Here is a 65,287-nt window from a genome sequence, read left to right as displayed (position 1 = left end):
AAAAACATTATAAATAAACGTAATTTTTCTTTAATTAGTCGTTAATAAACGTGTAAAAGGCCAAACGTAAGGAACAAAAAGAAACGTAGGGAGTATCACTTAAAAATAAATAATTTTTACTTATTTTGAAACAACTTTTAAGTATTTTAGGTTGACTTTACATCTATATTAGTACAATACTAAGGCTCCGTTCTATTGGACTTATTTTGACTGAACTTATGTTATCTGAACATATCTGAACTTAACTGAAATTATCTGAACTTATTTTATCTGAAAAGAACTTATTTTATCTGTAATAGACTTATTTGTGTGTGAAAATGTCTGGAAAAAACTTATTTTTGTTGAACTTATATTATCTTAACTTATCTGAACTTATTTTGTCTGAAATAAGTCAAAATAAGTCGAACAGAACATAGCCTTATATACCACGTGTAATTAATGATTTGTGCAACCAGAAATGAATAAGAAAACTCATACAACTACTCTGTATATGAGTATGTTTCTTCTTATTCACTAAGTATAAATTAACAAAGACTACCAATATATGGTGTTGACCTAATAGTAAAAATTAAGGGAAAATGTATATGTAGGTATGTCAAATATTTAATTTCCGTCCATTTTATACTTCGTAATAAGTAATAATGTCCTTATAACTCATTAGACTAAGAAAATATTTATGGATAAAGTGTGTCTGTGTTCTCAGTATATTATGTTAGCATCATAAACCATATCAAATCCTAGACCGAACATTATATTTCACCCTATTTTTTATTTTGGACGCAACTTCCCACCTAAAATACCCACATTTTAGCTAATTAAGTTTTAAGTTATTTAGTAACTTTCGTCATTGTAATTGTGTTATATTTTTCGAAAATGATAAAGATCGCAACATGCGACCTTTAAACCGTGTTACAATGATGACATAGCATGTTTGTGTGTCATGATTTAAATTGAAAACTAAAATATTTAACTATTGAAACCTATTATATATGTTTCGAGAAAATGTAGGAAAATATTAATATTTTAATTTGTTTCCTTCTTTATATTAACTACCTTATTTATATTTTTCATAGATAAAATATTGCATTGATAGTAAAAATATATGATGACGCATAGCCTACACGGAGCCTATATCTACCAATTAAACTCCGACACGTAAGATTGCGACAACTAGATGTCGTTGCAACTTACAACATTTATCATCACCCATTTTTTTTATCCTTATTCGACGACATACTCGTTTTTAATATATATCTAATCCAAATGTTACACCATGAACTATATTAGTAGGTGATTATTACAAATAAAGACATGTTATAGATGGGATTCAATCTTAAACTAGTGCCACATGTAACGTATACTTTCTTATTAACACCTTTTAATATAAAACTAGTGCGTGGCCCGGGCGATGCCCCGATCGCTACATTGAATAGTTAAAATTGTAGATTTTTCTTGAGCTCAATATTTGACGAAATGCATGTATACTTAAAGTGAAAAACATCAATTAAGTTTGTCAACTACACAGACACACTACGTCATTTATCATGCCAAATAATTTTTCAATTATATCATCTTACAATTGTATAATTTGTTTTCTAGTGGAACTAAGTGCTTCAAATTAATAACGCCAAATAAGATATAAGCAGCCATGCAAGGTATTTCTATAGTTGATGCTTATGAGATTCATGACATCATGTTTCTTCATAGTTGTCCTAATTATTTATTTTTATTTTTTACAAAATATTCCATAGAAAATAAAAAATCAAATAAAAATTTAGTTGGCTTAGACTTCATGTTAACATTTATTTATAAATTAATGTGAACAAATAAACCACAATTGGTGGTTGGTTAAGATGATAATGAGAATTATTATTCAGACATGAGGTCTAGAGTTCGAACCTCGTTGTATTGATTTACGTGACACATAGACGTTTTCCAAAACGCCTTTTAATATAATAGTATAGATATAGATTATACGAAGTACGCAGTAGCTATTTTTCATTACTTCAACCAACTAAACTATCGGTATATCCATAATTATCGATATTGTTTAGAATAAAAAAAAATTATTATGGACATTGTGAATGTGGTATCTTGACCCTTATTAGCTGACATAATTCATTTCCAGTTATATGTAATCCAATTGCCATCTCCTACTTAAAATATATTTAGTGGGTGATTATGATGATTACTAAATGCCTAAATATTAGGCAATTATTAAACTGTTCCAACTAATGAGGAGAAGTGGGGCAAACAAATTAACAAATGGAAAATCTTGAAAGTTGAGTGTTACTACTTCATCCACGCGAAACCTTCAACATGAATACACAGAGGGGTGAGAAAAGGTTAGGGTACCATGAATTAGAATTTGAGTCTTTAGAAATCTGCATTTTTGGGACCAACGTGTTTTGGTTATGGGTAACAAAATTGAGAACTTGTTGTAACTTATTTCAGTTTTGGTTCTCAATTTTTCTGAACTGGTACTCTATACACACAAGTTCTAATATGGAGTATCCAAAATAAGAGATTGGGCCATATAAAAATGATTTATATGCCCAAAATATATAATAATCCATGCTAATTTTTGAAAATGATAAATTATTTTTTACTACTTAAAAAATCGAAAAATTGTATTTTACCACCTAAAAAACTAATATTAGTATTATACCACCTAAAATAATATAAAACTTGTTTTTTACCATCTGAAAATGGAAAAATGAATGAATTCGTTATGCGGGGAGCCACAATAGCGGTAATATCTCTGATATTTTCGCTTCTTTAACAATTCATGTATTTAACTCTCTTCCCTTCACATGCTTCCTTTTCTTCCATGAATTCACATTTTTTTCCCTCCCAGGCTCCCATTAACTAATAAAATTGAGAGGGGGTGAAGGAGTTAAAGAAAATCGTAGAGGGGTGTAAAAATTGAAGGAAAAATGAATTAGTGGGCCTCACATAACTGTTCCATCTATTTTTCCGTTTTCATATGGTAAAAAATAAGTTTTAATTTTTCTTAGGTGGTAAAATACAAGTTTTAGTTTTTAGGCGGTAAAAAAACAACTTTTCAATTGTTGTAGGTGGTAAAAAATAATTTATTCTTTTGAAAAATATAAATATAGAATTACAATTTAGCACAAACTATAACACAATTAAAGCACAAACCATAAAGTAGATTTTTTTTTTCTCAATAAATTAACAATAATTTATTTATATTTTTAAAAATGTCAGGGTATCCTGAACCAGAACCCGTTACATATTTCTTATGGTTTTTCTCATTTCTTTTTAAGGTGTCCTAAAATGATCTTTCCATTTAAATTCATATTTTCTTGCTCAAATACCCTTATAATTTTTTTAATGACTCATTTGTCCTAAATTTTGGTGGAAAAGTGTGACCACATTGAATAAATTATACATGGAAAAATATGTGGTTATTATATATATTTTTAATTCAAAGAATTGACCGGTGGTCGTAATTCAAAAACGAGTTGAATACAATAAGGGGGTTGCTAAATGCAGCATGATTTTACTAACGCAACCCTTTTTTCTTTCATTTGTTTCATTCTGAAAAAAAAAACCTAACCCCCACTTTTATTGTTTTCTCTCAACCTTTTCCCCTATTATTTTTATTCACGTAAACTTGAATTATTTTAGTGTAACGTGTATGTGATAAAATTAGAATACGTATTTGGATTGACATGGACGATTTTTTTTGAATTGGAAGACCTTGGAATTGAGGTAATATCCGTTTTTTTCTGTTTTTTTCGAGTCACTTCATGTAACTTATATGAAATATACACTTCCATTTTGTACAGATTGAACAAAACAGAATTAGCTATTTCGTATAGATTGAACATAATGGAACTAACTATTTCGTACATATTGAACAAAATAGAGTTAACTATTTCATACAGATTGAACAAAATATAGTTAACTATTTCATACAGAAACCAAAGAATTAAAAAGGGTATTTCTGATTTTTTACAGGGGTGCGCCAAAGTAATTGAAGGTTGCGTATAGCAACCGTGTACAATAAAACATTAATTACTTTCCTATAAGAATATAACTAAAAATATAAATGAATAATAATTGCAAATCATACCATGTTCTAATTTTTAATTATCGTAAAAAACATAAAACCAAAAAAATATTATGGGACGGAGAGTATACAAACCTTAATCTTAATCTCTAATTAACATTTAATGTGTTAATCAATTGTGAGTTTTAAAACATATTTCAAGTTCCGATGTCACAAGCGGTTGTTTGAATATTGTCGACATGTACCTTTATCATTAGACAAAATCATTAAACCAAAGATTAGAGGTAAGCATGTGATTCAATGATTTTGTACATTGTTTTTAATTTCGGTGCAAATTAAAGATTGTTTGTTATTGTAATTGTTGATGCGATGTTAGTAGTTATCCACATCTTACTATCTTAGCCATGCAATGCAATTTTCTTTTGCTGAGACTTGAGAGGAGGATTAACTTTTAGTACGAATTAATTACTTATTATTATTATTATTATTATTATTATTATTATTGTTATTATAAATCAAATGCCAACAAAGTCAAATACTTTACAAATAGTTAGTGGAAAGCCGAGATATAATCTGGCCCTCCACTTCTCTGGCTATAACGAAACCTATCCTAGTTATTGTTATTGTTATTATTATTATCATTATAATTTTTTTTGTAAGGGTTAATTTATTCATATACATTGGTAATCAAGGGTCTAACTATTTGACATTTTTGTTTACCTTAGTTTTACATGCTATATATATTCTAGCATAATTTACCGACAAATTTTTTTCTTACGGTTTTCAGGTGTGCAAATTGCAATTGGCATCAATTCCTCAATAACCCTTAAGCACGAAACTAAGAGCAAGATTAGCGCTAGTATAAGCTAAGACTTCCACGTCATCTTTTTATTTATTTTTAATTAATCAGATTCTTGTTGAGACCCTTTCAGACTTACTTAATTTTTCCACTTCACCCCTCATACTCATTCAAGACTCCTCAAACTTATGAAAATAAAAAAATAAAATAAAAATAAATAAATAATAATAGTTAAGATTAAATGTACTGTTTAAACGTCTTAAGTAGAGTTTTGGAATTCCAAGACTCTTGCTCAAACTTTTGTCATACTCTTCCACTTAAATGGGAGGTCTTAAGTTAATACTCAATAAGACTATTGCTCAGACTATTGCTCAGACTACCGCTAATCTTGTTCTAAGGATGAACTAAATGAGATTGTGATTTACATAAACATGTTCTTGTAGACTGAATATATTTAAAATAAACTGAAATTGTAAAAAATAATCCAGAAGAACAAGTCCTAAGGCATATAGAAGCGTAAACAATAGTTTCCTTATAAAAAATATTTGTTTTCCTATGTCATATAATATTTGATATTTATTGTGAATGGGTCTATAAATTAATGAACGACAACTTTTGTGTAAGACCGTCTTACCGAAAAGACCACTTTGATTGTTTAACTAATTTGTTTCATTGCTTAACTAATTGGTTTCATTGATTAACTAATTAGTTTCAGTGCTTTACTAAATTAGTTCCATTGTTTAACTAATTAGATCTCATGCTTAACTAATTAGTTCCCGTGTTTAACTAATTGATTCTATTGCTTAACTTATATGACATCAAGGTGGTCTTTTGTGTAAGACCGCCTTATATAAAAGTTTGTAATTAATGAAATTGTCTCTCTTTTCAAAAAAAAAAATCCCGAATAAATTTGAATATTTTCAAGGCAAATTTGTTAAAAAGGACCTTTTATAACCCAAATTTCGCGAGAAAGGACCATATATTTTTTTTTTTGTGAAATCACACCTTTTAATGTAAATTTTTTTGCGAGAAAGGACCTTATATATATATTTTTTTTGTGAAATCACACCTTAATGTAAATTTTTTTGCGAGAAAAGACCTTATATAATTTTTTTTTTGTGAAATCACACCTTAATGTAATTTTTTTTACGAAAGACAACCAAAAGTAAATTTCCGGCATTGACTGAGCTTTTTCGGCCATTGACTTGCACGTGAGAAGCGCGTGTGACTTTATTTTGCTAATCACACCCAATTTTCCTCCAAAATTCTAAGCTTTAAAACCTAAAGTTGAAAAAAAAAATCGAAATAAAATCAAGTTTGAAAATTCAAGACTCGGGAAAATCAATGTCGTTAGCCAACGTAAGCCACACGTGCTGCTCACGTGCAAGTCAATGGCCGGAAAAGCTCAGTCAATGCCGGAAACTTCCCTTAGGTCCTTTCTCGCAAAAAAAAATACTTTAAGGTGTGTTTTCACAAAAAAAATTATATAAGGTCCTTTCTCGCAAAATTTGAGTTATTAAAGGTCCTTTTTGGCAAATTTACCTATTTTCAACAATAAGCAAAATTAGTCTTCCAATATTTCATTATGCCTACATCTATAACTGTAATCATATACCAATGTCAACTGTTGTGGGATCTTTTACGGTGATGACGTGTCACGCGTTTCTCGGAGGTATCAAGTATGAGTTGGCACGAACCTCTGGCAACCTGCCAAACAAGAATATTCCAGTAGGAATATTCCCTCCGATATTTAAGTAAGTATAAGCTAGAGAGAAGTAATTTGTAGAGAGAAGGCAGAGCAAAGATAGTTTTAGGTTGGTGAGAATGAATTGATTGCCCTTTTACCTTGGGAATTGGACTATATATGGGGCTAGGTTTTGGGGAAGTGTCCAAAAACCCTAGCTATATGACTGGCTGATCTTTAGAGATGAAGACATGTGTCCTTATCTGGTGCGTTTTAAAATAAAGGGCTTTAAAGTGCATTTTTAGGACTAGGCCTGTCTAACAAGTTGGGCCTTCGTGGCATTTATGGAGGACATATGTCAAGCTATCAATTGGACACGATGTCCAGTTATTTTTTGCCACATCATTTGCCCCTCAAAGGGGGTCTTATCTTTTTACAAGGTAAATCGCCTTTGAAAATTTAATGAGCGACTCATAGTACCTTATGGCGGGAGGCAGCATTTTGTCAGTTGCTACTCAATTTGGGGAACCTTTATAGAGAAACTTGGGCTCTAACATGTGGCTAGACATGAGTCATGATGGGAGTTTGCAAGTCATGATAGGAGCTTGCAAGTCATGATTGGGAGGAGGAAGACGTGGAGGAAGAAGTGAATTCCTCCGTCGGGCTGGACGTCCAGGATGGTAGTTTGACCGCTCCTTGTCCTTAACCTTTTCTTTGACTGTTGGTTTTAGCGGCGCCAGTGCTTTGTATTAATATTGGTGCTTTTTGGCACTCTTTATTTTAGTTTTCCCGCTGTGTGCGCATGTAGGAATTTTTGTGCCTTCTGTGCACTTTTTATGTATTCATTCCTTTTAAGTCATACGCTGATTTTTTTTTTTTTTTTGAAATGAATTTTGTTGCCCATATGTGGACGGTAACCCCAGTGTTTAAGGTGATCAATCTAATTTGGGGCGCTAATCTAGGCCACTCCTCAGGCCGTCAACCGATTAGTCTTTTCTGACACCATCAAATGAGAAGGCGTCGATATTGATTGACTGTCTTTATTGAGTCATGATGGGAGCAAGTCCCGATGGGGAGCAAGTCCATGAGGGAGTAAGTCCTGATGGGGAGCTTGCAAGTCTTGAGGGGAGCTTGCAAGTCCTGACAAGGAGTTTGGACAAGGCGTCTTGATGAGGCGCCTTGGCGAGGAGCAAGTCCTGACAAGTAGTTTGGACAAGGCGTCTTGATGAGCCGCCTTGACGAGGAGCAAGTCCCGATGGGGAGCAAGTCCATGAGGGAGTAAGTCCCGATGGTTCTTTTTGGAGGGTTTGCCCCTGTATTTGTAGGCGTTTAGTAAGCCGTTCGGTTTTATAGGTTCTGACAAGGGGTCCTGACGAGGAGTCCCGTCGAGGAGCCTTGATGGGGAGCTTGCAAGTCCTGATGGGGAGCTTGCGAGTCTTGATGAGAAGTCTTGACGAGGAGTCCTGACAAGGAGTCTAGGAGTCTTGACTAGGAGTCACGTCGAGGAGTCATGATAGGGAGCTTGCAAGTCCTGATGGGGGGCTTGCAAGTCCTGATGAGAAGTCTTGGTGAGGCGCCTTGACGGGGAGTCTTGATGAGGCGCCTTGACGAGGAGTCTTGATGAGGCGCCTTGATGAGAGGCCTTGATGAGAAGCCTTGATGAAGCGCCTTGAAGAGAGGCCTTGATGAGGCGCCTTGACAAGAAGTCTTGATGAGGCGCCTTGACGAGAAGTCTTGATGAGGCGCCTTGATGAGGCGCCTTGACGAGAAGTCTTGATGAGGCGCCTTGAGGAGAAGCCTTGATGAGGCGCCTTGATGAGAGGCCTTGATGAGGCGCCTTGACGAGAGGCCTTGATGAGGCGCCTTGACGAGAGGGCTTGATGAGGCGCCTTGATGAGAGGCCTTGATGAGGCGCCTTGACGAGAGGTCTTGATGAGGCGCCTTGGTGAGAGGCCTTGATGAGGCGCCTTGACGAGAAGTCTTGATGAGGCGCCTTGGTGAGAGGCCTTGATGAGGCGCCTTGACGAGAAGTCTTGATGAGAGCAAGTCCCTATGGGGAGCTTGCAAGTCCTGAGGGGAGCTCCAAGTCCTGACCAGGAGCAAGGCGTCCTGACTGGGAGCAAGGCGTCCTGCTTGTGAGCTAGGCGTCCTGCCTGGGAGCTAGGCGTCCTGCCTATGAGCTAGGCGTCTTCACCGGGAGCTAGGCGTCCTGCCTGTGAGCTAGGCGTCCTGCCTGGGAGCAAGGCGTCCTGCCTGTGAGCTAGGCGTCCTGCCTGGGAGCAAGGCGTCCTGCCTAACTCCGTCCTGCCTGTGAGCTAGGAGTCCTGCCTGGGAGCTAGACGTCGTGCCTGGGAGCAAGGCGTCCTGACTGGGAGCAAGGCGTCCTGCCTGTGAGCTAGGCGTCCTGACTGGGAGCAAGGCATCATGTGGGCTTGCTGACGCGTCGAAGGGCACTCTGGCTTCTTTCCTTAGGTTGCAGTTCTACCATGATACTGTACCTCCCCACAGACGACGCCAAATGTTGTGGGATCTTTTACGGTGATGACATGTCACGGGATCTTTGACCCTATTTTATTTCTAGTATACTCCCTCCGTCCCTTAATACTCGCACCGGTTTGACCGGTGCTGAGTTTAAGACATTTGAATGGACTTATTAATTTAATGGATGTTAGTTGTTAGTGGGGTATTTTTTTAATATTGTTAGTGGGAAATGTGTAAGGGGTGGGGAGTGGGGAGTGGGAGGTGTGGATTTTTAAATGATTTTTTGTAGGGAGTAGAGGTGTAAGTGGGGTAGTAGGTAAGTGTGAGAAATGATATAATATTGGTAAAGATTTCCATTTATAGAAGCGGTGCAAGTATTAAGGGACAGCCCGAAAAGGAAAGCGGTGCGAGTATTAAGGGACAGAGGGAGTATGAAAACAAATGTTAGTATATAATATATTGTTGGCTTCATCTTAATATATACTTTCAAAATATTAATATTTTTATAAGTTTTAATAATATGTAGTTAAAGAAATTGGTGGTCAAAGTTTGCATTGACAAGCGTGTTCGGTCAAAACAGGTCGAGTATTAAGGGACAGATGGAGTATCTATTTGGTCATCTCCGGCGGGGCTCAAAAGGAGAAAAAAAAAATTTGTTAAAGAAGAGCTCTCCATTTGGACGAGTTATCAAAAATGATAATAGTTCTCAATTTTTTTTAAACTCTTCTCAAATGGTTATTTTTCCTCTACAAAGGAAAGTTTGTAAAAAAAGAAAAATTATTAATAAATGAAAATTTACTTTTATAAGTCACACTATTAGATGTTTGAGTTTCAAAAGGGTTTTCAAAAGAAGGACTTACTATTGTTGGGGGAAAAACAATTATGAAAGATTTTGCCCCAAGTGAAGTTTCACCAATGTTGATGCTCTTATAACAACTACTTTTTCAAACACGTCCCTTCTATTTATTTTATTACTCGTATTTCCATGTATACTTCGCACGACGACAAATAATTTTAGACACCGATAATTATTTTGACAAATCCATTATAAGAGCATTATTACCGGGGTTACACTCACGAAAAGTCGAGAAAAATACCACTCGTAAATCAATTTAGAGTGTACCAGTGTAACGTATAGTTAAAATCCATAGAACATATAATTTAAATATTTTACTAGTACACGTACATTGAAATCATTCTCCATGTTCATTAGATTTTCAATAATTATTGTGCGCTCGGATGCATAATCCAAATTGCTCAGTGTACCACCCATTTCCCTTCTTTCATTCTTTTTGGCGAAATGAATTTCCCAATATAACATTTGAGAAAAAAACAATACACAATAAGTGAAATAGAATAAAAATAAAATATAAATATATATCCCCATTACTCTGTTGAATGGCCGAACTAACTTGCGTTGCGTCCCTTGCTTTTTTGTGACCGAAACTCACACATCCCTACCATTTCCTCTCTCCTTCTTCCTCAAAATCTTGTTCTTGCCTAACATAAAATAACCTCTTCCCAAAAACGAAAAAAAGGAAAATAAAGAAAAGCAAAAAAAAATGTCTTCTCCTAGCAAGCGCCGAGAAATGGACTTGATGAAACTGTACGAACCCAGAATTCATCTTTCTTTTTCTTTTTTTTTGATTTTTCTATAATTTTTAATTACGAAATGAAAGATATGTTTGTGCTTTAATGGGGTTTTAATTTTTGTCATGAACTAGGATGATGAGTGATTATAAGGTGGAGATGATCAATGATGGCATGCAAGAATTTTATGTCGAATTTCATGGACCCCCTGAAAGTATATCATCTAAACTCCTTCCATTTTCTTTTTTCTAATTTTTTAAATGATTATGTATTTTATGATTAATTTCTATCATTTTGTAGTTGAATTTATAAAGTTTGTGATTCTTTTTCTTCTGAGTTGATTTCTGGGTTCTGAGTTTTGATGGATTTAGCTGAAAAATGAGAGCTGCCAGTAACTTCAGTTCCTCCAATCTGTACTTTTGATCTTCAATGTTTGAGTGAACTATTTTGAAGTCAGTGAATAAAGATCTTAATCCTTATCAATCCCGTCCCTTTCTTTTACATGTATGAACATTGCTTTTTCAACTGCAAAATCTGCTGCATATACCATGATCTATACTTTTCATTTTGCAACATTAAGTTTAATTTTGTGAGTAGTATGCTTTCTTTTTCACTGGGTTTTTCTGTGTTTCAAAATCCGCAAGAAATTCTTTGCTAGGTTAGTAAAACATTGTTGAAATTTGGTAGGTCCATATCAGGGAGGTGCTTGGAAGATAAGGGTGGAGCTTCCAGATGCCTATCCATACAAGTCTCCTTCCATTGGTTTTATTAACAAGATATATCACCCCAATGTCGATGAAATGTAAGTCTGCAGATGTTATGTATCACCTTTGTCTTAATGGGTGCTGTGGAAGTTTTTGTTATTTGTCTTTTTTGAAATATTCTACCTAGTTTGTTGAGAATGCTTCATGTCACTAAACTTCTGCTATGTTATCGGAGTTTCAGGTCGGGCTCGGTTTGTTTGGATGTTATCAATCAGACATGGAGCCCTATGTTTGGTAATGAAAATTAGTTCCATTTTATGTTTCACTGCTTAAAAGGCTTAACTGCTGTTGTTGTTGGCTAATTGTTATTGTTGAAGCTTTGTTTCAGATTTAGTAAATGTTTTTGAAGTGTTTCTGCCTCAGCTTCTGTTGTATCCCAATCCATCAGATCCCTTGAACGGGGAGGCCGCAGCCTTGATGATGCGTGATAAAGCTGTTTACGAGCAGAGGGTGAAAGGTAATGCTTAAGGGGCCTTTTTAAAGATTCATTTCATTGGCTGCCTCGTTTGACAATACGAGGCATTTGAGCTGTACATTTCTTTCCAAACCTAATTGCAAGCCTTGCTTTTGGTTTTTTTAGTCTATTTGATCTTCTGCATTACTTCCGGGGGGGGGGGGGGGGGAGGTCTGTACAATTCTTCCTACTTAGTATAACTTGGTAGACATGTTGTTCCCAAAAGAGCCTCGCAGAAAACATTCTGCATAATAAAACATAATAAAATAGTGAATGCTACTTTCTATTATAATGATTTAATAACAGTAAAAAGAAGTAGTGATGGTGGTGTGGTGGTGATAATAAGTTGATTGGGCATCGAAAATGATCTTTCGTAAGAGGAAATATATGAAGTTGGGAAGGTGAAAGGGGAGAGCAACTACAAATATAGAGTAGTAGTCCGTAATAGGTTGTATGCCACAAATTCCAGTTAAGATGTCCCTCCTTGTGGGCCTAGTAGTCAATGTCTTCTGATGATCTCATACCATTTTTCCCTGATCTGCCTCTTCTTCTTTTACAATACCTTAGAATATATGATCTTCTTACATCTCCTTACAGGCACATAGGAATGTCACGTTTTAATGTCCAGACCTTCTAAGCCATACTCTCTTCAGTTATGCTTTTCACAGAGGGAATACACCCCCTTTTTCCCTTATTGCTTGGTCTTTTCTCTTCTAATCAAGTTAAATTTCCGAGAGAATTGTTGGTCTAAAAGCTTATAGGAATTACCTTTAATTCATTTGTACATTTCAAGCTGCATTAGACTGCTAAAGAGCCCCTCTGTTTCATCCACTTGGCATTAATGCAATGTACTACTACGCCTACCTTCATCTTAATTAATTTGTATGACAATTTTGAGATACTTTTCAGATAATCCTTCTTTTGGTGCAACATCCATTCCGTTCCTAACTTCTCATTAGGTTTTCCCTTTTTTAAGTTTAAGTCAACGTTCCATGTACCTAGCCTAAGTCCAACTCAACTTGTCACTCTTCTATTCCATAGTATCCCTCCGGAATTCTAAATTGCCATTTGACTCCTCTTTCTTCACCCCAAAACACGCCATATGCGAATATCATACACTATGATACATCATCCTCAAATTTTCCTAACAATTTCATTCAAAGCTGTCACAATAGGACAAGACTTAAAGGTGTTCTTCGACGTAACCTGATCCTTATCGGGTTTTTTTTTTCTCTTCAGATTTATCTTAATCCTTAATACGCATATTTGAGTCGGATAAATTGCTAGAGGCACCCCTCTTGTCATTAAGAATCTCTGTTGAAATTCTTTTGGCACTGAATCGTACGTATTTTGTTGGTCCTAATGTCATGTGCAGGTTCCCTATGTAGTTTCATTAGATGTATGAGTGTGTAACTTTTCTAGCTAAATGAGGGATCCCTGAACATTTCCATGCTTCTTCGTCAGGTCTAGCCCTCATTTCTTTCATGTTACTTCATAATATGACCCAAAAACTACAGTTCCGATTGACCTTAGTAAGTTCACCCAAACAAACGAGCCTACCCTCCATCTCGTCGGAATGTTTCTATTAGTAAAGTTGTCTCATTTTTCGTGGTATGTACTTTGTCTTCCAGGACTTACCCTTGTCCATCCTTGATGCTCTTCACTTGATCCTAGGTTTTTGTTTTCTGCTACTTGACTCTGGCCAAATTCGAATATGTTCTCTCCTTTTACGTCCAATCTCTGATGCAAGTTCACATATGCCATGTTTTAAGCTCCTGAACCATGGAATTGAAACTCGACCTTTCCGCCGTTGTGTAATGGGTTTTGGGTTTGGCGTTCCGCGAAACCCGGAAAGTTAAACAAACAAAAATTTACCATGGAATTTGTCTCAAAGTTTTTTCTTTTTGATGTTTCTTTTTTAGGTATAAATCAGTTTTGAACAACTGAACATTCTGGATTAATCATGGCCGGAGATATGACACTCGTTGTTTTAGTTATCTGTTATTAGATGACTATTTATCAGATCAGTGGCGGAGATGGGGTTGTTATATGTAATGATTTCCCAACTATATGCTTTGCTTTTGATTGCAGACTTTTGAAATCGCTGGTATACATATTGGTTGTTCATTTGGCTCATTGTCGGAGCAAAAGTCTTGATTTTGAAGATAGAGTGTGTTTCCCTGCTTTTTTTTGTGTTGAGGAGTGAAGGAAGGGGATTGTGAGTAAATAAAGGTTATCTAGTTCATCGTTGTTGTATACTGCGCTTGCAAGATGCTAATGATAGGGGGTTGGCAAGCTTTGGTACTACTTGTTGTCTTGGCTGAGGACTGATGAAGGTTGGTTTCTGTTGATAGTCTTGTAGTGTTCCTTAGTACTTATGTGCAAGCATGGAAGATCAATGATATTGGATTGTGGAAGTATCATCTTGTCATGATACTACATGTCTACATGCTAAAATATGGAGCATAAGGACATTGGCTAGCTCGGCTAGGCAGAGCATTGAATTCTCTGAAGGTTACATGGAAAACTGACCTTAGGTTGTCGTTTAAGCCACGACAACATTTAGCAGCAGGCAAAGAGTTGTGATTTGGTTCTTTGAGCATAAGATAGTGAATCTGGGATTAATTTGTGTTGGTGCACAAGTTACAACAGTGGTTCTTCTGGTTTTGAGATTTAGAGCATTCTACTGCAGCCTGCAGGTGAATATTTGTGTTATCAAGCAGCAAATCTAATGCTCTGTGGTGATCCTAATCACTTAGTTGCGAGGTATGGGTCAGCAGAAGCTAAGTCAGAGACGGAAAGGACGAAAGTCTGTGCCCTTTGGTATTTCTTAATTCTTTCCGGGAGCTAAACCTCATTAACGATAAATTTCTCTAGCTCTGAGAATTGGCTAGTTGAGGAGTCGTAACATGTTGTGATATTTAATAATATATAGATTAAGAACAATGCAACAGTGCAACAGTGCTTTAAATACATGTAGTTTTGACTCATCATCCTTTTAAGATGGAAGCAATTGTGAGAGTGCTTTCCATTCTGGGTTACTGTAGCATACCAAGTGGGCTTTGTGATAACATAATTATGGGTTTACTTAAAGATATATGTGGATGGTTGGGGTTTTTGGTGTAAAGGTCACACAGCTAATGTTATGCACACCCGCTCATTTCATGTGTACCGGGAGGTACTAAAACTACTAACTCCGTTAGGTTGTAAAATTAACCAGAAACTATGTTTGTATAGTGGGTTGAGGAGCCGAGGTATTCAGTTATTTCTCCTGTCCTCTGGACCAGTTCAGTTTTCTTTACCCACTTTGTAAGGTTGCTTGGCTCATTATGATTACCTTTACTCACGTTTGCCTTGTCTGACCTTTAGTTGCATTAGTATCAGTGAAGCTACTGTGATGCGTTTTTGTCATCTGTTTCATGGCCACTATCCATTTAGCCTGAACGAAAATGTAGCAAAAATTTCTGTTCACTATTCTCTTATCCTTACCATAAGTACTATTGAAGCTACAATAATTTCCATCTCCTTCATAGCCACCTCCATGTGGCCTGGAGGCCCTGGACTCCTGTTTACCTTTTTCTTGTCCTTCTCATCATTGTGGCTAAGTATTAGTGAAGCTATCATGATTCTTTTGTGTTATCTCCATCATGGCCACTGTCCGTGTTTTTTTGGACAAAAATCGACGTGTTAATAGTGGGTTAATATCGATACACTGGCTTCTCATCCCAGGTTCTTTTTTGTTGTTGTTGATTAATGATCAACTTTTGTGGGAAGTTATAGTCTTATATGTAGTTCTTTATTTTAACAAACAAGAGGAAGTGTGCTGTTTTCTAGAAAGTCAGAACTAACCATGCAGCAAACGACGCCTTAGGGGTTAGCCAACACCGGAGGTAGGAAAAGCCTGTGAGGATGCAATTGATGCATGAGGTTATGAAAAGTTGATATGATGGGATTCAAATCCAAAAACCTTCTTCTTTTGTGATCTCGTTGGATTATATATCAGCTCAATGAGAACCATAATGGATGCATTCTAGCGGCAATGCCTTAAGTCCAGCTCAAGCGAGTAAGAAAGTGGAGGTGGCAGTGTGATAAAAAAGGTTGTATTAAAGTCTGATGCCATATGTGAGAGAGAGGTAGCAAATTATGTTAAAAATAGCAGTTCCTTTGTTTGAGAAGAAAGAGACTGAACAGTTCCATTAATGTAATACGAGCCAAGCTTTCGGTTAGTTAGTGATGTAACCACTAAGAGTACTTGGGGTTTATGAGGTATGAACATAGAACACATGATTTTCTCTTTGATAGATTGCAAAGAAGCCTCAAGTCGATAAGAACTCATATTCAAGAATTTCAAAGGAAGTGGCAAGAGTGATTGTCCTCTCAATGGAGCATGCGAGATTACCTTTCTCGCTGTGCGGCTATATTTGTTAATATAGTAAATAGGTTGGTATCCCTCCTACTACCTACATAAAGAAGTTTGGAGTAGCTTTTAACTTGGCTGGTACAAATATTTGTAGTTCTTTCCCAAAGTGTTATTGTCATAGTCCTTATAGCTAGATCTTGGATCCTTCCATTTATCCCCAAAATAAGTACCAGATCCAAATTTTATGTCAACACTTTGCTGTAAATTTTGAGGTTTCTCTCGTCGATGGAATTACTAGTTTAGGATTTACTAAAGGTTTTGATAAGAAGACAGCCGGGAAGATAGATGCAACTGTTGGGAAGATATCAAAGTCCATACATTAAGTACCATTTAATTGATTATTTCCCTGGGAATTGATTACCATATGCTTGGTGAAAAGAGCCTGAAGGCTATGTGGATGAAGTTCGAAATTATTTATATTGCGTCTTTAAGTAGCAAATAACAAATTGCTTTTGGAGAAGGATTTATTTGAACAAAAATTGGAATGTGATGGTGATTTGTAGATCTTTAAACAATCTTAAGTGGCTTGGTCACCTAATAGGACTTTTCAGAGGAGTAGTTCAAAGAGGGAAAAGAAGGGTCTTCGTTCTGTCGGTTTCCTTCTCGGTAAATACAGTTAAGTTATTAGAAGTACCTAGCCTCAGATCTTGTTTATGTTAGCAGCTGGGAGATGTTCCTGCCTGTTTCCGATTTTTTTTTGAAAGCCACCTTATATATTTAAGATCCTAGTTTAAAGGGAAGTGATTTAGCTTGGGTCCAAGTCTATCCCAGGAGAAAGATGAATGATTGTGGCTTTCTGTTTGTCCTGTTTCTGACACACTCTTCCCTCTCGAGCTTGTAATTTATTTTCTCATCCCATTCCCATGTTCTTTAGATGTCCTCTATCACTATCTGCATTTGCATGTTCTTGCCCATCTTGAGCATAGGCTTGCAGATTTTCATGACATGGTTTGTTGGGATGAATGTCACATTGGTGCATCTCTGCCTTTTCTGTGAATAGATGGTTTTCTTTTATGATATATACCTGATACCTTTTAGTTTGCTGTCTCCATGAATCTTCCACAGCAATGTGTAGGGAAATGGTTCAAAACTTGACATGATTTATTAAATAGTTTGCAAATGGCAATTGTCCCACAACATAGGTTAATAATTGAACATTGCTCTTATTGAGTATATTGGTCATATGGTGCTTCAATTTCATATCTAAGAAATCCTAAGTTACTCTCTGAATTAAACAACCTGTTACTCCTGCTTCTAATCTTTTTGGTTTTTAAATAACACACTTATTGCTTTCCAGAATACTGTGAGAAATACGCGAAGCCAGAAGATATCGGTGCAGCACAGGAGGATGAAAAATCTAGCGAGGAGGAGCTGAGTGAAGATGGTTATGCATCGAGTGACGGAGATGATGAAGTGGTTGGCAAAGCTGACCCTTGAAGTCACACTCAGTTTAACTATGTCCGTCCGCCTGTACATTTAATCTTAAAACAAAAAAAAAAAGGGAAGTGCTTCTCGGAAGGGTAGTGTTGGGTTGATGAAATATATTTGTGAACACTTTCCTTCATTTTCTTTTATCGGCCTTTGTATATTAATTTACCTAGAAGTTTGATGAAGGATGGCTTATATTCATTCATGTAATGGATTTGATGCAATATGTGGATGTCCCCCCCTAAAAGAAGGGGAAATAACACCTTTCTTTGGTCTGATTAGAACAATTGGCTACAGTTTTTACTGACAAAAACTCATGAAGTTGAACTTCTTGGGATACTTTACATTCCACGAAACTTTCTTGTAATCCATACAGTTTTCTACAGAAGCTTCTTGGGAACAGCAACTATTTCATGGAATTGGATGGGAAATCCTATTTCAAAATATAGTTGGATTTGTGTTTGCCTAACCAACATTTAGAGGGAAATGTGTGACAATTACTGTTTCAAATATAGGCTCAAGATTGATGTTTGATGTTTGATGCTTCTCTCCAAGAAACAAGTAAATGCAACAAGTGATTAGAGTAAAATGTCAATATAATGACTACTTGTGGGATTATTATTGGAGTATAAAAGTATAAAACTATCTCAGAGATTTTGTTTTGAAAGAAATTTTTTTCGAAATTAAAACCCTGCTGAGTAACAAGATTTACCAAACACTTTGAATTATAAAATGAAGGGTCTTTTTATACTTCATGTCCAATTTTTTCTTTTAATTTCTATTCTATAAGCTTACTCTTGAGTTTGACTTTTTTGGTGTCTCTATTCCAGTTAATTGATATTTATAAATATATAAAATATTATTTTAAGGAATATTTATTGTTCCTGTATGTAATAGTATAAAATTGCAATATTTTGTAGTGTAAAATTTCGCACACATAACGCGTGCATAAACACTTTGTTTCAATGCATTTACGTGTAAGTTACAAGTTTTTAATCTTTTAGGAGTTAAGTTTGTGTCTTATGTCTATCCACTTACACTTTTAAATTATGCAACAGGAAATGGCGATGTCCAGAATTATTACATGAATAATAATTATTAAATTATTATATTCATCATGAAATTATGTTAATCAATTTCACAAGGTAATGTTTCTTTATTATTTTAATGCTAGTATTAATTTTGCTCGTATATAAAATGTTACAATTTAATTGGATAAAGTTTGAGGGTTGTAAGTCGTAGATTTTCCTAATTTTTAAAAGTCCTCATATTTTTTCCTCGGAAAAAAGACCATATTTAAAATGGAATCCATGTTAAAAAAATAATGAGAAATTCCGAGCTAATCTCAGTGATTGGAAAAAAAATTCTAATCAAATGGCATTTTAATATTTTTCTTGAAAACTATAGGTGGTAAAATGTTAGGTGTTGACTGTATATTTGTAGTTATTGACTGCATATTACTCGGTGTTGATTGTATACCACTTATCGTTGACTGTGTATTTTATGACTTCTGATGAATTACTAAAATGCAATATTATTTATTGGTAAGTGATTGACTGTATATTTATAGTTGTGGATTGTTTATTAGTAAAAGCTTATTGTATATTGCGAGTTGTTGACTGTATATTATATAGTTGTTGATGTATTATGAAAATACAATAATGACCGTACATGTGGCCCATATTTGATGACATGTCATCGTACTTTGACCTAAATTTAATTACATTTTCGTAATGAACGCATCAATTATTTACGAAAATATCATTTGACTGAAACGGCTCATTTCTTGGTAATAATATATCATTATTTGCCAAAATAATAATCAAATATCTACATGTAAACGAAAAACATAAAAAGTAAAAAGGAACGGAGGGAGCAATACATTGTAAATTGAGAAAAAGAAGACCACCCTAACCACAAATCCACAGATGTCCTAGTTTTACATTTATCCCTAACAACATACTCCGTAACAAAATACCCAAACTAACCTTCAACATGCCACCATCAAGGCATCAACTACGAGTCTACGACTTGCGCGCTTCGTCGTTCTCTCTGACCTCAGACTGAAACTCCACTCATTTCGCACACCCACATCCCTCCCCTTCTCCACCTTCCACCACCAACAACGGAACAAGCGACGGCGTTCCACCGTTCTCGCCACCGCCTATATTCTCAACTCAATTTAGAATCAGACAAAAATTACCGATTGAAAAAATCTTAAAATTGCAAGAGAGAGGTGTGATGAAGAGGCTATTGGAATACGGGAAATTAGCAATGTTCTATGTTCGAGTTCTCTCTGGTTATGAAGAGCGTCGCATTCGATCTTTCAGATTGCAGCTTGAGCAACGTCTTCGATCTGTATATTTCTCTCTCCCCCCTTTTAATTTCTGCTTTTGATTTGGATTTCAGTCGCTGCTTCTATATTAGGTTTTTTGTTGATTTTTTTTTACATTTGACCCTATCAATTGTAGCAAATACCTAATTTTGATAATTAAGAAAGAGGATTTCCACCGCTCTGACCCTAGCAACCGCCTGAGTGAAACGGTATCCTCAAATGTGTGTTGTTAGTGAGGTACCATAGGGAATTTAGATGTTTTCTCGCTCTGATATTAGTGAGTTTGAAACTTGAATTATCTCCAACGAAATAGAAGAACAAACTAGTGAGTGCAAAGAATTAGATGCGTAAAGATTTGTGCATATGTTAGCAAATTTGTGCGTGAGAAAGAGAGGTCATCCACGGTAAGGCTTGGAGATTAGCTAACCTTGCGGAGGATAAAGCCTGGGGTGAGGGGTTGCTGGGGAAGGAATGTTTACATTGTTGAACATGCACAGTGTAGATGATAAGGGAGATGCTTAGAAATGACTACTATTGCTTAAGTTGGAGCTTGAGGGCTGTGTGAACTCTGATCCTACACTTTTGTTTGGAGATACAGAATTTTGATATAGTTCACATGAATCATGTTATACTTGCTGTATTTTATGTTGGCTTATTGGCTTCCATTCGTCCCTTTTCTTCATAGTCTCTATATTGATTAGTGATATTGACATTCTCTTTCATGGGTGTTCTCTATTTAGGCACAAGAAAAGAAAGAGGCTGCAAGAAAGATTCCCGAACAAATTATGTTGTCCGAAGTCCGAAGAATGGTAGAAGAAATGCAAAATGTGAATAAGAGGTTGGAAGAGATGGTGAGTTTGACTACCGCTTAAATATGCGTTCTGTTATTTGGACAACCTTTTTCTAGTTTATTGTGTGGCAGGTGCGGTGTTAGTGTGTTAAAATGTGTTACTCAGGACTTGTACTTGTTCCATGTTGTTATGTTCTACATGATTTCTACTCTCTCAAGAACTTGAAATGTGTATCTTGCAACTAAACTATTGAGATAAAAATTTCCTTTGTTTAGAAAAATAGTCATGTATACTACTCTAGGATGTGCAGAAAGAATTTAAGTATATGGACTTAGATTTCACAACATACCCCACTTTTAGGAGATTTCTCTTAATACAAGCCGTAAGGCCGTCTCCGGAATTTTGGAGGCCTTGTTCTATATAATATGATTAGTAACGCTAAATAGTATATTTAGTACGTGTGATATAATATGAATAGTATGTCTGTAGTTGAAGTTGTAAGTAATAGTACGTGTGATATAATATGAATAGTATGTCTGTAATTGAAGTTGTAAGTAACTATGTACTTTAATATGGAGTAATGCATTTTGTTTTTTCGCTAAAAGCAAAAGAAAAATTCTAGTGAAAGGGAATCGATCCAGCTACCTAGGGAGTTGTTAGGGAAGCCTTTACCCCTGACCCAGAAGCAAATATATGATATTTGTGCACGTCTTATCGAATAACATATTTGGTCTGTTTGGGCAGAACTACTACTATTTTTTTTCATTTGGGGCCATGGTCTCTATAATAGACTGCCAAATACAAATAAAATTGATGTTGCTTGAAAGGCATCGTATTTGGAGTACCACTTTAGAGGAGCATCTTGCTCTTGTTGTTTTTGATCCCGTGTAAGCTGAAAATTAGTTGGGTGCAACTTGATGAAACAATCACTATTAGACACATTGGTAACTGGGTCAGCTCATATCCTGCTTCATTCCAATAGGCTTATGATAGATTTCAGTTTTTCAATAGAGTCTAAGTCTCTGGTTAGTATTTCGGATCAAGTAATTAGATGCGGATCAATTTTTTTGTCACGTTTATTCAAACTGGTTAAAAATAAACCCTCCTCCAATCTTTTGAAATTCTCTATCCTCAAAAAAAGTCCCTTCAAAGAAAAAAAAGTCTCAACCCCTCTCTCTCTATATATAAACATACTCTCCCAGTCTGAAGTAACTCAACTTCTCTCTTTATCGAACTTGCATCATTTTTCTATCCTGCTAGTTCTTGCTTTTCATTCTTGATTCTTTTTAGTTGATTTCATACCTCTTTGCAATTCATGTAAGAAAGACTTTTCCATCACAAAATTCTTACTCCATCAACATTACGACACCTAGCACCTTCTTTCACCCTCTTGATAAACTCATTTTTCTAAAATGACCATCATTGATTGTAACTTGCCACTCTCTTAGATCTAGATTTGTTGCTTTTGATCTTGCATGAGTTGAAAGATGACTTGGGATGTAGATAATCATGTGTACGGTGTACCCCTTTTCATCCTTGTTTCTTCTGCAATCTTCAGTCCGGTTTGACCCTAAGTGAGTTCAATGATATATTTGTGCAGGAAGCTGATATAAATGAGTATTTCAAGCCAATCGACAAGGAAGTGGGGGTTATTATGGATATGCAGATGGAAAAAGAGAAAGCAAAGATGGAAATGATGGGTTCCGTGTATAAACAGGCGCTGATTGATAAAGCTGAAACACAGGAAGGTGGAGATGTAAACAGTGCCAACCAAGCTAATAAGGAGACATTGAGTGCCATCTTCAAACAGGCTCTGCTTGAGAAAGCTGAGGCAGAGGTGGCCGCCGAAATGAACTCCTCACAAAAACAAACAAAATCAGACTCTCTTTCTCAACAAAGTCAATAAGATAATTATTAGAAATTTAGGCAGAACATGTACTTGATGAATAATTGTAATACAGTGCTAGTCCTCTGTATTTTTGAGGACAGGAAAAGTGTTTCAAGATAAGTATTTAAATACTGAAAACTAATTTTTTTTTGAATGATCATCCCAGGCATGAATTTTGATTGATTCATGACCTGAGAGCTTAGTTTGCCGGTGTTCGAACAGATTCTGATGGCAAGGAACTCGAGCAATTTTAACAACCATGTAATTCACTTCATTTTAGTTGCACACAGGCATTATCAATGATGTTTTTGTGAAAGTTGGATTCACAGATATTCAACATTGTTGTACGCGTGAAGGTTGCCTCATACAGCTTTGCATATAAGGAGATGATCTTCGTGAGCAGGTTGCTTCATAGTTGAGCTCTAGGGTTACATATGCAAATTATTGGGCAATCTCCTGCATGAAATTGGATAATTTCTTGTCAATTTTGTGTTTTTAGATTTGTGTCTCAATACTAGATAGTAATATATGCTGAGATTTTTACAAGGTCGAAATTCAAATAGTTTTGATGCTTCATGTCATTCAACTTGTGTTGTTGCTTGTATTGCTTTGTTTATAAGCTGAAAGTCTAACAGATTAATAGCTAAGTGGTTCTTAAAGGAAAGTTTTCAACCATGGGAAAAATACCTTTCTGCCAGTCAAATTGAAAATAACAACAAATGCTGGAAAAAAGATTTCACGCGCAAGGCACATTAGATATCCAGACACGTATACTTTTTTTGGTGCAAAATGGTATGATTCATTACTAATCTGTTGTTTATACATCTAAGCAGGCAATATCTAGAAGTAAATCTAAAGTAATACAAGTGTATTTGACAAAGATGTCCTAAAACACGTCTCCCTTGTTTTATCCAGGTTCAAAAAAGGTTGTGACGAATCAGCTCTGATTTTGTTGTAGAACCTCTGCTTCAGCCTTAGCCATGGGGTCATCATCTTTTTCCCCTTCACGCTCCTCGGCCATTTTCTTTCTGTGCAACTCTTCAGCTGCTTCTGCTGAAGCTAGATTTTCAGCTTGGAGACGCTGCATTTCTTCTTCCATCTGCTGCCTCTCAAACCATGTATCAGCATCCGCCCAAACTGCAGACAAATTTGCACAAGTTAGTCATAAGCAGTAGAGAAAGAAGATCCGCAAAACAGTAGGAAATAAAACAATAAGATAGTGCACATAACTAGCACTTCCAATGACTCACAGCTGATACAAAAGTTGAGGTAAGTGATATCAGTTGTCAGTATAAAAAGAAGAAACTATAGCACTGAAAAGCATTTGATACACTGCTTAATCCCCTCCTCCAACTCTCTCATCGGGTAGTCATTATAACACAATATCTTAATGCACTAAATGACTTAGGTAAGATGTCAGTATAATAGCATACTGGACAAGTGGACAGTGGACAGTGGACACAATCAGGTTTCAGGTCAATGCATATACCTTAACAAATCCCTAACTTATTTTATGTTTTGGCAAGCAAACCCCTACTATTTGAATGTTATATCAGATACTTCGTACTCCTAATATCCATCAAAGTTCCAGTTCCTAATTCCTAATTCCTACAAGTAAGGAAGGATCTTTTTCTGTTCTTATCCAAATTTCTGTGATTCGACTGTCATCAAACTTGAAGGCTGAAGTTCATACATGATGTAACCATTGTAATAGCTAGCTAATTACCTAAACACCAAGTTAAAACTCCCTTCCTATAGAATAAAGGGCTCAGGTTCCAAAATCTGAACCTTTGTACTTTATTAACTGATCTTCTCCAGGATGATTCATCTGCTTTTCTTTTTACTTTCATTTACTGCTTCTATTCTGAAGTTCTAAAATCTAAATGACAGAAACTTATTACTGCAGCAAAAATGGGTCACGCAGCATCATGACAAATGTTGTTTGTGATATACTCCATAAGATATAACGATCAATGTGTCTTTTCATAGCTGGTGAAGGGTAAAGCTGTTTCCTCAAATATAAATCTCTAAACTCTATACATAGTTCTACACTTAGACACACAGGAACTGTCACGTTTCACGTTCAGAAAATTGTGCGTGGAGGAAATTCAAGGGAAACCTCTTCTTTAGAATAACAAAACTTCCCCTTCATAGATTTATGAAGTCTCAAAATGTTCTTTTACAATAATCTATTTTAAATGGACTTAAACTAACCATGATACCTTCTTTATTTATATAAGAGTATTATTGTCGCGAACAGACCAAAGAACTCCGTACTACTAGAATATTCCCCCGTTCCCAAATGTTGGCCAAGGTAATTGATTTCAGTTCGTGCATTTCAACATGGACTACATTTCCTATTTCTCAAAAAATGTGTTTACCAGCTATCCTGTTTCTGTTCCAGGGCACCATAGGTACTACACGTCCCGCAGATCTTATCCAATAATCCTCGCACATAGTTTGCCAAAGATGACAACAATTCATACGAAGTTCCCCACATATACCTATCAAGATTTAACAAAGCCATAGAACCATGCACTGTTCTCAAATCTCAAACCTAGAAAACGAACCAATACACCTATTTCCAAACATCTCACAAGTTCTGGATATGCTTTTTTTCGGATATTCAAGCTGAGAACAAATTACACATCCTAGAACAAGATTGCAGATTGATCATGGCAGCAAACTAGCTGTGTTTGTCAGCATTTTCCTCTTACTAACTATAAGACAAATCTTTCTCTTTCTCATAATAACCGAGACACAAAGTTTATCCCAACCCTCCTCAAGGGTTGTAATCCTAATCACAAACCAGTGAGACCACCACCAAATCAATAAACTTAGTGTTACTTAGACCTCATGTTACACAAATCCGGTACGCAATTCTCTACCTAATTTTGCCATTCTAAGAGTGTACATTGTAACATTTCACGTCTTTACCATGTAGCACAAACCAATTTGCACATTCAGGGTCGTGGTTCGTGGGGAATAGCGAATTAGGTAACCCTCGTAAACCCCATAATCGAAAAATAAACATTAACACACAAAATTCAACAACATATATTCAACAAAAAGAACAAAACCCAGAAAAAAACAAACGAAATTAGGATCAAAATTAGGGTTTTAAAGGGAAAGGACATACTAGGTTGAGCAGCCCAGCCTTGTTCACCACCCTTAATTTTCTCAGGAAGAGCGTAATTAACAGTGAGAACACGGCCATAAAGTTCAGCACCATCCATATTATCCATGGCAGCAGCAGCATCTTCTCTCTCCAAAAAAGTGACGAAACCGAAGGATCTGTGCTTCTGAGTAGCTTGGTCAAGTGGGGTTTTCACATCTTTGATTTCCCCAAAAGGAATGAATGCAGCATGAAGGATTCCTTCATTAACTTCCTCTGCTAATCCTCCTACGTATAGTGTGTTCTTCTGCATTCCTGGTTGATTCATCATTGTTGAATCAAATCCCCAAATTAAGCTTTTTCCCTCTCTTCTTTCTTCTGAACAGTTTGTTTTTCCGGGGGTGAATTAATTAGAGCTGTTAACTCGAGCGGTCGTTTTGGGTACTCAGTTAAGTCTGGTTTGGGCCGGGTCATAATTGAGTGAGTTAGGTCGGGTTAATTAGCCCGTTCTATTGGACATTATTTTAACTGAACTTATATTATCTGAACATATTTGAACTTATCTGAACTTAATTGAAATTATCTGAACTTATTTTATCTGAAAAAAACTTATTTTGTCTGAAATAGACTTATTTGTGTGTGAAAATAAATAAAAAAACTTATTTTTGCTGAACTTATATTATCTGAACTTATCTGAACTTACTTTGTCTGAAATAAGTCAAAATAAGTTGAATAGAACAGGGCCTTAATTTTTTTGCTCATGTCAAATTACTTATTTTTCGACTGTTCAGAGAGTCAGAGTCCAAGTCGGCATCATGGATAATTTGTTGGAATTTTACTTTATTTTTTGAATACTATTGATGTAAAAATAGTTGAACAGAAACAGAGCTATTTCTATAGATAATGCTTAAACATATGTTAAAATTCCAAAATCCATCTCTTTTTAATAAAATTATCAATCTACCACCCACCTCAGTACTGAATCTAGTCTAATTTTTTCTTACAAGTCAACACAAAAAAAACCCAACTTAATTGGCCATTAATTAAGGTAAATCGTTGAGTGACGGTTTATATTTTAAGGATCTTTTAGTATATAGCAAATCCTGTGATGAACGAAATCGGTAGATTGGTGAAGCGAGAATTTTTTTTCTTTTTCTTTTCCAAAATAACCGAATTCGTATTGAAGGATATATTTTGTGAATTTTGGCACCTTTAAGCATTTCTATGAAAATCACTACTACAAATGCAACAAGTTAGTACAGAGTATTAAACACAGATGTTCATACAACTAGGTTTAATAGGTTTAATAAAGTTGAGTACGAATTTCTAGTATACGATTCATGTTGGTGAGAATAAAAAGGAACCGGTAGGAAAGTTGGTGGGAATAAAAAGGAACCGGTAGGAAAATCTTCCCCGTCTTACTTCATTCATTCAAAGACATTATTGCAAGACTTTAAAAGAGGGAGTACTAAAAACTGGTGCAAATTATTTTACCATGACTCCATGAGCAATATTTTGGCTCAACTATCATTAGCTAAATCTCCCTCTCAATTGTGATTAAATTTGATAAGAACCCTGTTGCTGAAATTACAAACATTAAAATAGTGCAAGATAATTGAAATCTCATTGGAATAATCATTTCTCCAGACATACTCTATAAGAGTAATCTGTAGCTCGGACAGAAAATCCTGTTTCCAGAAATATATCAGGATTTACTATTGTCCATGAATGAAAAAACTACAATTCCAAGTGCTTAAATTATGTGTCAAAATTGCTAAGCTATCCTCCTCACTCATTGTTTGTAAAGGTAGTTTTGAGTTGTTTGATGAACGATGCTTGTTCTATTTGCCCCCGCCTTCTTCTATGAGTTCCCCCCCTACTTCTTACGCAAGTAAAGGAAGCCAACTACAATGGAGATGCCAATGATTGCAACAGGAGCTGCCCAGTATTGCAGAGACAAATCCTTGATCTTCTGAATGGTACCCACTTTTTCTTGCACAGGTTCAGGAGTAGTTTCATCAGATGGGATTAGTTCCCCAACAAAATACTTCTCCATTTCATCCCTCGCATCTTGACTATGTCCAGCATCTTCAAATTCTTCTTTTGCGTCTTTCCCTTCACAGTCAATGTCAGACATGAAGCTAATTCAATAATTTTAGATCGAAGTATTTTTCATTAACCTTTTCTCTAAAAAAATAAATTGTTTTATACTAGTAACTCATTAGTATACAGGATGTAAATGAGATGTCTAGTGTTACATAAACAAGCAACCACAATCCATAGGATATACTGAGATAATGGACATACCAGTTGCAGATAGAAGCACGTCATCTCCACCGGGATGATCGTCGAGATAAGATGACACGTCATACACCTGAAAAGGTAAACAGTTATTGAGTTTCAAAACTTAAGCGCGTTAACTTCAGAATCATATACTAGTACTTTCCTATTAAACGGATTATGATTTAATTCACAGCCCAAATCTCCCGCAGGTTACGGAAAGATTTGATGAAATTAAAAAAGATCTGTGTGACAAGTAGCCAAATGCTGACTGACTTCACTTAAAACACACAATCACCAAAGTTTGGACTGATAATCATTAAAGACTGTAGCACAAAACATGGTACATTAAGCTGTACTGAGCAGAAGAACAAACGTACTGAGAAGACAAAGCCAGCAAGACTGAAAAAGTAGACATTAGCTTAGAATAATCATTACTAAAATACTAATGATAATCCTTCCATCCATTAGAAGACATTAGAATATTTGACTTAACATGAATGCTGAGCTTACAACATGGAATTATTTGAGCAAACAAGAAAATATAACCACTGATATACAGTTCCGAGTTTCAAGTTTCAACACCACTGTTTCAATTCAAAGAGACATATTTTTTGCCATACCAAAACCCAAAGTGAATACAGGAGGATTGAGATGGATACAAATTCTATAGACTTATTGGACATGGGCTGTAATTGATTAAAACACACAATTACACAACTATATTGATGAGACGATAGCAATCTGAGACATTGAGAAACTCAAGCATTGAAATTAATTCCTCTGTCCCCCACCCCACCTCACCATAAAAAAAAAAACTTGTGAGAGGGATGACTGGTTAATAATGGAAGCATCCAGCCAATGGTACACACTTTGAGGTGCAAACATATAAGCCATACAGATACATAAAATGCTTGAGTCTATACTCTCTACATTGGAGAGTCGAAATACATATAACAAAATGCTGCAGATTGATATGTCATGGCAGAAGAGCCTCTCAATAAACCACACATCTTCAAAATTAGGCATAGCAGTTACCAGCAGTTACATCTCCGATAAGATTCTTCCAAACATCTAAGTGTATCATTTTTCACCAATCACTAACAAGAATACCTAAGCTGCATTTGTCTCATATCGTACTCTTACTCCTTTATGGTTAATCTAAGCATAATCTATTGACATTCAAACTCCATAATCCAGCATATATAATGGTTTGTGCTTAAAAGCTGAAAAATAGCAATGTAGCCAGGAACTAATGGCTCGTTCGTTATCATTGTCGGTGTCCTGTTTTTGGTTTTTTGGTTTTAGTAGTCATATGATTTAGATTGAATGAACAAAAAAACAGTCGTACCTATAGTAATCATATTGGTTTTGAAAACTGAAAACTACTTTTTGTGGTTATCACATTTTGGTTTTTAGTTCCTTAAGGAGGAGCAAAATATTTTTTGTTGTGATGTTGAGGAGAGCTTAGAGAATTTTCAACCAAAACTATAAAACAGTTCAAACAATGACCAAAACCAAGGCCAAGTAAATGCAGATAAAGGAAAGGAAAGAACAACCAATAAAAATTACATGAGCATGGGGCAATTCAGTGTGTAAATTCTCCTAAAAGGTCCAACAACTAGCTAGGTACCATAAGTACATCCTCTATGTTCACAGCACAACAAGAATCTCAATTTTACAAATGAAATTAGGAAAATATAAACACAAAGCCATTAAAACAAGTAGCTCGAGCACAAAGAATACGAAACTGGGGCATTGGAATCCACAGATATGTCGAGCAACGAGCACAAACAACACCAAATTTGAACCCATAGTTGACAATTATGTCCAATCTATGTCCACAGCTACGCGGAGACCAAATTGGGGCATTGGAGTCCAAAGCTAGGTCGAGGTTATAGCACGAACAAGAACGAAATGAGGCATTGGATTAACACGCAATAACTCAACAACAGTGAAGATTTTAAACACTAATCAGTACAGTAGTCACCAAACAATATAACCAATTAATCAAATCCTCGTGAAATCAAAGATATAAACCCAGATAAAAATGCAATCAAGTAGTGCAATAATTATAAATTCAAAGGAGATGAAGTATTAAACTTAAGCAAAATCCGAGATGCAATAAACAAGTAATTGAACAAAATGAGCATCAATTAACACCCAAAAAACCCCCTCAAATATAGCAGATTAACAAGTAGAAAATCTGGAGTTTGAATGTGAAAGAGAAAGGGTAAAAGGGAAGCTACCTTGCCATCAATGACTACCCAACAATCATCTTTGGTGTTGTGCTGAGCAGCTTCTTCCATACTGAAGAGTTTCGTCAGAGTTGGCATCTCTCTCTCTCCCTCCTTAAACCTTAAACCTTTCTGAATTATTGCTTATCAAGATTCAACTGCTTTCATTCAAGATTCAACTGCTAATTCATATTCATTCTATTGGACTTGGGCTGCCCACTTATACGTGTCGGGTCGAGATTATTATCTCGGATTCCATTTATTACCGGATCATACCTCATACCATCTGGTCCAAAAAATAAATTATATACTCCTTTCTTTTTAAAAATAAATATGAACTTTTAAGTTTTAACACTATTTATAATCAATTTTGGCTATCATATGTGATTTATAGGTAAGGAAAAACATAGTCGTGTAGGGTCTTGTTTAATTTGTCTCGATATGTACGTTTAGAATATCAACTTTTTATAATTTCAGGAATACAAAATTAGAGATATTAATGTCCAAACATTTACATTGTCAAGCGTAAAAAGGTAAATTATCCCATTATTTCAAAACGGATGGAGTATCAGAGAGATATAGTCATACAGACTACCAAATCCTAAGTTGGATTAAAACAAACAAATTGGATATCATGGAAGTTCAAACAACATGTCAAAACCTGATTTAATGTCATATTTGACTAAATTAGGCTTCAATTCGAACCGGAGACTGACTAAACAGCCTAACTCTTGCTACAAAGATCGTTCTCTCATGAATTCTTATGAAAACATTTTCATATTTCAACCATATATGAAACATGAAAGATATAATAAATCATGTTGGATCAAACTCGGCCATATTATTGTAAAAGTACTAATTTGGCACTTAGAAATGTATCTTTATCAAATGAATTAAGGCTAAACCTCCTTCAGTGGCTTAAGGCCCTGTTCTTTTTGGCTTAATTTCAGTTTCAGGACTTATTTGGCAGTTCAGTTCAATTCAGTTCAGTTCAGGAGCATTCAGTTCAGTTCAGTTCAGTTCAGAAAAGAACAGGGCCTAAGGCTAAAGGTGGTTCAGAGATCTCAAAAGTGATGTTCTTTGGGTAAAATGTGTCCATTGTGTTTATCTTAAGGACACTAACTGTTGGGATTAATTATAACCCGCCTATGAATGCTAGTTGGAGCTGGAAAAATGTGTGTAAGATAAGGGATTTGTTGAAGCCTGCTTTTGTGCATCATAACTGGAAACAGGGTGGTGTCGCGTATTCTATTCAAGTTATTGTAGTAAAACCTGATCTGTTCACCCTTTGGCTTTTTTGGCGATGTGAACGTATTTAAGTAATTGTCGTTCTTTAATACCATAATGAAAACACAATTTTTATTTTTCTTCTAGATGAATACGATTTTTTTTTTTTTTTTTTTTTCTGTGAACGTGATTGGTTTCTATAATCACTTTTGGCTCTAGGCCTTTTATTAGTTAGTCCAGGTAAAGCCCCTAGACACGACATATTTTTTTTGAAACGAGGCCCTCAGTAACGCGACATAAAGACTCCTCTATAATAAATTTGATTGCTTCTTTTCTATCAGAAAAATTACCCTACCATCATTGTACGGTAAATGTCAAAATGGTACGTACAATAAACATTTCTGAACCAATTAGAAAAAGTTTCCTATTTTGTCTAGCATGTAAGAGAGTAGTAAATTAGTGTCGCATAACCACCGTTGTCCGACAGAACTTTTACTTTGGTTACACCTGCGATTAGTCGGCCTAATCTCAATTCCTTGAACAACCAAATGACTTTCATTCCTCGAATAGATTGGATTAGTCGAAATTGAAAACAAGACATAATTTTCTTCTTCTTCTTCTTCTTCTTCGTTAATAATTACTTCCCCCATTTCCACCTCCATCCACCCATCTCGCCGCTTCTCTGGAAGCTTTACACTATCTTCTTCTTCTTCTTCTGCCCCCATTTTATCCAAATAAGAATAACACGTCACCACGTTTTTCTTCAACATAGCCGCACGCTTGGGATCAGGACGGTCAACATACACCTTCCCCCTCACCGCTTTGATTTCGTATGGACTGAATTTTTCAACTTTAACCCGTAACGGATCTTGGAATCTCGGGTTCCAACTATAATTTTCAACCCGGAAGACAAAGTAAACGGTGTATTTTGTGTTTGGAGATAACATGGACGTTCTTATTCTCTCTCCCAATTCATTTATCCGCTGAACATTCATAACCCTTACTACTTCGGAAAACCTGTTGAGTTGAGTTGACTTGAGGTTTACAGGTAAAAATTACAATAACAACGCAATTTTTATTGACAAAGAAAGAAAATTTTAAACTCTAATTAAAACAACGATGAAGAATCAGGTTGACGATAACCCAATTAATAGAATATCACATGAAATAGAATTACTACGAGTATATTATACCTTAGCGATATGAGTTATGTTACACTATATTGATAGAAATCTATGAGAACTAGAAAACCTACAAAGTGATATTGTATTAACATAACTCGATCAATTTCATGTGATATTGTATTAACATATTTCGAATTAATCTCTTATGATATTAAAGATAACTCGATCGATCTATTGTGATATTTTGATTCTGTTACAATAAAAACTACGTCCTAAATTACTTCTCAATAGGACTTTGCATAACATAACTTTCCTTATGGTATTATATTCTATAAACGTAACTCGATCAATCTCTTGTGATATTTCTATTAATGATAACTACCATCCACACAAATCAGAATATAGCATAGAGGATAATAGTGTAAGAGATCAAAACCTCGACTTGGGCACATAATTCGACTCCACTCGGCAGTTATATCGTGAAGAACAATGTATATGTAACTTCATTGCAGAAATAGTGTAACATTTTTTACCCGTTGATTTCTCCACCCAAAAGATCTGAAACAAAGATAGATGAAAATTTCGATTATCACATAGTAATAATAATATCTACTCCCTCCGCCCCTCTTTATATATTTATTTATTTATTTAAAATGTTCCGTTTTAATCTTTATATTGAAAATATTCTTTTATGAGGTTGAAGCGCAATTTAAAAGATGGACCATGGTGCACACGTCATAGAGTATGGTGCACTTTAAGAACATTAGTATATAATTAAAAGAACATCTGGTTACGTGAAAAGAACATTGACATATATTTTTTTTATATTTTTAATAAATTGTGATTTTTTATAACAAACATGTAAAACATTTTATTGCATGTTCTTTTGTTTTGCTCTATGTGCACCATGGTCCATAGTCCACGGATTGGAGGTTGAAGTGATTAATTAGTGGATGGTTTATGAAATACAGTATATGATTGTCCGTCTCTTGTTTCTTTAAGTTTTTCTTTTGGATGTCTCAAAATATTCTTTATCTTTTCTTTTATATTTCACATATATACTTTAATATTTTATCAAAATTTATATTAAATTATTATTTTAACCAATTAAATTCGTTGATTCACAATTTGAAAGAAATACTCGTAAATATGAAGGGTTGAATTGAAAGAGCCAGAACAACAAGAAGAAATTACCATCATACCCCCGTCGATGAGGAGAGGAGTATCAACGAGATTCATATAGAGGTGCTTCTTGGAGGTAGATGAATCTAATAGTGACTGATGATGATCACCACCGTCAAATTGGGCGAGTATGTTTCTGTAATCGGACGGCAGAAAACGGTCCCATACAAGATCGGAATTAGCAGCAGAATTAAAGGTTCTAGATATGGAAGCAAAGCAGCAAGCATCACGAGGATTTGTCAAGGAAATTATGGTTGCAATACATTCTACCGGTAGCCCGTCCATTTTGGACAATAATGAGTTTTGTTATTTGTTAAGGTGATTAGTGGATGGTTTTATAGGAGGTGAATACAAATTAATTACTTTTGAGATTATATAACAATTAGGAAACTTACATGTTTTGTAAACTTACTGCAACCTAATACGAAGTATAATCTTATCTAACAATATCTCTAAATCTCTATATAATCAAATTAGGTAGTTAAGTACTGATCAACGTCTTCGGGAATCTTAACTCATGTTAATTACCGCACAATTTTATTAAAATATATGAATTCGAGTTGGACTAGGTTTGTAATTCATACTATATAGTTTTATGTTATTCTATCGTTATTGTTTGTTTACAAAAAGGTCTGTAATTTTATTTATGGGTTATTGTTTTCTGGGTGTTTTTTTTAATGATTGATTATCAGTTTGTGTTTACTAATTTGTTTCAATTTGGTGTATGAATTGATGGCGAATTTAAGTGTTTTGTGTAATTGTAAACATGTTATAATACGGGGTGCTAATTTACAAGACATGTAGGATGTTATACAATTATAAATTATGGGGGAGGGGGTGTAATTTTAAGCTATGCACAATTAAAGAACACTGATATTTGGAGACGTAGTAAGAGTGGGTGCTCAGTTGGTTCCCTCTCGTTTTCAGCTGATCCTGTTCTCATCCCGCCATTGTGGCTCATTTGCATCAAAAAGAAATATTATTTGGAGACGTGGTGAGTATATCAAAATTTAGCTATGTGCCACAAAGCCCAACTATCCTAGCTTAATTTGTTCTTGCTACAAGCCAGAATGTTAGCCATTGGGTTTGGTCGAGGTCATACCTAGCAATCATCCTTTGTGATTTGATTTGTGGAAAAATTGAAGGTGGTTGTGGCCACAACCCATGGAAACAACCATCTGAACCATAGTTAAAAAACTAACAAATGCTTATGATCTGAGGTTTGAACGTGGGGCATTGTGCATACAAGTAATACATCAGCTAAACCTCCCCTACTAGCCCTGGCTCGCCTTCCTTGATTCCATCACCCATTGTTAAAGCACTTTGCCTATAACATCAACGACATGTTTGATAGTCGGCCATAAATGGTGTCAATGGGAATGAATTTGTATGTAAATTTGTAAGGAAAATCAATATCCCATGGATTCTAAATTAGGCTCATATTCGAACAGGATACTGACTAAACAACCTAACTTTTGGTACAAAAACATCGTTCTCTCATGGATTCTTATGAATACATTTTCATACTTCAACAATATAAGGAACATGAAATATTATAATAAATATATCACGTTGGATCAAACTCGGACATATTACTTGTAAAAGTACTAATTTGGCACTTAGAAAATGTACCATTATCAAATGAATATTCTTTCTAAGGGATTAAATATACGAAGTATATGTTGTTGTTAAAGATGATAATTATTAATTTGCGTCATCAACACCGTAATCAGCAATAGAAAATCTCTGGGGCAATTCTCAATATTATTAATGATGCAGATAAGGACCTTCCAAAGTTTATGTCAATCTCTTTTCACCACTACTTCCGGTTTTGGTAGACAAATTAACAACCATAATCACTCTATGTACATTATTACTTTATCTCATATAACTATTTATTTTCCTTAATTATCCGAATTATGTGAATAAACGCACCTTACGCAACAAAAAACAACCATGGCCCTCCATACCCTCAACTTGCACAAAAATAGTTGCCCGTTTTTCCCCCACAAAAAAAAGCACCTAGTAAGAAGTAACCGTCAGCTTCAATAATCTCAGCCATCCAACTGTTGAAACTTGAAAGTGAAACTCTGTACTTTCCCCACTAAAGATATCTCTACTTCATTCATCTTCTAATTTTCATTTAAACCAGAGATTTTTTTTCTAAATCTCATATAAATTCCTTAATCCTTAAACAAATATGATGATTATTCCAAATAATTTGCTTTCATTAGTCACTCTGTTATCAATCATCTTACACAATGCTGCTCTTATCTCTGCTTCTTGCTATAATAAACAATGCAAGGTTAATTTACTTCTTTTTATTTCTTTTTTCTGTGCATGTTCTTCAAAGTAAAATGCGTATATAATTTTATTTTTGGTTAATTCTACTAATAATTGCATTAATTTTAGTAAATTGTGTTTGGAATTGGCAGGTGCTGGAAAGTTGCTCTAGAAATTCAGATTGTGGTGCTGGATTGTACTGTTCCCAATGTCGATATCCAAGGCCAAGATTCAGTGGTTCAAAATGTGTTAGATCAACTGCCACTAATCAATTCAAACTAGTGGTACTCAACTTTATTTCTTGTGTTTTGATTCTTGTTAATGTTGTTATCATAAATTGCATGATAGGTTTTAATTGGTTTTGAATGCCCAAAACTCTAAAATGTTACATTTGATTATTCACAATTGAATGTTACGGGTACGTGTTAATGTGTCCAATTTCTGAGATCGGACAAAATGTTTTTGTCCACTACCTGGTAACCTCGTAAGATTTTACCAACTATAAATATGAGGGCGTTTTTGGAAAGAAAAAACCTAGAGAGTCGTTTGGTCCTATCCCGGAAATTGGTCAAGAGTTCCACCAATGTAGCTTCTAATTTGACAAGAATGTGTTTAGATTTTAATGTAAAGGTTTAGCTTTCTACCTTAGCTATTCCAAGTGGCAACTAAAGAGCTAAAGCTAGTTGGCCAACTGAGTTACACATTGTTTGGATAACAGAAAATGGAGAGAAATAGAGGGAAAAGAAAAGGGAGGGTTACAACTTACAAGCTCCCTTAAAGAAGGATTGAATGATTGATATACAAAATTGCAGTAAAAAAAAGTTGGTTCTATTGGAAATTAATTGGTTTTTCAGAATTACATATTTCTATAATTTCAAGTGTAGTTTATATTTAGGATTAGTTGTTATATGACCTTTTCCTTTCGTCCTACTTTCAGAATAACTCTATGCCTTTCAACAAATATGCATTTTTAACTACTCACAACTCCTTTGCCATTGATGGAGAGCGCCACAACACCAAAGCTCCTAGAGTAACCTTCAGGAATCAAGAAGATAGCATCACAGCACAACTACATGTGAGCTTTCTTCTTTCTTTTTTCGTGTTTTGTATAGAAATATTTTGTTATGACAAATTGTTGAGAACTTGTATGCAGAATGGTGTTCGAGCCCTGATGCTGGATACGTATGACTATAAAGGAGATGTATGGTTGTGTCATTCTTTTAAAGGCCGATGCCACTCCTATACAGCATTTGTAAGAACTACACTGATTTTACTATGAATGGTATTAGGATATAAGGTATCAGGAATTCAGGATAAGAAAAGTGCAGAATCAATATGATTGAAATGTTGATAATCAAGTGTATAAATTTGTTTTCGTGGTTGAAGGAACGTGCCATCTATACATTCAAGGAGATTTCAGCATTCATGACATCAAATCCATTAGAAATTATAACACTTATCTTAGAAGACTATGTTAAGACACCAAAGGGTTTGACAAAAAAATTCGAGGAATCAGGCTTAAGGAAGTATTGGTTCCCTGCCTCAAATATGCCCAAGAATGGCAATGATTGGCCCTTGGTTAGCCATATGATTGCCAAAAATCAGAGACTTGTTGTATTCACCTCCGATAGGACCAAGGAAGCAAGCGAGGGCATTGCTTACCAGTGGAATTACATGGTTGAGAACCAATGTGAGGATATGAATGACATTCATCATCTTTTTCTCTTGAGTCTAATCTTATTATTTTTGTCCTTAATTTAAATTAATTCCTTTGCAGTTGGAAGTACGGGAATGGAACCGGGAAGGTGTCCAAAGCGTAAGGAGTCGTCTCCATTGAATGATCATTCTAAATCTTTGGTATTAGTAAATCACTTCAAAACAGTTCCCTTGAAGCTAACAGCATGTGAGCACAACTCCAGAGAACTGGTTGAGATGCTAAAAACTTGCTATGCTGCTGCTGGTAACCGTTGGGCTAACTTTGTAGCTGTCGACTACTACAAGGTAATTAACGGGAGGCTAAATTAGTTCGATATAATCCAAAATATGATTTAGATGTTAGTATGTTACCATAGATTATGCTGTTCAACTGCATGTGTGACTAATAGAAACATGTCTACAGAGGAGTGCTGGCGGAGGGGTGTTTGAAGCGGTTGATGTCCTGAATGGAGAGCTGCTATGTGGTTCCCCTAACATTCATTCGTGTGTGGTAATATGACTGATAATTGATCATATTGCTTATGATTTTTTAAAAGTTTCAGAAACTTAACCCTATACTGCTGATTCATAAACCCGTGGATTTCAAACAAATGGTTTGTTGCTTCTATCAAACACGGACTAACTTCAGCTTCAGTCCGAGCTACATACTACTATGTTTGGAATCCATAGTCATGTCTTTGTAAAATCATATCTTTTCTTTAAATACGGGGTGTGAAAAACTGAAGATATGGCAACTAATTCAGAGTCTGTCGGAGTTGCATTTCATTCAGAATTTCTGACCATGTCTTTTTTGTCTCACAGGCAAAACCACCAAGGTGATCAAGGCCTTGTAATTACTAGTTAGAAGACATCCGTAATTAATTAATTATGGGAGGATGAGTCGAAGGATTTTTGAAGCTTGATATCAGCAGTTGAGTTTAGATGTATAAATACTTATTTCCATTTTGGAACACTGTTGGGTAGCTTAACTGAGCTTTAACTGTTTACCTCAGTCATGTAATCTGAGTCTGGTTGTACTTTTGACAAGGTATTCACTAATAATAGTAACATCATGTTTAATACGAAGTATTTATCTATTATTGAATCAAAGACTAAAGTAAGAACGGAGTAATTCGCGTTTACTGCGAGAAACTACACAGATCTTCTCTACTTTTCCAACAATCATATACCAAAACTAACCGCCACGTTTACAAAGAAAGAATTTACATTATGAGATGTTTCTGCTTCTAATGCACAGGAAACCATGTCCATTATCAGCTTATAAGCCCATCCAAAATGTACTCCGTATAAGTGCTCTCCCTCCATCCATACACTGGGCAAAAAGCCAATTCCTGTCATTTACTTCAGATTACCAAATTTAGTTGGCTACTCATACAGTCAAAAGCAGTCTCTGTTCCAATCTTCCTTAAGCTGCACAAAATTCATAAGTGTTTGAAATCGATGCAGTTTCTGTTTTAGCAGTTGAGCAGCGAGCAGCCATAATTAGTAAACCTTCCACTATGGACAGCCATCACAGATGCACGTACAGGAGTGTTATTATCCACCATCAGTCGGGATAGAAGAACCAGTTGTCATAATCACGTTACAAATACAATACATTTGTAGCACGTGGGATGCTGATGTAGCACAGACAAGATGTCATTACTCTTGACAAGATTTCAAGTGCGGAGATAAATACACAGCTGACCACCTTCCCCGGCTATGGCCACAGCAGATGAGGTTGAGTCATCAGTAGCAATATGCAAGACTCCATTGCCTGAGAGATAGAGAGAGAGCAAATAAGTAACAAAACGAATCATCCAGGAAGAAGAAAAAATGCAAGGTTAACTCAGAAAAGCAACCAAATTTCCTATCAAACAGTCAATTGCTTGAGGCTGGGGAGACTGGTGTCTAATTTCTAACAATCTTAACTATAGTTTACATAGATACCAATATCAAGACATATGCCAACTGCGGGAAAAAAAAAATCACGGGTGTGGTCAGGATCATGATCATCAAGTGTCAACTGTCAAGTGGGAATCTCGAGGGAAGCCGAGAATTACTTTGTGCTTCATGGCCATTGCAGAGTGATTTAGCAAACTGGAATTTTTCCACTTTATTATCATAATTTAATAGTTCGGTCTTCTTATACAATTTTCGGAATATACTTAAAAAGTTAAAATATACTGGCAATAAAATACCCATGAGAATCCGATTCACCTCGTTTTTCTCTATGGTATTTTGCATCTTAAAATACAAAAGAGAAAAAGGGAGGGGAAGGACCTAGGGAATCTATCACACTGATTCAACTAATTTTCAATTCCACGGAAGTTATTATGGCGAAGAGGTTATGCCATGAGATGATTAGAACTCTTCTATTCAATTCAACATTACATAATACATACCAATTCGACTAGATGATAGTCTCACTAAACCTTAGTTTGTGTGCAAGTCTGCAGCACGCGACTACATCTGTGTGTTGATGATGAAGTCCTTTTCACTATGAAGAGCAACTAGGTAGAAATGAGTGTTTCTCATTCAGCTGACAGGTACAACCATACTAACTAGATGACGAACAGCACAGTTAAGCACTTTTTCAGGCCAGAAACTTTCATTAAGGTGAAGGATGCAATGCCTTAGGGATGATGATGATAGATCCTACACAGAAGTTCCTAAGAATATATCAAAGTCACTAAATGTTACATCCTTAACTCCTCAAGCAACAAACAAATTTCCCTCACCAAAGTATCAAGAGTACACAACTACACACAGCTCATTATTTGCTATCTACCTTATGTTACACTGAAAGAAATGGCAAAGGTATATGGGGATTGGGGACCTAGAAGGCTAAATATATTTAATTATTAGGAATAGCCTTTAGGGATTCCACGGGACTTCCTTGAATACGGAAAGAGTGTGAAAGTGGACTTGGAAAAGGAAGGGGGGAATAAGTGTGCTAGATGATTTATCAGGACAAAGTGAATTATATGTACTATACAATAGCAATCTGGTGAGAGATACCATGATTCAGATGCGTTGCTATTGATATAAACTGGTGTCTATAAGAAACTTACCTTCAAGGTCATGCAAGGTTTCCAGTTTGCTTCCTGTGGCCAACTCCCAAACATACACTTGTCCTCCATGGGTTCCAATGATCCCAGTGCCAGATGATGTATCAATTGCAGTAGTGCTGAAACATAATAATGAACTTTGATTTTGAAATAGAAACTTAATCATCACAGTAAAATGAAATTAGAGGTCTGTCAAAAATAGGGTTCCATGCAAACAATTTTCTAGTTTCTTCTTATTTAAGTTTTGTTTTACACAACCGAGCAGATTCACAAAAATCATAGAAACAATAAATGATATATCAGGTTGGGAAAGGATCATCTCATGAATCAAAAACTAATTTAGGAGACCCGTTTAGCAACACAATTCAGCTTAATTAAAAGAGCAACACAACAATGGAATACATTATTATACCATTTCGGCATTTCCCCAATGGAAGACTGCGGCAATGCAGGGGGAAAGGGCGCAGATATGCGCCTTACCCATAAAATATCATCGAGTCTCCTTGAGCCTTAACCCAAAAATGCAAAGAAGCTATTTTATATAGACCCTTATCAGAAATAACAACTGATTGGCCAACAACTTCACCTCTATAAGAAATAATAAAGCCAGTTTGCAGTGTATTTGATCTAGTTTATTGTAATCCAAAGTTGAGTTGGCTTTAAGAACTCTTCCAACTAAGTAGAAAACGGATAAGAGAATAAATAGAAGTGAATGCAAATGGTCCACGGCCCAGTCTGAGAACTGGAGTTCAGTTGTGATTTGAAAATGAACGTCAAAGAAACATATTATATGAAGCATAATAATATTACTAAGACTATAAATCCACAAATCACCTTGAATCTAGAGCGGCTCCCAATATCACCAGATCTTTAATCAATAAACCAAGCCTCCAACACCCATCTGAATTCAAATGGTAATTTCTTGAGTGGAAAGCTGATTCGGCATGAGACTCTGATGAAGTGAATATAAGAAGCCAGACAGCAATATCCTCCCCATCCATTGGGCATGGGATACTTATTCCACTGTGCCTTGAAAACCACGACATAGTTGCTTCCTCAAGTTTCCTCACACATTCCTCCATGATAACTTTGTCATGAGACAGGCCCTTACTTGACCACTTAAACAAACTTACAGGTAGAAAATCAAAAACTGAACTTGCTGGAGCAGAAAAACGCGATACAAGAGTGCGATTGATTATGTCCCTAATTCAAAACAAAAACAGAAAAAAGTGAAGAGTCATTTTAAGGGCTCAATAAAGTTTCCAACTTTGTGGCTAAACAAAAATGCACTTGACGCAGCATGCAATGAAATTTCTTATTCAGTAAAAATTTCATACCACAGACTAAATTCTCCATAACCATTATGCCCAACCACCATAGAAGCTGATTTAGGAATTTTCTTCAACTCTACAATGCGAGATGGAAGAAGGTCGTTGCTTGGTATAACATACTCCTCTGTTTGTACACTGCAAATGATTGAAGATGATAATATGAAATTGTTAATGCAAATAAAACTTCTCAAATCACAGTAAAAGAGACGGCAATAATTTGAAAGAAAACACAATACACAGACTCGCAAGTCAACAACTGTTAGAATTGTTAACATCTTTGGCATATAATCTATAAAATGAATTGAAATGCAGGCATAAAACTAATATTTGCATTCAAACAAAGGTAAAAGAAATATATATCTGTTCAAAACCAATTTGTTGTTTCTAAAATGATCCAGCTGACACCCAGATGGAGACTCCTAATAGGTCCTTTGATATCCATACTAGCCTTCTTGTTCTAAATTGATCCAGCTGACACCTTTTCCGTCAACCCTTTTCTCTCACAATTCCAATGTTTTCTCCTACTACTTTGTCACTCTATTCACTTTCAAATATTTTATTCACATCTAGCATGCAAATGGCTCACCGCTGTTAATTTTCCTTAATACCCACCCCAAAACTTAGCAGGAAGATTAAGTTGGGATGAAAATTCTAAGATGGTCCACATACAGTGGATCAACATGATATGTGAACACATTTCAATTCTAAGTAGTGTGTTGGGTAAGATCTGAGAAGGTTTTTTAAAATCTATGTTAGGATATTAGAATATAATCCCTTGAGTATTATTGAGTTGTTAGTTGTCAATATGTATATGTTAGGATATTAGAATATAATCCCTTGAGTATTATTGAGTTAGTTGTCAATATATACATATTTGAGTAACGTAAACTAACGCAATCTACGGCTATCAGTTAGGAGACTAATTAAGAGAATATTGACTATACTAATTTACATATACTCTATCAAAGATAATATTGACTATACTCATTTACATATATTCTATCAATCTACTCCCAAGATCAAGGAGTAGTAACACATAGCTAGATTTACATAGCTAGATTTCTATGAGAACTTAGCAACTAGAGAATAATACAAATAGTACTTGTGTGGGGGGGGGTGGATATAATAGATAGTTGAGTTATTGAGCTAGGCATAATCTCATCCTAAGCCCAGGTTTGAGTCCATCAACAACATAAATTTTATCATCCTAGTACTTTCAGCTCGAGTCGTTATTTTTCTTAAATACTCTCGGATGTAATGGACTAAATCAAAATGGCTCTTAAAACCTCTTCGCTTCCTTTCCATGAAGTAGAAGATGGCCGTCCCGTTATTGCTTTTGGGTCAATTGGAAACAACCTCTCTGCAATTGCAGGGGTAAGGTTGCGTACGTCCGACCCCCCCTTTCCCCCTACTTGCGGGAGCCTCTTTGAGGCAATGGGGTAATGATAATAATACTCTGGAAGTATGAACCCTAGATTTTCTGATATTAAAGCAGGATAAGGGAGATAAAAGAACTCACCTCCAGTTTGAATTCATAATCCACACGTAGATTCTTCCACTCTCATCCACAGCAATCAGGTGATCAGGTTCACAGACTAATACATAATGAACAGGGAAAATTGTTTTTAGCTTCACCACAAGGGAGATGTAGCCAAGTTTGATTTGTACAATCTTTACAGCATTCTCCTCGAAGCAGCAAGATTCACACTTTGGACACAAACAATGAAGATTCTTCTCCCTGAACAAATGTAACTTGAATTATATTGATATTCCTTTGCAGTTTTGCAGGGGGGGGGGGGGGGGGGGGGGGGGGAGGGGAGTGTGAATGGATTTAAACCTGCAATAAGGCATCCTGATGGAATCTGCTAAAACCAGGCCTCTGCCATCTGGTATAAACTGCAATCCAGATTTATCAACTGCAATCTGAAAAAGATGATGGAAGAAAAAGGCAACTTACCCTGCTGGCTCATACAAATAGAAAGGATTTAAAGGACTGATACATATTTGATTACTTACTTCTCTGAAAAATTCATCTTTCAGGGATGGCAGGCTCATAGAAGTATAACCTATCATACAAGGTCTCCACAGACTAGGTTCTGTAGTTGATAGCTTGTAAAGAAACAAATCCCTTTTTCTTTCTTCCAGAAGACCACATGAAACACAAATGTAGATCTCATGTGATTTTCTTATCAACATTACTGATGAAATACGCATTGGATGAGAGTAACGACCAATAAGCTTCATATTGCCTTCTATCTCGTCATTCAACTCTTGTTTATCCAGGCAACTGGGATGGATTTCTGCTTTATCTTCCTTGATATGCGATGCAAAATTTTGGGAAGAACCTCTTCCTTGGTCTGGTGACTGGTACACTGAATCAGAATTTTGGCTTCCAATCTTATCCTTGTTTATGTATGCCTTGGAATTTTCCACATGGAAATGGCAACCATCACTGAATTGATTCTTATTGAAGGTAAAACTTGATGCTTGGTCTTGCAGTACACCGTTCTGAGCCAAAGCATCTTCCACATCATCATTCTGCAAATTGGAAATTGGTCCTCCAGGCCCAACTCCACTGAATGAAGCTTTACTGTTGTCTCTATTACCGAATGCACTATCTTGGCAAGAATTGGCTGACACCAAGTTCCCAGGACTGATATGTATTTCAGGAATACAGTTGTCCTGAATATCCCTGCAAATTATGCTCTCTGACAGAGGAGCACCACATTTTCCCATCTTTGGAAGTGTATTGGCAGGAGAACATTGTTGCTTTCCAGGTAAAGAGATAAACCTAGGCCCTGTAAAACCACAGTTGACCTTATCTATACTTGTAGCAATTCAGTCAGAATAAACGTTTGTCCAATATCGTCATATAGATCTTTCATCTATGAACGTTAAAAGAGTTTTCAGTTGGCAAGACTGGAGTTAGACTTTCTATATTGCACCAAAATATTTAAACAGTCACTGTTCCTATATAAAAACTTAGCCATAGAACACTGAATATGTTGGAATTAGTAAGGGTATAGATATTACATTTTCAAGGAGAAAATGGAAGGGGGGTAATTGGGAATTCACTTACCTTTTTCATCAGGTTCATGCTTCATCTGCAAATTGGGTGCAACTGCTTCGGCGTTATAAGAAGGTGGTAGCTCATTGACTACACGACCTTCACATTGGTCAGCATCTAAACTGTCAGGAAGAAAGTATCTGAGAATTTCTTTGGATCCAGTGGCCTTATTTTGATGAGAGAACGACTCGGTTGCATCAAGTACAGGAGATGACATTTTTTTATCTGGTTCATGCTTCTCCTTTAGCAAATTGGCTGCAACTGCTTCAACATTATCAAAAGGTGGTAGCTCTTTGGCTACAAAGTCTTCATATCGGTCATTATCTGAACTTTCTGGAACAACGTAGTAAAGATTTTCTTTGAATCCAGTGGTTTCATTTTGATGAGACAACTTGGTTGTATTAGGGGCAGGAGATGACCCTTTTTTATCAGGTTCATGCTTCTCCTCCTGTAAATTGGCTGGAACTGCGTCAGCATTATCAGAAGGTGGTAGATTTTTGGTTACATGATCTACATATTGGTCAGTATCTAAACTGTCTGGAACAACATATCTGAGATTTTCCATCATCGACAGATCCGAATCAATTGAGACACTCGGCAGATGTGCCTCGATTTGTCCATCCGAACCAGAACAAGCAAGAATTCCGCCTGCAAAATAACAAGATCGTCATCCTTTGTCCAGAACAAAAAGTACAACAGGCCCAATTGATGTTTCAAATTTATTCAACAGAAGTGCCAGAATCAAATCTACAATAAAGCAGCTAAAATAATGAACAATACCCGGGGATATGACATCAGCGGATGAGATGGGTCCATTCAAATTACTTTCTTGTTTTGGCACACAAGATAAATCTTTGACGGACTTGGTTTTTCTCCTCTTTTTTCGTGATGTATATGTAAGAAGTGGAACTGATAGCGGTAGTAGAAGTGCCATCATTGACTTAGTTATATCTTCATCAACAGAATCAAAATCACTTTTTTCAGAATTGTCATTCCAGTAATAATCTCCTTCCTCTGAATGTGATTTTGTTCTTTTCTCCTCGGAAATGACCAAATCAGCAACTGGTTCATTTGCTATTGTGACCTGTTCTCCCACGCAGCTGCCAGAATTTGGAGCACGGGTAATTTCTGCATAGAAAACAACTGTATTACCATGTGAAAAGTAACAATTCAAAAGTATATTTGATACTCAACTCGTTCTTTACCCTGGGAATCTGGGATTCTTGTGACAATCAATTGAAGGAGGAATTTTGTGTAGATAATCAATTCCTAAATCATAGCTTTAATACATGCACATTTTTATTGCAAGAAATTGACATAAGAGGAACCTTGTGAATTCCTAAATCATAGCTTTAACACATGCACATTTTTAGTGCAAGAAATTGATATAACTAGGTTATATTCCCTCCCACCCAGGCGATTAGGCTTGTTTTTGGAGAAATGAGAAGTCTTTGTGTCTCTGACAAAATTACTTGTAAACAAGCTTGAAAACTATGAATACCTTCCTGAGTTTCAAAGGTATCAGGTGCAAAAAGATCACCAACATGATTCGCTTGGGAATCCCTCAGAAGTGGAGACCTTGACTCTAACAATTCAGGTGAATTTTGAATCTTCTGACTTCCTTCTTCAGTTGCTACAGGTAAACAAACTCCTTGGAGTTCAATACATTGTCTGTCAAGCTGTGGAACATTAAGGAACTCCTCCTAGTAAAGTAAGCAATGAAAACTAAATAAATGTCAGACAACTTTCGCTGAAGAAATCCATCATTCCATGTATAACCTTTACGGCTCTACAGTCTACACTGCCATTTAAAAAAGTTAGGTTACATAATAAAAACTATTTGATGCGACATGTGGAGAACAAAAGAAAATAAAAGAGACCTATCTACTTAAATAATTACAAATTGCTAGTAAAGGATTTCAAAGAGACTACAGTCAACTTACAGGTTTACCATCTGGACACATGTCTATATCTTGCGAGGAAGCCGCTGCGCATGTTTTCATACTAGGAAGCTCACTCTGCACTTGGATCAAACAATGTTCTTCTATTGGATCACCAGGAACTCCATTGGGCTTTACAGGCAACACATGAGCTGATAACGAAACATTTTCTCCAAGCTCCATGTTTGATTCCGTCTTCACAGGAGCAGCATATAGAACCTTGGAATTATTACCTTGTGGAGATTGGCATCTTCCTTGGATACTGTTACAAGTTGACTTTATATCTGTACCTCTGGAGGATCTGCTTCTCTTACCTTTTACAGTAGGTTTCTCAAGACAGGACCTTAAATCAGGCTTTTTTTGTGTAATAAGGTGCCCTGCATCATGACCTATCAAAGAAGCTTCTTTACAGTTGGTAAAAACTGAACTCCGATCAGAGGCATCATTTACAGTGGCTACCAGCTCCCGAAGTAATCTCTGGACCAATGCATTTTTGAACCCGAAAAACTGCATATTGTACATAAACAGTGAAACACAATTGACAGGGCATGTAGAAATGGCATGCTAAACAACAAACTAACTCTTTGCCGAAGAAAGTATTCGCAGGACTCCCGTGGATATATCTGACGTTATAGAAAGCTAAAGATTCTAAAAGGTATAATTAAAATCTTATAATCTGAAATAATACAAGATTTGTTTATCTTGAAAATCTTTTCCCGTTTAGCAAGCTAAAAAATTTTATTGAATTAAACTTTATGTTACAAAGCTTTCAATAATTCAATTTCAAAGCTGAATAATGATGTTTACTAGACTAGGAAATGCATCTTTCAAGGCTGCTTCAACAAGTAAGATGTATTATACTCCGTACACCAGAAGAGTAAAGATTTACCTCCACACCATCAATTTTTCCAGAAGATCTCTTCCCATGCCAAAGCTTGACACGAGACAAGCATTTCTTCTGAAAGTTGTCCCATGCCCTGTCCGGTGTTTCTCCAGAACCAAGTTGTTTGTCATTAGAGGTAATCTACCAAAACAAAAGGAAAACAAATATAGGTACCCCAAACCTCAATCTCACTATCTTAAAAAATGAATCAGAAAGTGAGCACTAACTGACTTGAAATAAGGGCCCTTTTGAACCCTCGTGAATTTCCATCTTATAAGCGAGCCCTTTGTGGGTCCGAAGGGCTTGGTAACCAACTGGATAAGGATATCGGTCTTTCCCCTGACAGAAATTTATTCTGTGCATAAGAGTTGGCAAATAGGAAATACCAGTCACAGACTCACAGTAGTAGCATATTGTATACAAAGTAATTGACCACAAAAACATCAATTAACTAAAGCTCTTCAATAACCTGCTTTCTTGAATTCCTTCCCTACCCCAACCTGCAAGTCAGACTTAATGAAGAAAACAAGGAAAATATTTTACCAACTTTTCCTTTCCCAAACAACATTGGAGAATCATAGATATTCTGTAACTGTATAGGTTAATCATGAAGGATACCAATGGACGAAGTTTTGAGCTACAATTATTACCTCCGCACAGGTATCCACTTACTAGTGTCAAAAACTACATAAAAAAGTTCACCAATCCAGGAACATTAAGTTGCTCAAAAAGACATTACCATTCAGTTAAACCTATCCCATCCATGAGGCTTCCACCTCTATAGGGTTACATATTACATGTATAGTAAAGCATAATGCCATTCGCATAAACTTTAGCACCTTACATCATATCTATAAAGCTCAGCGCTTCCAAACTCCAAAGAACTCAACAAATCCTGTGAAATACAAAGGCAAGGTGCAATAAAATAAAAAAAATCGGTCTTTTGTGGAACCAATCCAAAGAGGACATGAATTGCTAGCAATGGCACCGGCTCACTGTCACAAACTGAAACTTACGACAAGCCTTTTTATCTATAAACTATGTATCCATCTCAGGTCAGTACAGGCATCATTGCTTAACCTAATTAACATAACATTTTTTTTAAGTTCAAAAATCAATTCCATCTGCTACAACCTACTAACAAAATATCAAACCATTTCAACCATCACCGCCACTTAAAAGTTTTGAGGCTAATTCTAACTATCACTCAAGCAGGAAACGCATAAATTCCTGAGAGTTGCAGGAATCACGCAGTTTAAGCTCAAAACTAGGTTAATTCTTTTCACATCCTTCACTATCAAATCAAACCTTCACTATCAAATTAGACATAATCCGCAAAAAAAATCATACAACCTAGTTAAGCTAAAGAAAACCAATGGCGATGCCTATTCAATGATCGCATGTCCAAATTTGAATGAAACTCTGAAAAAATTCCATATTCTACACCGCGACTGGAGAAATTCATTTTGATAAAATACAAAATGGAAATCGATTGAGATAACCTAACATATTTCTGAATGAGTTCGAAAATTTTACGGCATCTCTGAATTCATAACAAAGAGGAGAGAGGAACAAACCCTAGATGAGCTCCAGTACTTCTTGTCCCAAGGTCCGGTGTATAGAGCTCCAATGGAGAGGATTTCGATGCTGTCTGATTTTGATTCGTCGTCTGGATTCGCCATTGAAGTTGCTGCATTCAACAACAAACTCGAGCGCTTCGAGAAATGGAGGAAGATGGAGAATTTTGGGAGAGGGAGGGTTGAGTTAGAACTTAGAAGAGAGGATAGTGACCTTGAATTTGGGGGTTTTGTGATGGCGGGAATGAAAAAGGTTCTCCCTCCATTTTATTTTATTTTATTTGCTTTTATTTTTGTTTAAGATTCAACATACTGAGAAATTCCGAGTTAATCTCTGTGATTGGAAAAAATTTCCAATCCAATGGCATTTTCTTAAATATTTTATCCGAAAATTGTATATGGTATAATGTTAAGTTTTGACTGTATATTTGTAGTTATTGACTGCATATTACTCATGTTGATTGTATACCACTTGTCGTTAACCGTATATTTTATGATTGTTGATGAATTACTAAAATGCAATATTGTTTATTGGTAAATGATTGACTGTATATTTATAGTTGTAGATTGTTTATTAGTAGAAACTTATTTATATTGTGAGTTGTTGACTGTATATTATATAGTTGTTGATGTGTTATGAAAATACAATAATGACCGTACATGTGGTCCACGTTTGATGACATGTCACTGTACTTTAACCCACATTTAATGGCATTTTCATAATAAAATCATCAATTATTTACGAAAATGTCATTTGATTGGAATTTTTTTTCCAATCAATGAGATTAACTCGGAAAGGCCCCAACATACTCCCTCGTTTTCCCTTTTATTTTCATGGTTTACCTAGGCACAAAAATTAAAAAAAGTTATATAACTTGTGACAATTAATAAGACATGGATAAAGGCTATGTTCTTTTGGGCTGAATTGCGGTGCAATTCAGTTCAAAAAACAGTATTATATTCATCTTATTCTTTAATGATTTTATTTTATTATTATAATATTAAATATTACTATTAATTATATTGTAATGTCCATCTTTACTTACTACTATTATTATTTTTATTATTCCTTCCGTTCTTATTTATTAGTGTCTCATAGAATATTGAATAATCTAGCCCTATTCTATTTGACTTATTTTAACTTATTTTAGACAAAATAAGTTCAGATAAGTCAGATAATATAAATTCACACACTAATAAGTTTTTTCAAATATTTTCAGCACAAATAAGTAAGTTACTATGAAAGCCGAATCTTTATCCCTAATCCCGGACCATTGAATTTTGCTCAAATGGCCTGGAAATAACACTGCTGAACCGAACCCCAATTACTATGAAGCTGCTGATTTCATCCTTTCTCAAAGCCGAATCTTTATCCGTTGAATCCCAGACCATTGAATTTGTGAAAAACAAACCCTTAATTTTGCTCAAATGGCCTGGAAAAAACCATTGCCCTCAATTCTCCTGAATTCTCAGTTTCTCACACCGACGTCGTTTCGGCGGAATCCCAGAAGTGGGTTAATCACCCTTTTGGCGCCCATATTGATTCTGATGACAAAATTCATGCCAGAGATACTCAGGCAAGTAATTCTATTTTTAAAGTTATTTTTTAATTACTTGTATTAAGTTATTTATGCAAATGGATTAGTGGAGTGAATTTGTTACCGTTTATGCTTATTAAAGTAGCAAATTCTGATATTATCCCAGAAGTTATGTTTTGTTGATATGATAATAGATATGATGAGAAATTGTGGGTCTTAATGTTTGAATCTGAAATTTCTCATTTTGTGGTTTAAATTAGGCAAATAATTCAATTAATGTGAGGGTCTCCTACTCTCCTAGGGTCTTCCAAGTTCCAAGCTTGAAACAACTTCAATTATGGGGGCTTCACAAATTAATAGAATGTGTTGAGCCAATTAAGTTCAAAGTGCAATAGTCCGTGCCTTTTAAGGCTGGCAAAAAGTGGGAGGGACATATAACACTTCTCTGCTGCAAAGCTTGCTGTAATAAGTTTTGCGATTTTCAAAATGGACAAATTGTAAGGTCCTACACGGAGCTAAATTAAAGGACTGATAGAGAATTGTTTTTTACTGTATAATTTCCTTTTCAAACTACTCCGTAGCTAGTAATTGCCGAGGAAGTAAAAATCCCATGCTGTGATGTATCACCAAAAACATAACACCAACAAAGAGACAAAATAGAGAAAAGACAAAACTGTTTGCTGTCATATTTTTTTAGACCGATTATGGATCGAACAAATGATGTAATGGTACAAAAAATGAAATGAAATGAAATGGTATTTTTTAAGTAAGAATGACATTTTGTAAAAAACAAATGGTGTTTTGTTAAAAAATGATACTTGTTTTTTAAAGAATGGTACATTTTAAAATAAAATGGTACTTGTTTTTTAAAGAATGGTACATTGTAAAAGAGAAATGGTACTTCATGTCACTTTCTCTCTCCTCTTTTTCTGTCATTCTCTTCTCTTTTATTTATTAATTTTGTCCTTTTCCTATTGTGCTACTCATTTTGTCATATTCCTAATTTGTTTGATATTGGTGTAAATTTACGAAAATAACCCTGTGAGGTATTATGAAATACCTCACAGACTGCCGCTACGCCAACCTCAGTAATTGCCCGGTAAAAACACTTTGTCATTTTCCTTTCCGTCTTAGATGAAATCATGAAAAGGGCGTACAAAAGTCTACAATGCGTGAGTAGTCAGTTAGTCACTGCAGTGTGAGCTGCATTCAACTTCCCATATTATGATTTTATCAACCAATTAACCAAGCTACCTTTTTCGCTTGCTAGAATATTTTAGTATCTCTGTTTGTAGATCATAAAAAAACAAGAACTAATACCTATGGTAAAAGCACTTGTCAATTTTCTTTGTCTTAGATAGATGAAAAGGGTGGAGGCGTAGAAAAGTCTATATACAATGCGTGTATCAGTCAGTGTGAGCTGTGTACCTGACTGTTGGGGTAGGCTTCCTTCGTTCCCTCCCACTTGGAAAATAACATTCGTGGACGATATTTGGATAAGGAACGAGTGCACTGCTTTAAGTCTTTAACTTAATATTAATTAGGAACGAACTGAGTGCATTTTGTTCATTCTGAAATAAACATCACCCTTTTCATCTGTTAATTCCATCCAGAACTAAAACAAAAATTAAGAAAAAAAAATGGAATCTGTAGTTCTGCCGCTTTTGGTGGAGACTGCGAAACCCATGGTTAACGCATTTCAAAATTGGTTCACAGATGAGATCAACCTCGTCGTCTGGGGCTTCAGAAAAGAACTCAAGAAGCTCCAGCGCAAGATTCAGCCAATTGAAAGCATTGTGCTTAAGATGAATGATGCAGACAAAACAGTGGAATCATGGCTTAGAAATGTAGTCAGCATTTTATACAATGTGGAGGACATGCTGGATGTGTTGGCCTATGAGAAGCAGCGCGACTTTGTCATGAAGACAAGGCCCAAAACTGGGAAGACAAGGCACTTGCTCTGGCCTTTGAAACGGCTTTACTATCGCCGTAAGATTGGCAACTGGATTAGTAGGATCAATACCAACATTGACGAAGCCTTGAAAGAGGCTCAAACCATTTCTCAGCTCAGGGGTCTAATGCACTCCCCACTGCCAGCTGCAACAAACATTATTACCAGCCAAGGCGCGGCTGCAGAGGATCGTCTACAGCATCTTCGACGAAATGTAGATATGTCCCTGATTGTTGGCAGAGATTCTGATGTTGATTCCGTGGTGGACAAACTGTGCAACCCTTCACAGGATTCCTACAATGTCAGCAGTAACCGCCTCTCTGTAATTGCCATCATGGGAATTGGAGGTATTAAGATTCTTCATATGATTTTACTTTACAGGTGATGATAAAAGTCGCAATCCTAAGTGTCTGATTTTAAATGGTACATATGGGCGACGCGTAGGAATGCGTCATCAAAATAATTTTAATATGAAAATATGTAAATAAGGTAGTTGATACAAAGGTGTATAATAAATTTATTGTACACTAAGATAACTTTTAACCAGTTTTTTTTTTTGTAACTTTAACATAGTTTTAATTAACTTTTATATTATTATAAAAAAAGTTGATAGATAAATCTTTTAAAGGGTTAAATGATTAATTTTACACATTATTAGTGATTTTGAAAAAATAAAATAAAAACTTTTATCATTAAACAATACATTACTTTTACATACATAAGGGTAACTTTTAAGCATTTTGAGTTAACTTTTAAGCATTTTGATTTAACTTTTAAGCATTTTGATTTAACTTTTACTCCGGTATACAATATTTATTGTACACCACTTGTAAATAAGAATTTGTGTTAACACAATGTACGTAGTACTCCGTATTGCAGTACATATTACAGATAGCATGTAATTTATTTTGGATAATTAGTAAGTTAACATAGTTTATTGCACATAATTAAGGTAGTTGGTACTTATGCATGTGACAGGTATTGGAAAAACAGTCCTAGCGAAAAAGGTATTTGAGGATAAACGAGTGACGGATAATTTCACAGAAAGAATTTGGGTTGTCGCACCAACAGTTTTCACCACAGAAGGGATATTAAACAAAATGGTGGAGTACATTTATATGAGTAGTAGTGAGACTGTCAGCAGCAGCGAAATAGCAGTACGGAAACTCAAGAATAAACTAGATGGAAAAAAGTACTTACTTGTTGTTGATGATGTTTGGGATGAAGATCAAGAGATGTGGGATGCAACGAGAAGTTCACTTGAAAGTATTGGTGGTTCTCATGAAAGCATGATTTTGGTGACAACTAGAGCTACTGATGTAGCACATAAAATGCATGCTTTTGTCCATCACCTGCCGAAACTCTTGGCAGATGATAGTTGGTCTTTGTTCAAGGAAGTTGCCTTCGCAAATATGTCCCCGGAGTATATTTCTATATTTGAAACCACTGGTAAAAATATTGTTGAGAAATGTAAGGGAGTTCCACTTGCAATCAAGAGCATTGGAGGAATGCTGCAAACAAAAAGTGATCCATACGAGTGGGAGAAAATTGAACAAAGTGAGATATGGGACTTACCGCAGGATGGAACTGGGATATTACCATCCTTGATGCTCAGCTACAAGCATTTGTCATCTCCACTCTTGCAGAAATGTTTTTGTTTCTGTGCTACTAGTCTTAAAAGTTATCACATGGATAAAAACTGGCTGATATGGAAGTGGATGGCTTTAGGCCTTGTCCAACAATCTGAAAGTAGAGACTTGATGGAGGATATTGCTGAAGGTTATATTAATGCATTGTTAAGTATTTCCTTCTTACATGTAGCACTAAGGGATGAAATTGGAGAAATAGTTCGGTATGGTATGCATGACCTAGTGCATGACCTAGCAACTTCAGTTTCGAAGCACCAAGTGTTAATATTGGAGGCAGGTAACCCAGTGACAGCCATATCTGATGTTCGACATTTGGCAATCTATGAACGTAAGGAACTGAAAACTGAATGTTGGGACAAAGACAAAGTGGCAGTTAAAAATTTACGTACACTAGTCATATATAAGAATTCACCTGGAGGATTGTTGAAGCATGTAAAGTACCTGCGTGTATTAAATTTACAAGACACGGGTCTAAAAGAGGTTCCAGAATCTATTGCTGGATTGAAGTGTTTAAAGGTACTCAGTTTGGTATATAACCCAATAAAGGTATTGCCTGAATTTATTACTAAATGGTACAACTTGCAAACTTTGAATCTTTTGGGATGTGATCTACTAGAGGAGGTACCTGGAGGATTAAGTAACTTGGTTAATCTGAGGCATCTTTATATTGACAGATTAATCAGTTTACCAGCAGGGATGATTGGGCAGTTGACGTGTTTGCAAACTCTTCCAATTTTAGGGGTGCGTGAAGGGGGATTCCAGATTTCTGAATTGGGAGGTTTGCCTCACATAAGTGACAAATTAGAAATTCGAGGTCTTGAACTGATCAAAAGTAAACAAGATGCTGAAAGTGCCAGTTTATCAGAGAAGTCAAGAGTTAAGAAGTTGAGGCTATTCTGGAATAACGACAACGACTGGGTAAAACATGAGGAGGTGTTAGATGGGTTGGAGCCAAACCGTAACTTGAGACTTCTGACCATTCAAAGATATGGGGGTGAAAACTTTCCATCCTGGTTGATGAGAATGGATGTGATAAAGATAATAGAGCTTGTTAATTGTAGGAGGTGCCGAAAGTTGCCAACATTAGGGCACTTGCCTTTTCTTGAAAAACTGAAGATTAAAAATATGGAAAGCTTGGAGTGTATAGGTGTTGAGTTGTATGGTGCAAGCAGTAGTTCCAGTTCTGGGGTGATGTATTTTCCAAGCTTGAAACAAGTTGAATTATTAGGGCTTGACAAATTAACAGAATGGGTTGAGCCAAGTTCGGGGGAGTGGACTATTTTTCCTTTGTTGGAGGAATTAAAAATAGAAGACTGTCCTGAATTGAAAACAACTCCATATAAATTCCCCTCTCTTGAACAGCTGACTGTTACAAACATCACCACTAGCAGTCTTCTCTTGTCAAAGATACTATCCAACAAAGGTTCTCTCACTTGTCTAAAAGTTGTTCAAATTGATGGGATAACAGAAATCACACATTTGCCAGAGGAGTTGGCTGAATATTGTACATCTCTCCAAACATTGAGAATAAAAAGATGCCAGAATCTGAGTTATTTGCCAGAGAGCCTATCGAAGTTGATTTCCCTTGAGCTGTTGCAAATAAACTACTGCCCCAACCTGGTGTCTCTATCCAACCTCAGCTGTCTTGGCTTGTTGCGTCAAGTTGACATTTTCGATATTAGAGGTTTAACAAATTTTCCAGAGGGATTACTAGATTGCAAGTCGCTGGAGAGATTGTGGTTCAGTAATTGTCCAAAGGTAAAGAAACTTCCAGACCTGACAGGATTAAGTCGTCTTTGTAATCTCAGCATTACGAGTATGACAAAGATGATAAGTCACCCACCTGATTGGTTATACCACCTCCCATGCCTTACTACTTTGCACATCGGAAGTTATTATGAACTAGATGAATTTCCAGATATGAGCTTCCTCTCGAAAATCACTTCTCTCAAAACTTTGCATTTGTATGGTTGGGAAAAGTTGCAGAGTCTTCCAGAACAACTCCAACAATTTACAACGCTGAAAGGACTGGTAATTTGTGACTTTGAGAGTATGGAATATCTCCCCGATTGGCTCGGAAACCTTTCATCTCTTGATTCATTGTATCCTGCCCGGTGCAAGAATTTGAAGAAACTACCGACAGAGGATGCCATCAAGCGACTCACTAAATTAAGCTATTTGCTAATTCAAGACTGCCCCCTGCTGGAGAAAGCCGTCAAGGTTAACGGGACAGAGCATCACAAGATTTCCAACATTAAAGACTTTGTACTCAATATTATTTGATCTCACCGACTGCATTTGGAAAGTTTTCTAGTTTACAATAATTTATTTTTAAAAAGTACGAAGAACAATCCAAGTCTTGTATTTTACCCTCTGCAAAACTGTATGTTTAAGATCGCCTTTAATTTATTGGACATGTTTTTGGCATTTGGTTTCTATAAAATCTAACCAGACTTCCTTGTTGCAATCTCACATAACTAACTTCTAAAGGGCTGTATGCAATCTCCTGTCATACAGAAAACAGAGTAGGCAATCTGGTGCAAACTGGAAGTGACGGAAAACGAGTAACGGAAGTGTAGAATGGCATCTCAATGAGTATTAAAATGGTGTAAGATAAATTCCCTGAGATGTTAAACATGACATTATTTGGAACACTATGTATACTCCTAATGTAAATTTTCTGGTTACAAAAAAGAATGAAAAACTATGGTGAGGTATGTGCTTGAACATTTGCTAAAAGCCTGCTAATTTTGGCCAAGGTTTCCTTAGCAGAAAGAGTATCAGAATGATTTTCACCAGATATTGAAGTCCTAATAAAAATAGCCTTCCTAACCAGATCATCAGCAATGTCAAACTGTCCTCCTCTCAGCATAAGCTTGGCCCTTGTCTCTAATACAGTAGCTCTTGCTAATGCCATATCCTGCCATAAAGAGGGATTTAACTGCGCGTTGGTGTGAACCGGTTTCCAACAAAGGGACTTGTCCAACCATTTATCAACTGGAGTCACAAATGCCTGATCAGCCGTCTCAAGTGCATTCGTGCACAAACGGAGGAGCTCAAGAGCTGCATTGCACCGTGAGTATGTGATAAATGCCCTTATAGCAAGCGGTAAAACAACTTCTTTTACCAGAACAAGTAAGTCAGAGACCTTGAGTTCCACAACTATAGGATCATTTCCAAACCCAAATATCAAAAAACATGCCGCCCATAAATGTTCGGGATGATGAACTACAGATGCCCGACCAATAACAGCTTGCACCATTGCGTGAGCAACACCGGTAACCCCTCTTCTACGGGCATAAAGCTTGACAATTTCATTCAAATAAATATATCCCTCCTTGGTGCTACTCCTTGCAATATTAAACCTCAACAACATGGAAGCCGCTTCTGCTTCAGATCTCTTGGTGTAGGAAGTAAACCCACAAGGCAAAGAACGCAGGATTTTTTTCCATAGCCGAGTTCCTTTGTGCTTTTCTGGCATTTTGTGAGCAGCTGCTGCTAGAAGAGAGACTGGAACTGCAGCTGGTGCAAACCAGCCACTTGCCTGAATCATCCTTGTTGCCAAACTTCTGGGTCCATCAGCATGGTCGAATATTGAGAAGCAAACCTCTAACAATTGCAAAAGGAAGGTGTTTTTCCTCAGTGCATTACCTTCTTTACCGTTCCATGAGAAATCCCTTAAAGGCATCCTGTTGATAGTATCTAAAAGCCTAGTGGGATTAATAGGAAGCTCTGACAGAATTGCTCCGACAACAGAAAGGCCTAACGTTATCCTTCCAAGTTTCTCCTCAATGACACGAAGAGCATCAATTTCCGTGAGTGGAAAGTCTGATGACGTACTTCCCTGCATCATCAAAGAGAGAGCCTCCACCCCAGACAGGTAGGAGAGTTTCATGGGCTCGAGGTTCATTACACGAGGCAGGCGTGTGGATATTATGAAATGGGTTTCACCACCAAACCTAGGAAGAAGCTCCATTATGAGCCGGTGGTCCCACCAGTCTTTTTCATTCTCCAAATTATCTATAATCACCAGGTACGGCAAGTTCCTCATCAGTTCTCTGCGTACTCTGAACATAGCCGTCTCTTCTTGCTCTTCAAAACTTCTTATTCTACTCTTTCCAGCACAGGTTTCAATTCCTACATCAACTTCTAAAAACTGCCAGAGGTTTAAATAGTTTTGCCTAATATATCTACTCTCCCCTCCTATCCACAACACCATCTTATATCTTTGATGGTACTTGTATGCATACTCAAGAAGGAGCTCCGTCTTTCCAATCCCAGATTCCCCAGCCACAACTGCTATACCTTTGCCGTATACAATTTTCATCGATCTTTTTCTTCTAGCATATTTTCTGCCAATCTTTGGTTTTGGTATATTAGGAGGCTGCTGTTGAGGGAAACTGGCACTTTGCATCTCAATCTCTTTCTCCGATTCTTTCCATATGACAGGATCTTTACCTTTTTTCTTACCACCCTCTCTCTGCCTCTCCATTGAATTACTCCTACTCCAACTAATAGTCACATTCCTCCTTTTGGGCTTAGTCTTGATCTCAAAATAGTCTCTTTCTGAATCACCAGTAACATCTCCAAACAGCATAAACTCAATCTCTGACAACTCCTTTTTCCTACCAGTGAAGTTCTCATTTCGAGGCAAAGGGAACTCCTCTTTCTCTACCTTCTCCTTCCATCTGCTCAATCTCTCCACCACACTTCTCCTTCCTAATCTCATCGCTAACAGAGTGACAGCCCTTAATATGCATTCTCTCCAGTTACCATCATGTGCCTCCAATTTCCACTCATCAATTCGAGACAGACCATAAATGGCTTCTTTCCATTCCTTCTCTAACCCGCCATATAAGTTCCATAAGTCTCCCCCGTGTTTCTCCCAGAGTTCTCCCCTTCTCTCAATTATATCCCTAACAAGGCAATCACTAGGAGCAACATCAAAGAAAACAGGAACAAGGTTCTTCTTACTTGAGAAAAATCTCAGCTCCTCAATAGTGTATGGATTCTTAAATGACTTCTTTGTTATGATCACCACTCCATAGCTGCAAATATCCATTGCTCGCTCCACAATTTTCTGCTTCCTCGTGTTCCTGCACCGAGCCCTATCACAAGCAAAGCAACTGACCCCTTGAACTTCCAGCTCAGCACGCAACCAATTAACAAATCTCAAAAGTGGAGGTTTTCTTCCATACAAACCAATATACACATCACTGTTTTTAATTCTACTGGTGGACAGAGAAGCCGCATTTGGAGGACACGGCACTCCAAAGTGTCTCACGACTTTCTTATGTCTCCCTCTAGGCCTCGAGTATTCAATCCATCGACCTTGGCTATGAGTGGAGGCCGTTTCATTGGATATTCCCATTGAGGAAGAAACACGTTCGAGCAATTGCAGATCATCTGCCAGTTGGGAACCTGGAATGTCTGATGAAGGAAGCCTTACATTCATCTCTGGCTCAGGGTCTGGAATTTCTTTACTGGAAATGTTGACATCTTCGAGTGGTACGTCAGTGCGATTAGACTCTGAAAACTGAGACTTTGGTGAGCTTGGTGAAAAGAACGGAGAGGGATTAGCTGAGTAAAACACAGAAGATGCAGATGAAAGCCTTCTTGATGTAGTTCCTGCTAAAGACTCTAATTTAGAGGACTCTTCTCGAAGATCCATACTTGTTAACTATTTCCCTCTTGGAAGATTTCCTGTGCCATATATGTACAAGTAAACCGTTTTCCTGAAATTCCAAACAGAAACTTGAATCTCAGACAATACCCATATCCAACACTAGGGGTAGAAGAAAAAAAACAGTTGTTCTAAGCAAAATGTACGTAAAATCATGAAACTCGAAGCTCTTCAAGGACAAAGACTTTTGGCCACACATTTCACAAACTACTTTGCATAAACAAATGGAACGAAATTTATGTGCATAAAACCAACAAAAACTAGAAAACAGAAACTTTATATTCTCAATTGCTTACATATGAACTATAAGTGGGGCAGCATTATGAAAAGATATCATCACCTAATACATGACCATGTCGTCCCCAAGTGGATTAGCATATATTGGCATCATTTGACTCCATTTTAGCATTAATTTATCCCCATTTTTCAAACCCAAATTTTACATCTTATGATTGGACTGACTTAGTCACACATTCTAAATAAACACCTCCCTCAAAAAAAAAAAATTAATAATAATTAAGTGCATTTTTCACTAATAATGGAAACCAAAAAAACCGTAGATCCAAAAAAATAGTATAGGATTGAAGTAAAACAAACAATCAAGTGTTCAATCACAGGTATTGAACAAATATCAACATTAGAAAATTCAAATATTAGATCTGGAAAAAACTTACTTGGTTCAAAACCCGAAACATTGCCTCAAAGATTTGGCATTTCCTTGCTCATTTCAATCAAACTTAAGCAACCCAGAAACTTCAATCACAGTTTCACTATATAAGTAGAGCAGAGTTTTACTGCAATATTAGCAAACCTGAAAAAAAAATAAGAAAAATGGGCATTTAATTATTTCGTAATAATCTGGAAAACTAACAAAACCCCATTAATCTGTGAAAAGTAGAGAGAAAATTGATTGATGGGGTTTCTATTTAGTAATGATTAAGATGGATAAAAAAGACAGATTTGAAAATGACCCATTCATGAGAATGAAAATAATCAAAAAATGTGTATATAATAAAGTTTTGAAATTACATTCGATAGAGATGGGGTAGATTTATAGATTAAAATTGACTTGCCCTTTTTGCCAAAATGTTCAGAGGTTTTACAACTTCAAAGTTCAAACCTTTTTTGAGTTTTGCTTCTCTAGAAATAGCTTCCCCTTTTTTCTCTCTAAAAAAAACCAAAAAGTTTTAGTTTTATTTTATTTTTTGGTTATTTTGTTGTTATTTTGTTGGACTGAAAGAATTGAAAATTGGTTGATAGGACGAGACACAAACCGTTTGAGCAGGGTATGGGGCCAATGCCCGATCTGACTGGAGATAATATTGCTGCTAATAAGGTTTTTTGTGGAGCATAAAAAACATTGATAGTGTTTTAGTACTAAACTTTTTTTTTTTTTGGGATGCATGTTTTAGTACTCCGTATATTTAAGTAATACAAAGTGGTTCAACTATTTCTAAACGGAGGAAGTACAAATTACACATAGCATAATACGGGTGGGAATACGAACAAGTCATGAACTTATCATACATAAACGGCAATCTTATAGTAAATGATAAGTAAAAGTGTACTACTATTTCAAAAAAAAAAAACGGAGTATATGTTATGTATATAAATCGAATTGCTATAGTGGAGTATTAATTACGAGTAATTTTGTGTGTAAATTACAGGCCAATATTTTTTGAGATGTTTGGACGGCTTTATGATTTACATGTGTATGAGTTATGGAGTATTACGAAACATAATGTTATAAGATTGTCTACAGTGAAAATAGTCACAAATCATTAAATTAATATATGACAATGGCGAATTTTAATACTTATTATTTATTGTTTATTATTTATTATCTATTATTTATTATTCATTCAGTTCAGTTCAGCTCCATTCAGTTCAGTTCAATTCAGTTCAGTTCAACTTCATTCAATTCAGTTCAGTTTAATTCAGTTCAGCCAAACAAAGATCAGAAGAACAAAACTTAACTCATCAAATTTATACGGAAAATATATGATTTTTGCTTATTCTATAAAATATTACGCATTACCTTTCTATTTTTTTTCAAAATTATTTATCTTTCGACCTTTGTTATACAAAAACAGATAGAAGTGACCATAATAGTCCATAAACATCTTTTCCTCGTAATCATGCATCATTAGTATATACTCACATTTTAATTAACGTATTATTATTAGGTAATTCTAGTAGCAAAAATAATACAAGTACAGGTAAAATGTGGTGGGCCGGGTCTGGACTAATTTAAAAAATGGCAGTAAGATCTGAAAACGTACAGTTGCTTTTTTGTGGATTCCAGTTTCTTGGTTTCACATTTTATCCCCTCTGAATCTGTGACGGTGGCTAACTATCACCCAGTGGGGACTAGCTCTGTAGAGTCTAGTACAATTTTGAATTTAAGTCTAGTGCTAAATGTTTTGTTTTTCTATAGATATCACTGCTAATCTTCTGTACTTGTATGGATTCGAGATAAGGTAACAAAAAAGGATAAACTCCATGTAATGTTGGGCTGGCTCGAGGCCTGTCCCGACCCGCCACGGCGCCACATAGAGTCTGGCCTGGCACAAGCACAAAGTCGTGACCCTATGTTGGGCCTAGGCCGTTTTTTTTTTTTGAAAAAAGCATTAGTTACGCTAAATTTAGTACAATTAAGCTTAGGTATGGCGCCCCGTGGTCCTGAGCCCTATTTTAAAATTTTGGCACAGCTTGACTCGGCCCGATACATAGTAGGCTGGTGTGGGTCGGGCCAGTCAGGGTCGATGCCCGTCCCGTCCCGACCCACAACCATCTTTAATATTGTGGAGGCCGGAAGTTTACATTAAAAATTGCTTGTGCCTAAGATGGACGCAAGTAACTCATACTGATACTAATTAGTACTACGTATGTTGTAGGTATACAAATATGTTACTAATCTATACCTAGTCTATACCTAGTATTTAAAAACTGAAACCATAGGTTAGAATGTGACATGTAACCATATGTTATAATGTGACATGTGTCTTCACATCATCAATCTTCTCTTTTAGAAAAAAATAAATTAAAATGGACAAAAATCAAAAGACATCATTATTAATGTACATGTCCTTGTGTTTAAAGAGGGAAAACTCAAGAGACTTCCCCTCCCAAAAAAACAAAAAAAAAAACTAAAAGACATTCACATTAATAAATTATCATAACTTAATAAGCTAAGTTAAATTGTTATTAATATTTCATAACTATAACAATAACATTAATAAACATTAGTTCTTAATAAAAAGAAGGCATAAGAAGCTAAACATCTATCAGGATGAATTCTCAACTTCTCATCTTCAATGCACTCCTTATAAATAAAGACTAACAATCATTTTCGTTACATCATTTGCACAATAACTATATATAATCACACATTTTCAAAGGTAATGTATGTTTTACTTTATATGTCTATTTTTTTGTATGGCTAAATATCAATTTTCGTCATATTAATTATTAGAGCAAGATTAGCGCTAGTATAAGCTAAAACTTCCACATCATCTTTTTATTAATCAGATTCTTGTCGAGACCCTTTCAGATTTACTTAATTTTTCCACTTCACCCCTCGTACTCATTCAAGACTCCTAAAATTTATGAAAAAAAAAATTTAAAAAAAAAAAAAATAATAATAATAATAATAATAATAATAATAATAATAATAATTGAGATTGAATTTACAATTTAAACGTCTTAAGTAGAGTCTTGGAATTCCAAGACTCTTGCTCAGACTTTTGTCATACTCTTCCACTTAAATGGGAGGTTTTAAGTTAATACTCAATAAGACTATTGCTCAGACTATTGCTCAGACCAGCGCTAATCTTGCTCTTATGATTATTTTAATAACCGTTTACTTTTCTATTGACGTAAGATTATATGTTACATTATATGTTACACCAATTATAATCACCGGGTGCTAACACCAATTATATGTTATATTATCATCACCTTTGACCGATTGTTCTCACTAAATGTTGTTAGATTAAGTTAGTAATAACTTTAATACATACATAACGTGGTTCTATTTATTTATATATTTATAACTTACACTAAGCAAAAATTTACGAATGCCTGGATATAAATAATTTAAAATTTAATAGTATCTAAGTTATTCTATGTCGAGCAACATAACTATGTAAGTTCTTATAAAACTTTACAAAATGCATCCGTGCATTGCACGAATACTAGTTACTAGTTAGTGTCAATGTGCGAGTCATGACTGCATTTAGTTACTTGTGTCCAATTTAATTGAGTGACTTGACCCTTTTCATACGAGGAATAACGTTTGAGATGTCACATATACCATATTATATAGCATATGTCATTGTTTGGGAAAACACATGTAATCAAGCAAGACAACCACCTACGCACACGTGACGAGATAGTAATTTGTACAACGTATGTTTTAGCCTATTAGGTTTAAGGAAATATAGTGTATAGATTACATATTGTATAGAGGCCTCATAATTTTAGGTTTAAGAAGGTGTATATTATATATATATTACATATTGTATAGAGGCCTCATGAAATTAATTATTATTAAGCTAATTATTCCATGAAAAAAGAAGTAAGAATAATAACTCAATCCATCAAATAATTCAAGCTTAATTTTCACGTAAGATGGCATGTATTACAAGTATCTCTTTAACTTATGTGACTCCTGTCTCTTAATCACTGAACTTTTATCTCTTCTACATGTTTTTGGTCTATCTCAAGACATTATCCATTGAGAAAATTAAGTTGTTTGACTTACATGAATCATAGTGGATATT

General features: G+C 35.8%; 9 protein-coding genes across 11 annotated transcripts; 4 read left to right on the top strand and 5 right to left on the bottom strand.

Annotated features, from left to right (window-relative positions):
* Positions 1 to 10,398: 10,398 nt before the first annotated feature.
* LOC110784961 (ubiquitin-conjugating enzyme E2 5) lies at positions 10,399 to 17,943 on the top strand. The gene is made up of 6 exons (XM_021989404.2): positions 10,399 to 10,606; positions 10,725 to 10,804; positions 11,278 to 11,392; positions 11,536 to 11,588; positions 11,683 to 11,811; positions 17,526 to 17,943. The coding sequence occupies exons 1-6, from the start codon at positions 10,563 to 10,565 to the stop codon at positions 17,663 to 17,665; spliced, it is 561 nt and encodes a 186-aa protein (XP_021845096.1). The 5' UTR covers positions 10,399 to 10,562; the 3' UTR covers positions 17,666 to 17,943.
* A 1,708-nt stretch (positions 17,944 to 19,651) lies between these two features.
* On the top strand, positions 19,652 to 22,855 carry LOC110784962 (uncharacterized). The gene is made up of 3 exons (XM_021989405.2): positions 19,652 to 20,014; positions 20,732 to 20,842; positions 22,383 to 22,855. Exons 1-3 carry the CDS (start codon positions 19,898 to 19,900, stop codon positions 22,686 to 22,688), a joined length of 534 nt encoding a protein of 177 aa, XP_021845097.1. The 5' UTR covers positions 19,652 to 19,897; the 3' UTR covers positions 22,689 to 22,855.
* Positions 22,856 to 23,345: 490 nt separating this feature from the next.
* Positions 23,346 to 26,202, bottom strand: LOC110784963 (uncharacterized). Its single transcript, XM_021989406.2, has 2 exons — positions 25,810 to 26,202; positions 23,346 to 23,807 (listed from the first exon to the last, which is right to left on the bottom strand). Exons 1-2 carry the CDS (start codon positions 26,114 to 26,116, stop codon positions 23,608 to 23,610), a joined length of 507 nt encoding a protein of 168 aa, XP_021845098.1. The 5' UTR covers positions 26,117 to 26,202; the 3' UTR covers positions 23,346 to 23,607.
* Positions 26,203 to 27,387: 1,185 nt separating this feature from the next.
* On the bottom strand, positions 27,388 to 30,474 carry LOC110784922 (cytochrome b5). The gene is made up of 3 exons (XM_021989364.2): positions 30,315 to 30,474; positions 28,093 to 28,159; positions 27,388 to 27,900 (listed from the first exon to the last, which is right to left on the bottom strand). Exons 1-3 carry the CDS (start codon positions 30,399 to 30,401, stop codon positions 27,662 to 27,664), a joined length of 393 nt encoding a protein of 130 aa, XP_021845056.1. The 5' UTR covers positions 30,402 to 30,474; the 3' UTR covers positions 27,388 to 27,661.
* Positions 30,475 to 31,565: 1,091 nt separating this feature from the next.
* On the bottom strand, positions 31,566 to 34,389 carry LOC130463960 (F-box protein PP2-B10-like). Its single transcript, XM_056833280.1, has 3 exons — positions 33,848 to 34,389; positions 33,090 to 33,211; positions 31,566 to 32,546 (listed from the first exon to the last, which is right to left on the bottom strand). Exons 1-3 carry the CDS (start codon positions 34,118 to 34,120, stop codon positions 31,940 to 31,942), a joined length of 1,002 nt encoding a protein of 333 aa, XP_056689258.1. The 5' UTR covers positions 34,121 to 34,389; the 3' UTR covers positions 31,566 to 31,939.
* Positions 34,390 to 35,854: 1,465 nt separating this feature from the next.
* LOC110784966 (PI-PLC X domain-containing protein At5g67130) lies at positions 35,855 to 38,899 on the top strand. The gene is made up of 8 exons (XM_021989408.2): positions 35,855 to 36,140; positions 36,271 to 36,402; positions 37,056 to 37,193; positions 37,272 to 37,370; positions 37,505 to 37,808; positions 37,896 to 38,119; positions 38,238 to 38,324; positions 38,636 to 38,899. Exons 1-8 carry the CDS (start codon positions 36,036 to 36,038, stop codon positions 38,651 to 38,653), a joined length of 1,107 nt encoding a protein of 368 aa, XP_021845100.1. The 5' UTR covers positions 35,855 to 36,035; the 3' UTR covers positions 38,654 to 38,899.
* Positions 38,889 to 49,941, bottom strand: LOC110784964 (uncharacterized). 2 transcript variants are annotated; one of them, XM_056830794.1, is made up of 14 exons: positions 49,683 to 49,941; positions 48,337 to 48,460; positions 48,112 to 48,246; positions 47,226 to 47,729; positions 46,784 to 46,985; positions 46,063 to 46,410; positions 45,295 to 45,930; positions 44,232 to 45,013; positions 44,053 to 44,138; positions 43,735 to 43,953; positions 42,222 to 42,350; positions 41,719 to 42,087; positions 40,888 to 41,003; positions 38,889 to 39,590 (listed from the first exon to the last, which is right to left on the bottom strand). In XM_056830794.1, the coding sequence occupies exons 1-14, from the start codon at positions 49,799 to 49,801 to the stop codon at positions 39,493 to 39,495; spliced, it is 3,867 nt and encodes a 1,288-aa protein (XP_056686772.1). In that variant the 5' UTR covers positions 49,802 to 49,941; the 3' UTR covers positions 38,889 to 39,492. The 2 variants fall into 2 exon arrangements, with proteins under 2 accessions (XP_056686772.1, XP_021845099.1); XM_021989407.2 differs by having other exon boundaries at positions 48,337 to 48,444; positions 49,683 to 49,934.
* Positions 49,942 to 50,914: 973 nt separating this feature from the next.
* On the top strand, positions 50,915 to 57,247 carry LOC110784967 (putative disease resistance protein RGA4). 2 transcript variants are annotated; one of them, XM_056833619.1, is made up of 3 exons: positions 50,915 to 51,259; positions 52,937 to 53,518; positions 54,150 to 57,247. In XM_056833619.1, exons 2-3 carry the CDS (start codon positions 53,026 to 53,028, stop codon positions 57,101 to 57,103), a joined length of 3,447 nt encoding a protein of 1,148 aa, XP_056689597.1. In that variant the 5' UTR covers positions 50,915 to 51,259; positions 52,937 to 53,025; the 3' UTR covers positions 57,104 to 57,247. The 2 variants fall into 2 exon arrangements, with proteins under 2 accessions (XP_056689597.1, XP_021845101.1); XM_021989409.2 differs by lacking the exon at positions 50,915 to 51,259 and having other exon boundaries at positions 52,702 to 53,518.
* A 147-nt stretch (positions 57,248 to 57,394) lies between these two features.
* Positions 57,395 to 61,741, bottom strand: LOC110784968 (uncharacterized). The gene is made up of 3 exons (XM_021989410.2): positions 61,533 to 61,741; positions 61,178 to 61,314; positions 57,395 to 60,555 (listed from the first exon to the last, which is right to left on the bottom strand). Exon 3 carries the CDS (start codon positions 60,489 to 60,491, stop codon positions 57,525 to 57,527), a length of 2,967 nt encoding a protein of 988 aa, XP_021845102.1. The 5' UTR covers positions 60,492 to 60,555; positions 61,178 to 61,314; positions 61,533 to 61,741; the 3' UTR covers positions 57,395 to 57,524.
* Positions 61,742 to 65,287: the final 3,546 nt, after the last annotated feature.

The sequence above is a fragment of the Spinacia oleracea genome, chromosome 6 (genome assembly GCF_020520425.1).
Source record: "Spinacia oleracea cultivar Varoflay chromosome 6, BTI_SOV_V1, whole genome shotgun sequence".
Taxonomy (NCBI): Eukaryota; Viridiplantae; Streptophyta; class Magnoliopsida; order Caryophyllales; family Amaranthaceae; genus Spinacia; species Spinacia oleracea.
Note: the sequence above shows the minus strand (reverse complement) of the source record. Positions and strands in the feature narration are given on the sequence as shown.

What these genes read in the sequence shown, in the direction of transcription:
- LOC110784962 (XM_021989405.2), top strand. Translation starts at nt 19,898, where the DNA reads ATGAAGAGGCTATTGGAATACGGGAAATTAGCAATGTTCTATGTTCGA. An exon ending in TTGAGCAACGTCTTCGATCT is followed by an intron (nt 20,015 to 20,731) that starts GTATATTTCTCT and finishes TTCTCTATTTAG; the next exon opens with GCACAAGAAAAGAAAGAGGC. An exon ending in ATAAGAGGTTGGAAGAGATG is followed by an intron (nt 20,843 to 22,382) that starts GTGAGTTTGACT and finishes ATATTTGTGCAG; the next exon opens with GAAGCTGATATAAATGAGTA.
- LOC110784968 (XM_021989410.2), bottom strand. Translation starts at nt 60,491, where the DNA reads ATGGATCTTCGAGAAGAGTCCTCTAAATTAGAGTCTTTAGCAGGAACT.
- LOC130463960 (XM_056833280.1), bottom strand. Translation starts at nt 34,120, where the DNA reads ATGGACGGGCTACCGGTAGAATGTATTGCAACCATAATTTCCTTGACA. An exon ending in TCATCGACGGGGGTATGATG is followed by an intron (nt 33,212 to 33,847) that starts GTAATTTCTTCT and finishes TCTTTGTTTCAG; the next exon opens with ATCTTTTGGGTGGAGAAATC. An exon ending in AATTATGTGCCCAAGTCGAG is followed by an intron (nt 32,547 to 33,089) that starts GTTTTGATCTCT and finishes TCAACTCAACAG; the next exon opens with GTTTTCCGAAGTAGTAAGGG.
- LOC110784961 (XM_021989404.2), top strand. Translation starts at nt 10,563, where the DNA reads ATGTCTTCTCCTAGCAAGCGCCGAGAAATGGACTTGATGAAACT. An exon ending in ATTTCATGGACCCCCTGAAA is followed by an intron (nt 10,805 to 11,277) that starts GTATATCATCTA and finishes GAAATTTGGTAG; the next exon opens with GTCCATATCAGGGAGGTGCT. An exon ending in GACATGGAGCCCTATGTTTG is followed by an intron (nt 11,589 to 11,682) that starts GTAATGAAAATT and finishes GCTTTGTTTCAG; the next exon opens with ATTTAGTAAATGTTTTTGAA.
- LOC110784922 (XM_021989364.2), bottom strand. Translation starts at nt 30,401, where the DNA reads ATGCCAACTCTGACGAAACTCTTCAGTATGGAAGAAGCTGCTCAGCAC. An exon ending in GGGTAGTCATTGATGGCAAG is followed by an intron (nt 28,160 to 30,314) that starts GTAGCTTCCCTT and finishes TTACCTTTTCAG; the next exon opens with GTGTATGACGTGTCATCTTA. An exon ending in CGTGCTTCTATCTGCAACTG is followed by an intron (nt 27,901 to 28,092) that starts GTATGTCCATTA and finishes TTGACTGTGAAG; the next exon opens with GGAAAGACGCAAAAGAAGAA.
- LOC110784967 (XM_021989409.2), top strand. Translation starts at nt 52,861, where the DNA reads ATGGAATCTGTAGTTCTGCCGCTTTTGGTGGAGACTGCGAAACCCATG. An exon ending in TGCCATCATGGGAATTGGAG is followed by an intron (nt 53,519 to 54,149) that starts GTATTAAGATTC and finishes TGCATGTGACAG; the next exon opens with GTATTGGAAAAACAGTCCTA.
- LOC110784964 (XM_056830794.1), bottom strand. Translation starts at nt 49,801, where the DNA reads ATGCAGCAACTTCAATGGCGAATCCAGACGACGAATCAAAATCAGACA. An exon ending in CAAAAGGGCCCTTATTTCAA is followed by an intron (nt 48,247 to 48,336) that starts GTCAGTTAGTGC and finishes TTGTTTTGGTAG; the next exon opens with ATTACCTCTAATGACAAACA. An exon ending in GGAGCCGCTCTAGATTCAAG is followed by an intron (nt 41,004 to 41,718) that starts GTGATTTGTGGA and finishes ATTATGTTTCAG; the next exon opens with CACTACTGCAATTGATACAT.
- LOC110784963 (XM_021989406.2), bottom strand. Translation starts at nt 26,116, where the DNA reads ATGATGAATCAACCAGGAATGCAGAAGAACACACTATACGTAGGAGGA. An exon ending in AGGCTGGGCTGCTCAACCTA is followed by an intron (nt 23,808 to 25,809) that starts GTATGTCCTTTC and finishes ATTTGTCTGCAG; the next exon opens with TTTGGGCGGATGCTGATACA.
- LOC110784966 (XM_021989408.2), top strand. Translation starts at nt 36,036, where the DNA reads ATGATGATTATTCCAAATAATTTGCTTTCATTAGTCACTCTGTTATCA. An exon ending in GCCACTCCTATACAGCATTT is followed by an intron (nt 37,371 to 37,504) that starts GTAAGAACTACA and finishes TCGTGGTTGAAG; the next exon opens with GAACGTGCCATCTATACATT. An exon ending in TAGCTGTCGACTACTACAAG is followed by an intron (nt 38,120 to 38,237) that starts GTAATTAACGGG and finishes ACATGTCTACAG; the next exon opens with AGGAGTGCTGGCGGAGGGGT.